At 41.0% G+C, this 72,089-nt stretch overlaps 1 protein-coding gene across 1 annotated transcript; it reads left to right on the top strand.

Annotated features, from left to right (window-relative positions):
- The first annotated feature begins 28,547 nt into the window (after positions 1 to 28,547).
- Positions 28,548 to 41,366, top strand: DACT2 (dishevelled binding antagonist of beta catenin 2). The gene is made up of 4 exons (XM_061990204.1): positions 28,548 to 28,887; positions 34,567 to 34,699; positions 36,122 to 36,409; positions 38,857 to 41,366. The coding sequence occupies exons 1-4, from the start codon at positions 28,648 to 28,650 to the stop codon at positions 40,602 to 40,604; spliced, it is 2,409 nt and encodes an 802-aa protein (XP_061846188.1). The 5' UTR covers positions 28,548 to 28,647; the 3' UTR covers positions 40,605 to 41,366.
- The last annotated feature ends 30,723 nt before the right edge of the window (positions 41,367 to 72,089 follow it).

Below are 72,089 nucleotides of genomic sequence, written 5' to 3' on the forward strand. Positions count from 1 at the left end.
AGTCTGTCTCCCCCATCACCTCCAGCCACAGACAGCAAAGTCCTTCATGATGGTAAGATAGAGTAGACATCTGGGACTAGTCTAGTATCAGATCTATCTCACCATATGGCTTGAAAACTATATTTCTATATTTTTAATAGTGATTTTAGAACAGCTGTAACTGCAGACTTTATCAGAATTGCTGAGACTTTTAGGTCAGCACACTGATTTCAAGGCACAAGTGGCTGTTAGAAGCTGTGCTGTGCTTGGGCAGTGTATGCTTGTGGAACAGTAGCTGAAGTTTAGCTGAGAAGTTTCTTTCAAGCTTTTATGAAATTCCCAGAGGCTAACATCCTGAGAAAAGCACAGCAAGCTTCCACAGTCAGAGTGAAAACGCATCCTTCCCACAGAAACTATCTATCCAACACAGACATGGCATAATGAATCTCAAAGTCTTGAAGTTTGGGACCAATGCTTCACTTTTGACTTCAGAGCAGATCTGAGTGGAGATAAAACATAGATAAGACCTAAGTTCAGGGCAGGAACATCTACCCATCATTTTCCACGTTCATGTCAGTCAGATAACTATTCCTACCCTGTCCCTCATAGTAGTGGATTAATGCACAAAGCAACCACTAGTGATTACAAATAGTCCCAACATTATCAAATGAGCTGTTAACTGTAGGTAACTAGAATTACATTACTCAGTGATGTTACCAACAAAATTACACAAGGGACATAACTCACAGCAAAAGAGGTCTGGGACATGTTAGAAATCCATGAAACAAAGTCAAAGGCAGCTGTAAACTTTATTGCCTTGTGGCGAAATCAGTAAAGGCAGTATCTAGGAATGACACACATAAACGTGACCTGTTTGGTGTATGACAACTACTTGTACTGGGGTAATAAATCAGGAAGCTCAATCTGATGTGTTAAGAGTTAATAACATTCAGATTTTGCTGATTCAGATTTGCAAAAAAGCACATGGCTTTTCAGAAGATTTACAGAGCAAACTTGGCTAGTTAATATGCATCAAAATTTTAAAAAGCTATCAAAACAGAGGCTGATATTCAGCCTATAAAAAGATAACTATGCTTTAAACACATTGAGTTACTGATGTGTTAAAAGTTTCTTTCTTACTAGTGATTAATGTAGAATTAATTCAATTTATAATTAAGTCAATGATAAATTTTGATTTAATTGAATGATAATTGGATGAGAGCTTAACTATGGTAGAAATCATTTTGCAAAGAAGTGACCTAAATTGATAGCCTTTACAAAGGTCTCTGGTTATCAGATACACTTAAGCACTCTAGAAAGACTGGGAGAATTCTTTAATAAAAGTGGAAAAAGATTCCTTTAAGAAGACACATTGTGAAGCAGGGCTGTTAGATTCCTCTCTGTATGATAATTATGATACTGTTCAGTAAACTAACAGCTTCTCAGTACACCAAAGATCTTATCGTGGAACTGAAGACAACCATAGTCTGAACATTTCAAAATATTATAACATTGAATTTTGTCCTGTTTTTCGTGAAATTGCATTCCTGATTAGAGTTCAGGAAATGATTGCTTTAATAGCTTTGGTTTATCTCTTGGACTTTGCAATGCACATGATATTTTAACATGAATTAGTTGCTGCTAAGCATTCCTTTTACATTTTCTTAATTGCCAAATTATGTTTTTTATATAAAAGATTCCTCCAGTCACAAACGTCACCTACAAAGAAATCTTATTGACATTATAGGATGTAATGTCCAGGCTTTAGTGTTCAGTGTGTTTATTTTCTCAGGAAGAATTATTTATATCCCTCTATATGGTGAGGTGATTTTCCTCACTTGATTCCATTCCAAAGCGGAGCAGTTCTGTTAGTCTGCAGAGATCCACTGTCTGAGGTCAAACTGTGGCCAGCTTTCTGCTTCACTTACCCAATACTTTGGCCCCAGTCTTAGGGGAGGGATGATTGAATAGCCACAGACTAACCCCTGGGTTGCTACATGGGTGAAATAAAGTTAACTGGCTTTGTTTTTTGCTCACCTTCATACAACAGCTGGATAGCAATTGCATTTCAAGAACTATTCACCAGCTGCTTAGCTATTCCTGCCATGAAGGCTGTAACTCTAGAGTTGCTTCAGTATCAGATAGCAGTGATGGTCTGGAGGAAAAGGCTTACACTCAGAAATAACCAAATAGTTTCTTTTTGGAAAGTCAATGGCTACTCAAGAAGCTCCCATAGCTTTTCCAAAGAAAACAAAAAAGCAAATTTCTCTTCAGAAGAAAGACTTAATGGTCTTCACGGCTGGACAAGCTCCGTCATGCTGTCATCTAATACCTAATCTTTCATATCCTTTTAGCCACAAAGGAGGAAAGAATTCATTGCCACAACACCAGCTCCCTGCTCTCCTCATCCCAGGTGAGTCTTCAGCAAGTCAGACACACATAGCTATAAAACAGGAAAGATGTTCAAAAAGCTGTGTGCCAAGCCAGTTTTAAAACAGCTGTGAAACAACTATTAAAGCTAGGAAAGCTTTTTTTTTTTTTTTTTTTTACCATTGTACATTGTGAACATTCATCTAGGATTTACAGAAGGAAAAATCTGTTAATGAAGCTCAGAACAGCATCCCTTAGAATAGGAAAGCTGACAATAGTGTCTTCAGAATGGATGTGATGGTAGGTCTTCGGCTGAGTTCAGCCACACCAGAGCTTTGGCTTGGGTACTCATATCAAAGTACAGAGGGTCCAGAAGACAGCAGGAATGTCAGCATGCTAACAGGGCCCTGAAAAGAGATTTGATGGCTGATAGACTGGACATTCATTGTAATATCACTGAGGATCAGATCCATAGGCTCAATGTGATAAAAGGAACAGACTAATGGGCTCTAAATAAAGTGCACATTGTTCTTTTTCAGACTGCCTTTCCCTAAAAAGCAAATCAGCTGGAACAATTTGGAGGTTGGATTAGATGATCTTTAAATGCCCCTTCCATCCCATTCTACCAATCTGTCAACCTAAGTGGCAATAAAATGTTCCTACTTGTCATGGAAAGGTGCTGGCAGGTGATATACAAGGATGGGATAAGTGTATCGGCAGTACTTCGATTCCAAAAGTAAGTTAAAATGTACACATTCTGTAAAGAATGGTCAGTAAGTAAGTGGTTTAAATGGTGAGCTAACAATTTGAACTGGAATTTTATCATTTCAAGCGTTACACAAATGAAGAACTGCCATGCTAGAAGCAAGACTCTTGATTAATCCTAGAAGTATCTAACCAGTTAAAGTAAAACTTTGCTGCAAGACACTGTGGTACTGAAAGCTAAGCTTTTAAAGGACAGCTACAACCTCATAGAAGAGATAGTCTTAGAAAGCTGTTAAATACAAGCACTTCCAGATTCGGGAAGTCCTTAGATCACAGAGTGTTTGGGACTGAGAAACTATTTGGAGGATTTATCATTATATGCTGGATATTCTGTCAGCCCACCTGTACATAGGACACATAGCTAAATGCTGGTCCATTCTAGGATGAGGCACTAGGATCTCATATTCTTTATGGACTTCATTTTAACTTGGCCTCATGTCATGGGAGTCTAGCCAGCACCAATATTTATCCTGTAATGGATAAATAAAATATCTGATCTAAAATATGGTTTGAGCTTCAATATCTCTTATATTATGCAATGTTTGTTTAAAGTATACAGCTAAACATGTTCTCAGGTTACAGTTGTTAAAAGGATCAGTTTTCAGAGTTTTATTTCACTGTTCTGTTTGCTTAGCTGACAATTGAAAATAGAGAGGTTTAACCTACTCTAGATGGATGTACTTGCAGGCTCTGTGACTATGGTTTCATATTATTTTATGAAGAATGAATCATGTCAGTTCTGTCAATCATCCCAAAGCCTTTCAGACTAAGAACTTGACTCTTTGCCAAAGTCTATATTTCTATGAGAATTTGAGTGAAAATAATTTTACCACTTTTAAGTATGAGTAAAAAAAAATGGTTGGGAAAATAGTTTCTTCTCTCTTTTTTATGGCCCTTATAATTAGGACTTAATCACTGAAGTCATGACTCAAGCTCTGCTATAATTAGTGCTTTAACAGTCATGATATAATTCACTTGAGTTTTATCCAGTTGTATTTTTTTCTGCATGCTGAAAAGAGTAAGATGACAAAAATTTTCCTGTACACAAAACAATATCATTGCATATCATATAAATGTTACAAATTACCAGAATGGAAATCACAGCTACCATCAGTCCACTATTGCCTTACTTGCAGCTAGGTACCTGGTAGGTAGCCGAGCTGAAGTACATCACTGAGGTAAGGAGTAGAAATTTGACCTCATTATTTGCCATAAAACACACAGCGTTGCATAAAAGCCCAGATCACTACAGAGCATGGGGGCAGCCAGAAGCAGAAGTGTTGCATCCTGTCTGCTGATAACACAGGGCAGAGCTGCAGTCCAATCACAAATAAAATCTCTGGTCACATACTTGGTTCTTAACATCAAAAGGGAGACCTTTTTTCAACAATTCAGCTGCTGAAATAGCCAGGTAGAAGAAATAGGAGAGCAGTGACACAGCCTTTTTGTTTTGGCAGATATTTAAGCATGTCCAACAGAGGAGATTTTCTTTAGCCAATTTTGCCCACTCCATATCACAGAAATACAGCATGGCTGAGGTTGACGAAGGCTCTGCCCTGGTGAGGCCTCATCTGGAGTCCTGTGTCCAGTTCTGGGCTCCTCAGCTCCAGAGGGACAGGGAACTTCTGGAGAGAGTCCAGCACAGGACCACCAAGATGATCAGGGGACTGGAACACCTTTCATATGAGGAAAGGCTGCAGGAACTGGGGCTGTTTAGTCTGGAGGAGACTGAGGGGAGATCTTATTAACATTTATAAATATCTAAAGGGTGGGTGTCAGGAGGTTGGGACATCCCTTTTTTCTATAGTAGCTAGCAACAGGACAAGGGGTAATGGGATGAAGCTGGAACACAAAAAGTTCCACTTAAATAGAAGAAAAAACTATTTCACTGTGAGGGTGAGGGAGCCCTGGCACAGGCTGCCCAGAGGGGTTGTGGAGTCTCCTTCCTTGGAGGTCTTCAAGACCTGCCTGGATATGTTTCTATGTGACCTGATCTAGGTGAACCTGCTTCTGCAGGGGGGTTGGACTAGATGGTCTCTAAAGGTCCCTTCCAACCCCCACCATTCTATGATTCTATGATTCTAAGGCTCCGTGGGGACCATTTAGTCAAACTTCTCTGCACAAAGCAGTCAACAACTTCTTACTAAAGACTTTACTAGCAACAGAAATGGCTATATTGATCTATGGGATATATCCATTAGTTAATACTGATTAAACATTTACTCTATGATAATACTTGCATCTACTAAGAAGGTTCTTCCTGCTGTGCAGCACAGCTATATGTAAGCACCCAGTGAGAGAACTTGCACTTCTTTGGAATTAATGAACCTCATATCAGTGAACTTTGTGCACTGTATCAAGCATAGTTATCAACAGCGGTGTCTCTGTGTAATAAAGAAAAACGTGATTTTGCAACTATTTTAAAAGATAAGCTGTAGAATATACTTGAAGACAATGTCATACATTAAAGTTATTAATTTTTGCATCATTGTTTGTATTTTAGTGTTTCTCATCTCATTCTTGTGAATTTCTTGCTGCACTATGACACAGGGCTCTGGCTAACATTACATTCTGCATCTGCTGCTGCTATCTCTAATGGTGAATTTTCTTTCCACCTCTGGAAAAAATCTTGCTAAAACATGTCCAGATGCAATGCTTTGAGACTCACGAAGAGCAAAACCTTTAACTACATGATGAATAATTTTTAAAAATAATCAAATCAAAAGTGAATACCTTAAGATAGTTTACCACAGTGACGTGTTCATACGCTCCATGGTCTCACTTGGGAATTATCATACAAGATGTCAAATACAAAATGCCTAGTCATAGAATCATAGAATCATAGAATGGCAGGGGTTGGAAAGGACCTTTACAGATCATCTAGTCCAATCCCCTTGCAGAAGCAGGTCAATCTAGATCAGGTTGCATAGGAACGTGTCCAGGTGGATCTTGAAGACCTCCAAGGAAGGAGACTCCATACCCTCCCTGGGCAGCCTGTGCCAGGGCTCCCTCACCTTCACAGTGAAATAGTTTTTTCAGAGCTTTAAGACTGATTGTTACAATTACATCAATCCCTGACCCATGTCCTTTCTGTCCCGGAGCTCTCATTGTATTTAAGCCTGGAATAAAAAGGTAAATTATTTTTAAAAAAGGAAGAAACTTTACATATAGACACCAACCAAATAATTGGAGGCCGTTATTTTGATGTTCAGGTGTGCATTGTGCTGTTCAGCATACAGATTTTTTTTATAATGAGCACACACTCAACATTTCCTCTCCAGATGGCAATGGGAAAAACCCTAAAACAATTGTTATTAGTTACCTTATTTATCACTCATTTCGGAAGACTCTTAGTTAATATGCCAAGAGGCATAGCATGAGATCCAAAGAGCAACCCTTCCCTTGCTGACAACTGAAGTCATTAGATATAAAACCTCAGAAGTAAGATTTTTTAACAACCTAAAGGAACAGGGTGCAAAAGTCCCAGGAAAAAAAAAAAATCAGAGAAATGTGAAATTTCCCCTTTTATGGACTATACAATCTTCCCCACTTATGCAAATGTTGCACAGAGATGTATTGTGTATTATTTTTATTACAGGATTCACCTAGTCCTTTCTTAATCCTTTTGGATGTACAAATACATAATCCCAGCACTATATCAACAAAGATTTTTTTTTTCCCGGAGAGAAAGAAAAATGGAAATGTATATCTGATTCACCACTTTGATTTTGATTTTGTTTTCTTAACAAGAAAGGTCATAAATGTTTGTGCTGTTACATAACAATCTTATCTAACAAAGCAAGTTAATGTTTAATATTAATTTCAAAGTTGTGTTAAGTAAGCAATAATATTTGAAAATTTCCCTTTTTTTCCTGAAATCACAAGAAAACTCAATTTCTACAAGTATTGCAAATGTTGAAGAATGTTCTTCACTCCAGTCAGATACCATTTTTTAATTAAAATGCTGCCTTCTATATTTGTGTGCACTTGTCCTAACAACTGCTTTTAATAGGGAGAATTAAGGTCTTCCATTCATAATTACTCCTGAAAAAGCCCCATCATGTGCAAAGCAACAATTGGAATTAGAGAATTTTATTCAATAAGTGAACAATAAAAGTTCTGGTCACCACTTTTTTTTTCAACCCTCAGCAGCAGTCACTGATGAGAGAAGCGCTGGGAAGTTATTCAAGAATATGTCTTTGGAGCAGATCATAGGGTGCAATGAAAAACAGGGCAGAAAACTCTGAACCCATGGAGATTAAGCCTTTAAGTCCACAATGCTAAATTCAGTAGTATTTTGGTCCACATGCAATGATACACAAGCAGCATAATTATGACACTCAATTAAAACCATTTCCTTGACTGACATCAGTATAGCCCTGCACTCAATTTCCTCCCAAACCTTCCACTGCTAGAGGTATGCTTTATTCCGCCGTGTTCCTATCAAGTCTACTTCTTTGTATGTAAACTCCCTGTTCCCTACCCATCTGCTGCAGAAAGCATTTCCACAATTAATCTAGTTCCACTAGTATCCAAAATACAGATTCCATTTGAAGTCCAAAAGGAAACATACACACACAAGTTCATTGTGTATACTTCTTATTAGCGTTCACTTAGCAGCAGGTAAAGATCCCTTTTTTATTTAATTTTATTTCATTTTCATTTTTCATTCCACTCTTTTCCTTCTCAAATACTTCCTGATCATTTTACACTACTTTCATTTGAAGCTTAGAAAAATGACATATTCATCAGATTTAGGATATTCTGCTAATAGCACATCATTATTCCTGATTTCAAAGGATTTAAGAGCTTTAAAAATTTCTGGCTGCTTATCACAGAAGGGTACAAAACTCCCTAGAAAGAGAACACCAGCTTTTCTGAGGACAGATTATCAGGGGCAGTTATAACCTCTTCCAGTATGTCAATGAACATCTTGTTGGCCTTTTTTTTTTTATGACTGTATAAATCTGTGCTAGCCATGATATAAAGGGGTAGTTGGGTTTGTTTATCAGCAGTTAAGTAAAAAACACTAATAAGCTACATATTCATATGACTTTGATCTGTCTATCAAGAGTGCTGGCAATGACACAATGCCTATCCTCGAACTGTTTGCATGTGGCAAAGAAGGACCAAAGGGGAGATTTATCACCTCAGATATGATACAGTACCAACAATTTTGGCCATAGTCTCACAGCATTGCACTATCGGGAGGCTGAATCAGCTTAGGTTAGCACTAGCTACAGTGTCTTTCCACAGACCTCAATTACTCAGTGTAAACAAGTCTGGAAACAAGCAATGACTCATCATGGGTACAAGAAGATGAAGCCTAAGTCTAAAAGCTCTTGAAACGTCTGGGTAGCAGGGCTGTCCAATAGCCATAAATTCCAGAAGCTTGAGTTTGCCTCCAGCTTGGCTAGAAAGAAACTACCTGCATTTTACCAGAAGTTTATTGAAGCCAACACATTATTAGAAAATGTTTCCATTGGAAAAGCTGCTGTTCAAATCTGTTTCATCAAACAAACTCTGATTGTTTCCAGCAGTTACTCAGCTTTTCTGTCAGTGAACCAGGCAGGCATCTGCTTCTTCAAGGTCCTCCGCTACCCATGCCTATTTGCAGCCCAGCATACTCGAGATCCTTGAAGATCATTTTCTCACTTCCAGTTGGTTCCTGATGCACAGACACACTAATCACAGAATCAAAATCACAGAATCTGAAGGGCTAGAAGGGACCTCGAAAGATCCTCTAGTCCAGCTCCCCTGACAAAGCAGGACCACCTAGAGTAGGTCACACAAGAACTTGTCCAGGTGGGTTTTGAACATCCTCAGAGAAGGAGACTCAACAATCTGTCTGGGCATCTTGTTCTAGTGCTCTGTCACCCTCACAGTGAATAAATTTTTCCTTGTGTTTCTTTGGAAATGCTTATGTTCCAGCTTGTACCCCTTGCCCTTTGTCCTATCATTGGCCATCACTGAGAACAGCCTGGCTCCATCCTCCTGACACTCACCCTTTCCATATTTGTAAACGTTAAAGAGGTCACCCATCAGTCTCCTTGATGCTAAAGAGCCCCAGCTCCCTCAGCCTTCCATCATAAAGGAGATGCTCCACTCCCTTGATCATCTTTGTGGCCCTATGCTGAACTCTCCAGCAGCTCTTCATCCTTTGTGAACTGAGAGGCCCAGAACTGGACACAATATACCCTTTACAATGCCTGGCCTCTCTTTGGTCTTCTCCTTTTAAGGTGTCACTACCTAAAAATACACCCACTGTTCAGTGTGCAAGGAACATCTCTAGCCTGCCTAGTCATAGAATCATAGAATCATAGAATCATAGAATCATAGAATCATAGAATTATAGAATCATAGAATCATAGAATGGTAGGGGTTGGAAGTGACCTCCAGAGATCATCTAGTCCAATCCCCCTGCAGAAGCAGGTTCACCTAGATCAGTTTGCATAGGAACATGTCCAGGTGGGTCTTGAAGACCTCCAAGGAAGGAGACTCCACAACCCCTCTGGGCAGCCTGTGCCACTGCTCCATCACCCTCACGGTGAAATAGTTTTTTCTTCTATTTAAGTGGAATTTTTTGTGTTCCAGCTTCATCCCATTACCCCTTGTCCTGTTGCTAGCTACTATAGAAAAAAGGGATGTCCCAATCTCCTGACACCTATCCTTTAGATATTTATAAATGTTAATAAGATCTCCTCTCAAGCTCCTCTTCTCCAGACTAAACAGCCCCAGTTCCTGCAGCCTTTCCTCGTATGAAAGATGTTCCAGTCCACTTCCAGTCATCCTTCCAAAACTACTATTTACTGACAAGATCCCACCTACCTCTGTATGAAACCTGTCTTTCCAGCTCTTTGCAGCTATATTCACATCTTCTCCCTACCTTGTCTCAGTTTTGAGCACTCCACAGTTTCTGCAGGTGCATTTTCTGGTAGCAATTCTATCTATGCCCAAGGTGCTGACTACTCTTGGCTTTCTAAAGTAGGCTACTTCCCAAACTTGTGTCTCTTCTCCTCATCCCAGTAGGCAGGCATTTAGTGTATGTACAGCTTTGTCCCTGATTTCCACCATCACCATGCCGACAGTGTCCTACATCTTCTCCTGCACCCCAGGAAAGTCCTTCGCATAGTACAACCACTATTCCTCTGCACTTCACTGAGAGTCTTTTACCTCAGAGCAGTAGTATGTGGAGCTGTTGCTAACCCCTGAGTACAGGATGTTAAATTGAATGTGGAGTGTGAAGAAGAAAGTAGTAGGAACAATTTGGGGAGAGTGTCTTGATAAACAGTAGAAAATTTCTATCAGTCTCCATATGAGTTTTTTATCTCCCCCAGCCACACAGTGATGGGAGACCATTTGTGAAGTCTGGTGATTCCTTCAGATTCACAGATGCATAAGGCTGTGAAGATGGCAGCAGTTGTGTGGAGAAATACAGAGGACATGGTAAATAATAACCAGTACGCTCACTAGTTTGATGTACTTGAGCCATGAGTGGACTCTCTGTGACTTCTGCTTTCCCACAATTACACAGAGCCAGGTGCTGGAGCAGAGTTGGAGTGCTGACTCCCTTGTCCCTCAAAAGTAGGAAAACACCACACTACTCTGAAAGCTGACAGGGAAGGTCTTGTCAGGAAATACAAGGTCATCATCACTTTTGTAAGAATTCACTTGCTCTGCCAAAACATTGCCACCTAATTTTTGTGAGGGAAAGTTTCTCATCTCCAAAATGAAACTTTCAATGGGGAGAGGTGGAAAGAGATTAGGTCAACTCAAACAAGCTAATAACTGGGGCACTCAAGATGGCGTAGTTATTCCAAGCCTGGAATAAGGTGAGTTCAGAAACAAAGGTATTAAGTATTCCTCTCCCATAATCTGGGTATGGTAGACCACTACCTGGTAATTTATTATTTTGGAAAGCTCTGAAGGCTTTGTTTCATCTCAAGGCAGAGTAGGAAACTTCCAGACTTGAAGGACACAACAGCTAAAAAAACATCATCCTCGAAAAAGCTACAAAGACATTGGTGGGGGTGTAATGTTTACAAAACACTGTACTCAAAATATTTTAGCAGGTAGCATTTTCAGACAATTCACTTTAAAGCTGCTATGCGTGGCATTTCTTACATGTCCTCCCACGCATGATCCGTGTTGGATTTGGAGCAATAACATTCATACACACCGGTGAGAATCCTTTTCCTCTTGCCGTGCTGGCCTTAAACCCGCCTGGAGCCCGCTGCCTGACCCGCGCGGCAGCCCGGGAGGTTGCCCGACATCTTTGCGCCATCTACTGTCGTCCACAGTTAGCTCACACGTTGTTTTGACTGCATGGAGCACTGATTAGATGTTCTCATAGAAATATCGATTATAATTGCATGGTCTTGTTCCTGGGAGGTAATAGCAGCTCAAAACTCAGAAGACTTTTTTGCCTTTTTTTTTTCCTTACTATTATCACAGTGGGACTGACCTCCAACAGGTCACAGCCTATTCAGGATTTCTCCAAATTATTTCCAACCCTTTAATAAGTCGCCTCCTTTTGGTCTTAAAATGTTCCAGTGCTTAATTACCCCAGCTTCAAAACAGTATGCCTTGTTTCTAGTGACTTTTACCCCCAAATAATGTACTGGTTTTCCTCTGAGAAGGAAAGAAGTCTTTAGGAAGCCAACACAATGAAAAGATAACATTCTTTGTCTTTCCACAAAGAAAGCCTACAGAGTAGTCTGTGCACTCCCGGGCTACTTCCTGGATGTGAAACGACATATAATTAAACACCTTTCTCAGAGCTGAAGAAAGAATCAGTGTCTAAAAATGTCAGCTCCAGCTGCTGGATACCAAATGCTTTGTGAGAAAAAGACTCCTTGCCTGAAGGCTGGAGATGTTCATCTGAAAGCCCCTTCAGAGCACAACCAATTTACAGTGAAATGAACCTTTAGGCTACCAAAAAGTTACATTTCTACATCTGCCACCTTAATAATTGTCTAAGATAGTGGATATCAGGCTACAGTGACATGGCCATAACAGTAACTAATTTACCTTTAAAACTACAGGCCATTTATACTTTAAGACAAACAAACACTTTTCCAGTCTCTTAATATACTTGATACTTCAACAACAAAAATCCCAGCTTATATTCAGCTTGTTGCTTCTGATGGGAGGAGTTAAAAATGAAAATCAAACAAAGCTGTTACTAGAGTTTCATGTAACAAAAAAATCAGTCCTTAGAACAGCCATAGGGGAGAAAGCAAAAGTGTAGCTAGCTGCAATGCATTTCTGACAGTAACTAATACTGGAAAGGAAATAATATATGCAATGGTGCAATCAGAGAGCAATCCTTTCCCCTGTTTACACACCCATTCTCTAGCAATCAGCAGCTGTGAGTTCCTGAGGTAATGGATGCACTCCAACTAAATTTAACAGCCACCAGTGGACCAATCCTTCATGATTTTTCCTAATCTTCTTTTGTCTAGCTGTGTGAACTTTAGTCTCCACAACATCCTGTAGCAATGAGTCCCTCAACTGAATTTAATGTTGCGCAAAAAGGATTTTTTTTTGCACCGCATGATAATACTTCAATCACTTCTATGCAAAAAAAGGTAATTACAAGCTCAACTTCCTAATGCAAAAACCCATAAAGAAAATAATATATATGCCTTCTGGAAATTGCTTTTTAAAAGGCAAAACCTCTTTCCTTTTTCCTTAATACATGCTCTTTATCACGAATTTGCAAGGCTAAAGGATCACAGGAGCAAAATGCTACCACCAGGTCATGACTAAAGAGACAACACATCAAAGCCACCTTCTCCTTGTCTTCATCATATGCTGCTCAGCCTTCTGAAGAACAGAACCAATAGTTATTCACATCTCAACTGTTAGTAGATGTGGTTTTGCTTTATGGATTCATACCAGAGATTAAAAACTTACCTTAAAACTCTGTGTGCTCTAATGTTTTTTAGTCACTGACACTCTTCAACTGTACTACACACAACCTATCAGCTGCATTTTATACACCAACATACACACATGTATGTATATAGATACAATATAGTTAGGTTTTACCTTTAAATTTGGCAATTCCGAAACTACTCTAAATGGAGTATCATTCAACACCCATTGCTGTAAATAAAAATCAATATAAACAGGGAAATTGCTGTTTCCCTAAAAAGTTAATTCTAATAATTCCAAATATTTTCTTGATATTGTTACCTCTTATTTGGGATTCCACACTTTAAATGTTGGTCACCTACACTTGAACACAATACATAAAGTATTCTTGTATTCTTTTATTCTTGGTACATTACTTAATGGTGCAAAACTGTGATGCCTAAAAGGGAACTGATACAGCATATAGAAATGTATTTCCATGTTGGTAAGATAGAATAGATCTCTGATGTACAATTCGCACAGTTTGAAACACTGATGCCACAACACAGTACTGGATGAAAATATTTGATGAAGCATATTTTATTAGATTATGATGTTTCTGGCAAAATTATTTTGTAGGATGGCTGTTTTTAATAAAAGCAATTACATGTACAATGGAAGATGTACATCACATCAAATTAAAAATAGAATATTTAGGATTTACTCCTTTCTGGAATATTTTCCTGACTTCCTCCTTTCATATTGCTTAAAGTCACTGATATTTCATTAACTTATTATGTGAAATATTGTATAATTTTACAGGCAGCTGAGTTCTGCCCCTTCCTACCTTTACACTACTTCCCACCTTTATTCAGAATATATATATATCTAAGTATAGCTACAAATAGTTTAGTTTAATTACAGTCTATTTGGTTTTTCACTCCTGACAGAATTTACCTTGCTCTTGTCACTCAATAAATGGTTGGCACCCACAGCTCTTTGTCCACTTAGCTCTCCCCTGACACGGTGCAGTCTGGTACCGTGCCATTAGATGTCACTCTGGACCATGCAAAAGAAGATCAAAGCCCGTACTAACATCTTCCCATCGGCAAACAACTCTGGTTTCAAACAGGAGATAGGTCTTCCAGGACTGCACCTTACCCAATGTGCCCTCTCCAGTATGTAGACTCTGGCTTCCACCTCCACGTTCCTCTACAGTTACTGGCTGTGCTAACACAACAGCAGACTCTAAAAAGCAGGTCAGGTGCCAGACAGCAAAACCTTAATCCTGTTCTCCTTTCATTTCACAAAGGAAAAATTTCTAAGGTCCACAGTATTCAATCATACTGAGATACCATGACAAAACTCAGCTGTGGGGTGCCTCTGGGAGGGCAAAAGAGCAATGCTGAGCATGATGTCTGAGCTCAGAGTAAATAATCGAACAAATCATATGTCTGGTGGGCAGGATCTGAAGCAAACTGACTAACCACTCTACTCCTGCATTGCTTCTTATGGGTTCTGCTTCCTTTGTCTTTTTTGTTGGTTTGTTTGTAGTTTTCTCCTGACTGAGTTGATCCCAGAGAAGTGTTTCATCAGTTTGTTTCAAGTCCCCTAGGGGAAGGGAGGAGTGATGGTAACTTTGATCTTGGGGAAAGAGATAGTGGCAAGGTGAGGTGCTCCCACATCTGTTGGGTGGATTATGATGATGCTGAAATCCTGGAGAGAGAAAAAAGCACATATTGATTTTTTGTGGCAGCAGGATCAGAGTCTGGCTGCATTTACAGCACTTATTATTTCCCATCCTTTCAGACTAGGGAATCATGGCATTTTATGCATAAACTGCAGGGAGCAGAGCTGCCATGTCAAAACTGGGCAAATTTTAAGTCCCTAGTTTTCCTGCCAACCTGACTGTATTGTGCACAACTGAGGACCTTTGGGTGTATCTTGACATTTCAGCCAAAGGAAAGTCTTTCTTGGGATAAGACTTTTGCCCATTGCCACACAGTTCTACTAATTTTAAACAGCTTACAAACACAGAATCACAAAATAGTACAGGCATCAGCTGAAGGTGAGGTATCTTTGAAGAACCTTGTAATATAATCACATTTATGTCTATTTAGACAGAGCACCTCATATTTCACAGCAAGACAAGGTTGGATTAATTTAAAAAGAAATTAAAGGGAGGATTAAAAAACCCCAAAGGTTACTAAAGGTTTTGCTTTCTGATAGCAGAGGCATTATATCCTCTCGGAAAACACACTGCATACAAACATACAGGTGGAAAGCCAAAAGAACTGGGGTTGTGGGTATAAGCCCTGCCAGCCATGTAAATAAAATTCGCTTTGAATCAAGTGACAAGCAAAGCACTGTCAAGCTGAGAGCTCACATACCAAAAATTGCATCCTTCATTGGATAACTCAGCTCAGAAATCAGTTACATAGTGAAACAACTCCTATCCCTCCTCCAGAGACAGGCATCCATAGCACAAGTTCCTGGGAGTCACATCACACGGCTGTGCTCCCAGTGTGTCTAAGACAGACATAATGACAAGCCTGAACACAAACACCATGGATGCAGGAGTGCTGCAAGAAATATTGAAGTGATCCAAGTCCAGCCTGGTGTGTAAATATTGACTTGATATCAGCATGAGGTGGAGAGTGTTCTTTGGAGTAGGAGGAAAGCATTTCAAACTGAGCGGCTCCAAACAGGTGGCCCATTTTCCATCAGGAAGCCAATACCTTTGAACTTCTGACTGTCATGATCACCATTACAAGCGGCAACCTGCTGCTCTGCATGCTGGGAAAATGTTGGCTGAAGTTGCACTGCAATAGTTCTCCAGAAAACTTGCTATATGATTCAGCTGGTGTCCTTGAAGGCTCTGAGGGCTTGTCTGAGTCAGTTGTCTTCTCAGCCTGCAAGAGAGCAATGTGTGTCTTCTTGTCCCACTTTCATTCTCTTCAGCAATGTCAGAATGGGAAGTGATCATCTCCTTCTCTACTACATCCTCTTGAGTAGTCCTCTTCTTTCCTCATTTTCCCATCTTAATTCAACGGACAACCAGAATCTCACTCCAAACTTTTGTCATAGGATAGTAAAGTAATTCCTGTCACCTCTTCTGCATTTCACCTTCTGTGGTAGGGAGAAGAGACATCTCCATTCACTTCAACATTGCTTCCAGGAAACTATAAAGACGGAATTTCTGTTGCCACCTTAATTCAATGTCCTGAGAAGGGTGGATTACTGTCTCCTAGCCAGGATGGATCTGCAATGGAATACACTGATTAGTAAACAGAAAATGTACACAAATCAAATATAACTTTCCAATTTTTTTCTAGGAAGAGCTTTACAAGATTTACACAAGAATTTGCTTGCAGGGAAGATTTGAGCATCTAATTTACAACATCCTGTTCTGTGAGGATTAAATATTTCTTTGGTTGCCCACACATGCGGATATGCTTTGTTTTTTGCAAGTGTTTCTGTGTTTGGCCTTAATCTGTACTGCAGCTGGTGCATCAGTGTTATTTTACAGGTATTAAAAACATTCAGGGGGGTAGCTGTTAGCTAAGGTTTAAGGATCTTGATAACAGATGGCAGATGTTCTTCATGGTAGTGACAAGGATAGCAGCTGCCTCTGTTTTGGAAGAGAGAATGAAGAAAACTTGATCCACACTGATGTTTGCAGAGGGTTGGTCTTAGGGTTTCTGGCACACCTAGCAAGGTCTAAAAAAAAGCCCTTCTCTGTCTCCCTTAAGGTCAGAAGAATAAGGTAAAACAAGATCTACCTTCCTGCTAACATGGGTCTGGATACTAACTTCTACACCTTTGCAAGGCAAATTCTGGACAAGGATTTCTGTCATTTATCTACTCTGTTGAGAAAGAGCTTTTGAAGAGAGAGGAAATTTATCAGTGCTACAGAGAAAGGAATCTAGAAAGCAGGAATGTAAATGACCTGATGGATAATTTCAGCTCAGTAAAAGGGAAGAAAAGAGTCTGTGCTGCTTGATCCTACATTACTCAAGCTGCTGCAGAAGGCGTGGATGTGAGTGCGCTATGGTGTCTCTCAGACAGGCCTGCACAATGTTCTCAGGGGTTGTCCAAGCCAGAGTGCAAGGCCGTGACCTTGCACCACAATTACAAACAGCATGGCTAGCTCCACGGCACTGCTGAGGCACAAAACAGCTCAGGGACACCAACACAGTGACACTCACATAGTCCTGCTAGGACCTGAAGGAGTATCTCTGGACATGTACTGCACTGATGTAACAGCTCGCTCTAGATCTTCAAAATGGCACAGTGCTCCTGTGGTCAGTGAGAACAGAAATAGCAGCAATCTCTCCTGAGAGTGATGAATGTCAGATCTGAGAGATGAAGAGCAAAAACATGCAGACAGGAAAAGGACAAGCAACCAAATTCAAACATGACCTGGATAACTTTTTAAAGTTCAGTTAATCCCTTAAGAGACTGATTTCCTCGATTTCTCTCCATGTCACTCAGGATACCTGATGGTGATTTTTTTTCTTTTCTATAATAGTTCTTAAATATTTAGCTGTGGAAACATTTTCAAATAGACACTACATCTTCAAACCCTTCTCTAAGCTCCAGTTTAAATCATGTAGTGGGGCAGGCAGGCAGTCAAAGCTTTGATCAAGATACAGAAATGTCTGTCCCTCACTAACCTAAAAGTAATGCTTACCTCGCATCAGCGTTATACTTTCCTTTCACACCAACACATTCAGCAGTGACTGCGTAACAGTGCATCATGGTCTTCAGTGTTGTATAAACATCATAATTACAAAAGCCTCCACATGAGGGGCAAATGCTCCTCTGAAATTCCTTTGCCAACTGTTTGGCATTGATATTTCAGAGAACACGACAGACAACACAAGAACAAAGCATAATTGTCTCAGTCGGTGGAAGAAGAGCGCTAGCAATTCCTGCAGTTGTGCTGCATCCCTCTCCCATTGGCAGCATGGCAGTTATTCAGAGAACCTATTATCAATCACAGGAGTCTGTTTTACAGGCAATAGATCAAGCTCAGACCAAGCTTAATTCCCTGGACATTTTTCAAGCTGGATTCAGGTATGCTGAAAGTGGACTTGGCTCAACTGCTATAACAGATCATCAAATTATATGTAGGTAGCACTAAGTCATATACCATGCAAAATTTTCTGCTATTTCTGATAACTGAGATATATTCTAGTGGCACTCATGCTTCTACAGGAATTAGAAAATGCCATCCTTTGGGAGAATTTCTCCGCTGTCTCAATCTTGAAATAGATTTAACTCATCACCCTTTTGACATAGGCCTCTGTCAATTCTGTAAGCTCTTCTTACTGTCCATTCAAGCAAGCCCTCCACAACACCTGTGAAGCCAAGTATAAGAATGTGCACTAGAAGGTAAGACTCAAAATGCTTATTTTATAGCCTAGCATGGGTAAGAATTATATCTGGTACCACTGCAGCCAAAAGGATGGCAAGACAAGTAAGAGACTCCTTGTATGCTCACGTTCTTTCATCAGAAAGAGATATGGAAAGCAAATGTGGCCATATGAGCCTCTTTCAAAGAAATTAGTAGTATATGTTTTCCACAATACCAAATCATCTCACATCGAATTAACTATGTCATATGCCTTTTTACAATCAAAGTCTTTTTAAGGATTCCTTGGGCGTGAGTTGCTAATATTCATTTATAGCACTTTAAATGACTTTCAGAACACAGTATTTTTTAAAAAGCTCTGGTTAAAATTTCCTGTCCCCTGTCCTTCCCAGGTGTTCAAATGGCAACATAATTTGCAATCAAACTTGTCTAATACAAGATCCAACTAAGAATGTAACCAAAGAATCAAGCCCCTGACAATAAACTCAAATATGGTGAAGAGGAATCAGCTGTAGAGATGATGACATGGCAAAGTCAGGGTATAGATAATGTACACATGTGTGTGTGCGTGCATGCATGTGTGTTCACAGCCTATTCACACACCAAAAAAACTGCAAACAAAGCACAAACTCCACAACCTCAGTAGCAGAAGAATTGGAGATCAGCTATGTATCTCCCATTTATCTTCCCCATCCTGGAATGCACAATATGTGCTTTAGCCCATCCCATTGCTGAGCACACAGTCAGTGTCTTAGCATGCTTGTAAGTTTTACATTTGTTTTTCCACAGCTCATTAATGACTTACAACTGCCCTGGTCACCACTCTGCTACAGAGATGATGATGAATTCAGCAGACCCTACATTCAGATGGCAAAGTCATTGGTATACACAACTGGAGTTTTGCAAACTTGCTGGTGTTGTGTAACATGCTGAAAATACAGTCTCAGAAAATAATCACCATCTTCCTGCCAGCATAGATTTTCTGCAACATGCCTAACAGCAAAGAATCATTGTCTGTAAAGTCATTTGATTTTATTCAGTAGCTAGGTTAGCTAACCTTTATAGGAAAGAAAGTAGTTAAAGGGATGTAAATATCACTATTTTAGTTTGTCACTGCTCTTTTTAGACATATAAAATAAAAGAAGCAAAGGCTTTGTTGATGAGAAAATTTTGCCATAATATTTCTCCACTGATGCCTTTAGCAATACTGCAGTCGTGTGATGTAAAGCTGTAAATTTTGCCAATTTATAATGTTGACGCAATCACTGCCATGGTTTTCTCACTGACTTAGCTATAGGGCCCCGACAGGCCTCAGCTTTGGGAAATGGAGACACAATTGAAGCTCTGTGATTAATTCTTTCAAGGTAGACTCAGCAGGAAAGCACACTCCCCAAGGCATGTTTTGCATATGTCTGTACCTTAAGAACAGAGGCAAAGCACTGGTTGAAACAGAGGATTCAGTACATGGAATTTCATCCTACCAAAAGCAAAAAATTGAACATTATCAGAATGAAACAAGGACTTTCATAAGGCTTCTTCTCCCATCTCAGATGTTGCTGACATTGATGTGATTCTGGTAGGATACACATACGCATGCTTTCTAAAAGAAATTTAAGTGAAAACACCTAAAAGAAATTATTTAAGTGAAAACATTTTCCAATTACTACGGTGTTCAGTGTAATTCTTATACACCATCATATAAATCTTATTAGCTCACAAAACTCACTAAAATATTTCTACTAACCATTCAGGTCAGTGGAAAAAATGGATCTACCTGATTTTATCTTTTCTAGAAAAGAGAATGCTTTTCAAAGCTCCCCAATAAAATCAGAGTCCTTACAAGTCAGCAGGTAGTTGGCTTGTTTTTTCTGCTTTTTAGTGAAAGAATCCAAAAGGAGGAGTATGAACACTCAGCAAGCTAAGGGTGCATTATCTGAATGCACTTGATGCCTGTGTAGTCAATAAAAGCACATTACCATGCCATCTTCCGCATTGCAGTCTAACCCACACTACCTGCACAGATCTCCAATGCAAATAAACACAAACACTAGCTAAATTAGCATGCTGTGAAAATGTAAGAGGAATTCATCTTTCTGTGTTCCTGCTGGATATCCTTAAGCTAATTATTTTTAACAAAAAAAAAGTTTTCCTCTTAATGCCCTGACCCAGAATTTGCAGAAGCATTTGGCATGATTGAGAATGAATAGGTCTTTATGCTTCAGTTTAGCAAGATAGCATGTGCCTAACCTTAAGCATAGAAATAGTGCTTTTGACTTCAGTGGACCATTTAGAGTTTGGTGAGTGTTTACATAGCGTGCTTGGGGCTTCCTAATTGTATCTCCTGAAAAGTTTTGCCGTTCTTAACTAAGCTGATTTGCAACCTGCAGGTGACCCTGCTTCTGCAGGGGGGCTGGACTGGATGATCTCTAAAGGTCCCTTCCAACCCCTACCATTCTATGATTCTAAGCTTGTTGATAAATCACCATGAAAGGACGTTTTTCTCCTTTTTTTTTTTCTTTTGGCATTGTGTTTTATTCTCATTGGAAAAACTATTTGAGATTGGTTTGCACTAACTATACTGTAAGCCATATCTGTCCAGAAAATAAAGGTGGTGTCCTTCCTATATAAGTCCTCAGAGTTAATCGGTGTAATACTGCAGTACGGTGAGAGGAATACTTTATACTCTGGAATTGCACACTGGCATGTAGCTTTTCCTGCTGGAAATACATTCATTTTTCAAAGATGAAGGATCAGACCTTATACATACCAAGTTTTTCTTTGTTTTTCAGAGAAGTATGGGACTTTGAAAGATCATAGAGTTATACACACATAATGGTGAAAAGACAAATTCACAGGCAATTCGTAGTTAAGAATCTGATGTGAAGTGTATGAGGTGAAATATAAAGCAACGGGACAACAATACTGTGATTAGTGTAACTTCAAAGGCTTTGATGGATTCACTTTTTATTAATGTTGGAGAAGCAAAAGAATTGGGATCTCTTGGAACAGAGGAAAATAAAAATGATAAATGATTAAATCAACAAAACAGCAGAGGCTGTCATTCCAAATATTTTTAGGAGACAGCTGTGCAATCAAAAATATTTCCAATATTAGCAGAAAAGCCCATAAGTAAAAATAAACTGCACATGTAAGAATGAGAGTAGACCCTGAAATGAGGGATTACAAATCACTTGAAATAACCTGGCATACAAACAGAAAAGGAGGCAGCTTGGATATGCAAGCATGATCCCCTATATTGAAAAACTGATAAAGGGTAATGAAGTAAAGGGAAAGCAATAATGAAGAGCAAGAAGAGAACCAAGAGGAGTGTCTGGAACTGTGCTGCAACGTTGCTGGAACTGTGTTTAACATTAACAATCAGGAAGAGGATTTTAAACAGAATTGTAATGAAATCCCCAGGTGATGTGAACTTGTTAAGCATTATGAATGATAATGAACACAGAAAAATATTGCTAGAGTCAACAGAAATCAGGAGAGAAGGAAGAAAGTGAGGTTCTGCTGAGAAAAAAATGATTGGTGGGGGAAAATATGGAAAGGAGGGAGTTTGCCAGAGAGAATTAGAGAATTGGGACTAATATCAGGATTGACTAGTAGCCAGTTCTGAATTTTCATCAGGATGTCAATGAGTGAGACTACTAGGTATAAAAGAAGATAACGCTTGAAGCGGAGAAATAATCATTATTCTCCTTGACTTCTGATATAACAGCACAAGGCAGATTGTGGCCTGGCTTTGTGTGCCCAATTTCAGGCAAACATTGGCCTGAAAACTGTTCTTAGCAGGGCTGAGGTGAAAAAGGGTAATCAGCACCAACTGAGCATCATCTGGTTCAAGGCTACAAACCACATCAGAGGAGGGCCAGTGCCAACATGGTCATAACAGCCTTAGCCTGCAGGGACACCAGAATGACCATGCTTCCATTTCCTCTTTTCCCAGCTCAAGCAGCCAGCCTGGCTCCTTCCATTAGAACTGAGGTGAGGTTTTGAAGTGATGGGAAAGGACTATTGCCCCTCTCAGCAGCAAGTTACTAACAGCTCCTCTTAAAAAAATCGCCCTACTCCTGCCTTAGTGGAACAGACATCTGGCCAGTTCCTCCCTTGAGGTCTGTCCATCCCATGCTAGAAGCACCCAACATCCACACTTGGCATCTCCTTCTTAGAGAAGCCAATTTAAAAGTTTCCTTTGTCTCCAAAGAGTCTTGCACCAACTTTGTGTCCATGAACACACAGACGTACGGTGACTTTCTGAGCACTGGCCCCAGGCCAACCATACTCATCACATGTGCCCACCAGAAATCTCTGGTTACAATCTGTTGCAAACTTAGACATCTTGCAGTTCAAATGATTTCTCTGTGCTTCAGCTTCTTCTCTGATAATTTAGGATAGTAAGGCTTTCAAGATCCTTGGCAAGAGGCCATTACAACCACATAAAATTGTATCACTTTTTTTTCCCCCCCCATTTTCTATTAGATTCCTACATCTCTCATTCTTTTTGAACACCAACTCCTTTAACTCTGTTTTCTGTCTTAAATTTCAGGCTTCTGTCCTGGCTACTGCGTGCCATTTTTTCTGTCTATCAGGATTTTAGCTACAAAGACTTCAATTGGTGGGTATAAACTGGACAGAGGCAAAAAGAAGCACTTTCATGCTAAACTTGCAACAATCCTCAGCAAAGCCTCCTCCCTTCCCTGCAATCCCACCACTGTGCTGGGAGTGTCACAAGAGAATCAATCTGCAACCCTGTGAAAAATAAACAGAAATAATCACAAAAACAGATGGACATCTCCTAATCCCTGGTAGTTGAAGGCAGGATTTTACTTGTGTTTTTAGAAGGTTCCTTTTTCTAAAGACCTCCATAAAGTCAAATCTGGTTTTGTAGCAGAAGTTGTAAGTCAGCTGCACTCTTGCTTCCTTTTCCCTATCCATTACATGTAAGCTATAGTTCAAAAAGTCCTTTTTTTTTTTTTCAAGTCAAATGAAATTCTCCAAACTCTGGAAAGAGACCTTCACACCACTGATTTGTTTCTTTCTAATTAAATAAAGTAATCCTTGAGACATCAGCCCTTAAGAAGAATGTTTTCAAAGGCAGCTGCTCTGCTAATTAGACAAAATGTCTGGATGATGGCAATTTACTTACAGTCACCTCACGGAGGGACATACAACACTCTGCATTCTCCATCAAATAGGGCTACACCAGAACTAATACTACCCAGTGTGGGAAACACAAGGGTTTAGTCCACTTTCAGGATATTCTTAATGATTCAACTTAACATTTCCAAAAAATGGCAGAAGGCTCCATCCCGTATCACAGCAGAACTCTGTACCACTGAGCATTCTCTCAGTCCTCTTGTATGCTCAGTTCACAGGTTTTTGGACATACAACACGCAAGACTGACAGATATTACAGAATGGTAGAGGTTGGAAGGGATCTCTAGAGATCATCTCATCCAACCCCCTGTTAAAGAAGGTTCAGTTCAATCAGTTCACACAGGAACATGTCCTGTTTTGAAAACCTCCAAAGAAGGAGTCTCCACAATCTCCCTGGGCAGCCTGTGACTGGCCTCTCTCACCCTCACAGGAAAGAAGTTTCTCCTCATGTTCAAGTGGAACTTCCTGTGTTACAGTTTGTGCCCATTAACTCCTTGTCCTGTTACTGGGCTCTACAGAAAAAGACTCACCCCATCCTCTCAACACTCACCTTTTGGGTATTTATAAGCATTGACACACTACCCCCTCAGTCTTCACCACACTACAGGTTTCTCAGCCTTTCCTCCTATGAGAGACATTGCAGTCCTCTTAATTATCTTAGTAGCCCTTCACTTAACTCTTTCCAGAAGTTCTCTATCACTCTGAACTGAGAAGTCCAGAACTGGACACAATATTTCAGATGTGGCCTTACTAGAGCAGAGTAGAGGGGAAAAGATAGAATTAGACAGAACTACACTTTGCTATATCCTGAATAGGATAATGGTTTGTGTGAGGCTTGGTTCAATTCACGTTACTGCTCTGCATCCTCCAACTAACATTCTAAGTATCTATCAGATGTTAACTGCCCAGAAGACTCCCTTAGGCAGTATCTCTGCACGAGACCCTTAGCAGGATCAATGCCAACAGGCTTGTGGATCTCCCAGCAACAAGAGGACAACACATAGGACAGAGAGGCTGGCTGTCAAAGCAAGGATGTTGGTGAACGCACTGAGTTTCTGTCTTGTCAAGAGACAGTCTTAAACAAACAGATTCTTCCTCAACTATTGGTAAGCATAATAATGGCAGTACAGGCTAAAAATCAACTAAAATACACACAGGCTGAAAACTATGTGGGGAGACTTTATATCCTTCCACACAGTAATGGTACCAAAAAACCCTCTGAATTATTTTTCACAACAAAACATAAGCAAACTGCAATTTAGCTCTTGAAGTTGTCTGGTATACCAAAGCATTTTGTGTATTCTGGACTTTATCCAAAGCAAACATTTAACTACTTTTCTTTAAACACATCTTGGAGGTCAATACAAATTGTCCTCCCCTTAACATTAGTCCCACACAAACTGGATAATATGCATACACAAAACAGGGAGTAAAGTCATTTCTGTGGTCACATGAATGATGCGGCTTCACTTTCAACTCCTACCACAGATTTCCTGTTCGATTCCACCTAAAAGAGTTAACCTCTTTGTACATCTCCATCTGCCAAACAGGGTAAATAACACCTGCCTCCTTTCGGTGGTAGTTTATGAGGCTCTGAGGGCATGTCTCTACCACAGGTGCAGGCACACCCAAGCTGGCCCTACATGAGGAGCACTAATTGCATTACTCATTTTCCTAGGGATTCAAAATAAAATGCCCAGAATTCAATTTACTGAAGTGCTGAGTGCTTGGAACTGCAACTGAAGTCAAAGAGAATTCTGCCTGGAACAATAACATACATATATATTAACTGTATAATACTAAGTACACTGAGAAATCAGGCCAAAGGCATCTCCAATGGGCATCTAAAATGAGCGATCATCTCTGAAATGAAACTTGGTGCCTCAGGTCCAGAAAACAAAAACAGGTTTATACCTTTTGATATGTTGTAAAGACATTATTCATTCATAAGACATTTGAAAGCTAGAATGCTAACTATATTTTTAAAAGGCAAACGTAAATTCTATAGGCAGTGCACAGTTTAAATGATATGCGGCAAATAAGGCACGGGCTGGAGCATCAGAACAGAGGATGCGGAGTAGCTGCCTGCCAATCACCTGTCTTTCATTCTATACACTTATTGAGGAACAGACTTGTGGAATGACATTGTGATCACATCACACAAATCAGGACCTAAAATAAGGTTATGTAGACAAATTGTTTTATTTCTTGTTGGTTTGGTGTCTTGATTTCACAACCATATCACTCGTTTAACACAGTTATTTCGTAAAATTTCATTTACCTCAGGATCCATATGTGGAAATCAGAAATCGTATTCCGACTCTTACATAAATCAAGAGTAATGTCTTTTAAATTAATGGAATGAAGAGAACATAAGTGAAAAATCAAACTTTTTTGACTCCTGAAAAGCATATGCTACGTTTCAGCACTTGGATTCAGTGTACAAAGATAGGCAGCAAAATGGGGTGCTACTTTAGATGGTTCCACTTTTATATGTCATTATTAAAGTCTAGTGAAACCTTACAGAGTATCGATATCAAACATTCTTTTCAACCAGTCACTGAAAATAGAAGAAGTCTTGTAAGTCCCTAATATGAAGCTTTCACTTTTACCTCTACCAACCTGGTATAAAATCTCATCGTTTTAAATTTGAAGGCAATTCACACCTTTTACACTCTCCTCCAGAAATTGGATAATACAAGCTATTTGTTGAGTTATCTGAAAAGATTAAGTGACATCATAGGGGTTCTGGGGAAGAAAGTAATCAGTACAACAGAGGGGATAATCAAGAAGCTGATTAGAATAAAGATACTGCTGTGATATAGCCCATTTGGGATTTAATGTATGAAAAGATAAAAAGATGAAAGAACAGGAAGAACAAAGAGCAAGGGATAACAGTTCCTCGTAAAGAAAGAAAGATATATGACCTTATATTATCTCATTCTCCTAGCAAGTATATACTAACTGGTATTTGTGTCAGTGACTTGTATTTAGTCATGTTAGAACATGGTTGGAATAGAATAAGGAACTGCACTGTATGTTTGTTTTAACAAGTGCCAAGATAAAATTTACAAAAAAATACTCATGCCTCCAATGGCACTTTTTGCAAGATTCTTGCCACATGCCACACAACGGTGGATGTCTGCCACCCTCCAAGAGGTGACAACATTTCATGCTGCCTTTTGTCAGCACCTTCAAGAGCATCTTGGTCTTGAACTCTTTTTCTTTCCACCTTGTAGATGAAGAGTTTAGTCATCCTGGCATTGAGGCATTGCTCTACACAGGGAAGTTCAGTGAGATGAATGGGGAAGGAAGGAGAGGCACATTCATTAAAGAAAAAAAACCACCTCAAACATGCCTTAGGTGATGTCATACATGTCATCCCTCATACACTCTTCAACTAAGCACTGTAGTGCTGTGATCATCAGTCATTCCTGTTCCTGCAGTTCCAGCAGCAGCTGGAACATTTGTTTATATTTATGCATGACTTGTCAGAATAGGACCTCTCTGGACCCCTTCTGACATAGTTCAACTTTGAAGGGTAAATATTGTTCTCAAATCTTCAAGCTACTTGAAAACTGTTGAAAGTGACATGGTAAAAGCAAGGCTTGGTCCTACTGGGATTATCAAATAATATGTTGCACAGGACCTGATAAACAAAACACATGAATAATTTGTCTTCCCTCTCCCCCAAAAGGAGCTGGATTTGACATTACTGTTTCTGATATTCCCGCAGTAGGGACTGCTACAGGCAAACCTAGGCTGACTACAGCCTCAGTGGCGGAAACTGCCACCCACACATGGTATCAAATGAAGGGTACTTGAACAGATGACAGAGCAACTAGTTCCCACTCACCCAACTCATGTATCTCAGCACAAAGTCAAGTGGCATTCAAATTAAAGTATGCTAGCTTTTAAAGATATGCCACAAGGTGAACAGTCGTGGGTTGTGTGTGTGCTCACTGCTTCACAGAAAACCATAAACTCTTCCTGAAATTATCTCGATCTCTTGAGAGTGGCACACAGTGATCTCATGATCTGTGGTATTCCAATGCTTCCTATTTCAGTGTAGGCAGCAGAAAATTAGTCTCCTGTAGCATGGTCTCCATTGTGTTCACCAGACTCTTGGCATCAGGCCTTCTTCTGCCACTCCGTATCACTATAGACTGCTTTGATACCTGCTAACCACTACCTCCTAAGAAGATGAAGCTGCCTTTCTTGGGAACACACACATTTCTAGGTAGCAACAGCACCATAGCCTTGGATTTCCATGACCAACTGTGTCTTCAGGTACTATTTAAAGAAAGTCCTTAGCGCTTCAAATGACTCAAGAGGGTGCAGCCACTCCTTGACCTCACAAAACATGTCTTTATATTGCTTCCAAGGTGACAATAATTCGGTATATGAAAGTGAACTTCTGCAATTAGATCCTGGTTGGGCTGGTTTCTGGAGGGCAAGTGAGGGATGCCAGTACTGTGCCTATGCCTGACAGCAAACACCAGCAACAGGGGAAGGCAGGGAGTTAAAAGCCCCATGCTTTTGCGAGGGAAGCGTTCTACCTGTCAGCGCTCACCGCACCCTATCTTCGCATCGTTTCCATCTGCAGGTGGCTGCTGCACGACAGCGAGCTCGAGTCTGTCTTTCGCGGCACCTTCACTGCACTCCTAGCCCGGACGGGCTCCCTCGCCCCGACGTTGCGCGGGGGCCCCTCGTCCGGTGGCTGGACCGGGGAGGTAGAGCGAACGCTCCGTCCCTCCTCACCGCCTGGGCGGGGGCCGGGCGAGGGCTGCCCCCGGGGCCGGGAGGAGCCACCCCTGCGCGGGGCGGAGGGAGCGCACGGGCACTGTCTCCTCTCAGCGCTGATCCACCCCAAGAGGTGGCCCCGGCGCTGCCCGGAGCCGCAACCCTCTTCCCTCTCCTCCCTCCCTCGTCCCCTCCCTCCCGCGTCCCCACCTCTCCTCCAAAACCGCAGGAGCCGCTGCGGCCGCGCTACACTCGCTTCGGTGCCAGCATCGGAGCGGGGCGTGAGGGCCTTGGCGCAGGCACGGTCCGGGGTGGGAGCAGCCCCGCCGCCTCCGTCTCTTCCCCCGCAGCCCCAGTGCCATGGCCAGTGTGGCAGCTCGGCGTTGACGATGCTGCTGGGCACCCCGCGGGCGGGCGGCTGGGATCGCGGCCGGGTGGGCGAGAGGCTGCAGGCGGCCCTGGCCGGTCTCCAGGAGCTCCAGGTGCTGCGGGAGAAGCAGCGGGAGCTGGTGCGGGCCGCCCTGGCCATGCCGCAGCGGCCGGCGGCGGGCGGAGGAGAGCAGCCGCGGTCAGCCCGCAGCAAGGAGCACCGGCTAGAGGCCACCCTCACCGCGCTTAAGGAGCAGCTGGTAAGAAACGGGACGGCTCGTTTCCTGCCTCCGAGAGTCCTGCGGGGCCGCGGTGCTGAAGGCGGGCGGAGGGGAGCGCCGCCGGGCCGCCTGCACTGGGTCGCTGGCGCCCGGCTACCCCTCGGGACCGGTAACCCTGGGTGGGGGGTGGTCGCTGGGGCTAGCTGCGGCGGCCGCGCCCGTCCCCGTCGCAGCCGTTATAACGGTCGCTTCTTGTCCTCAGGCGGGGCTCACCTGAGCGCGTATTCACCGACGCGAAATGCGTAGCGTTGGTAGAGGGCTCTGTGCCAAGAGGAGCGCTGAGAAGTTGTTACTTAGCCGGCATTGCTCATTCATCGGAGCCGAGGGGTAGGAGATGATTAACTTCAGTAGTACACGTATCACACTTGTGAGCGCTCAGCTCTTAATTGCGGTAGCCGTTTGAGTAGGAGATCAAAAGACACAGGGAGATATGCAGAAACAGACACAGCGCTCAGGGGTTTGGTACAGTGGGAGAGGGGGTGTGTGTACAGTTACGTGTGTGTACACCTAAGTGTGCCCACGCAGTTGTGTGCCAGTGGCAGTCAATCTGCTGGGAAGGGGTTCGTGGGCCAGGACTACTTTGTTCTTGCCACGGCTTGTGTGATCAAAAGAGAGGAATAACTGAATGCCAGGCCTTGTGTTTGAAGTGTTACACTGGCCGCTTGCACAGCGTTTCATAGGTGAGACAACAATCCAAGGGTAAAGGGCTTTAATCTTTAGTACGGGCAATTACACACTTCAGTAAACTCAGACTTAATTCAGAGCCCTTTCCCTCCTTGCAATGGTGCAAGGCTTGGCCATCAGTTCCCAATCGGGTGTGAAAAAAGCATGGTTATTTGCTCCCCATAGGCAGCTTTATCAGGCAGCATCTCAGAATAAAATTGGCTTTAACCTTCAGGGAAACCTAGTCACCACATGTGAAAACACAGCAGCAGACATATCTTGATTAAAGTAAAAATTGCAAAGCAACTGAACTGCCAGCCACTTGATTGCTTGTCATTGATAATTTTAACTAATGGCTCTCTTTAATTATTTATTTATTTTAACTAAAAGAAAGAATTGAAGGCATTTATTGCCTGTCTGAGGCCACTGGGTTAACAGAAACACCTAATAACTTCAGACCATACTGACTGTTCTTTTTCAAGTCAGCTGCTGTGCGTTAATTACTCATTTGTTTATGTATCTTTCAAATAAAATGAGAACATAGAAGATTAGCTTGTCAGGACTTTACTGGCACCTTACAAGTAATTCCAAAGACATGCGAGAAATTAGCCATTAAAGTGGAAGGAGAGAAAAAAAAGGCCTTTAATTTCTGCCCTTAGAAGTACAAGAGTCTAGAGGATAAGAGTAAGGCAGCACACTGCTGGATGTCACCAGTAGGTGCCAGTGCAATTATGGGAAACTTATCTTCTGAGGGTGCCTGGGAAGGAAGTGTCAATAAAGCTTGAGGGGGACGGCTCTCGACTAAGTAAATACAGTGAGAGGTTCTTCAGCAAAAATTCATTTGTTCAAATGCTTAAAGTAGTGATACAAAGCTCTTCCAACTGACTTGGGGCTGCAGGAAGCTTTTCAAACTGGTGTACCTGGTACCTTGATTGGGTTTTTTCTCCTGCAAATTGCAGACATGTATTTGAGTAGAGGTGCATATCTCAAAGCTGTTCAATAGCACAATAAACCAGTTGGAAACAAGCTTTTCACAGCTTTTCACATCTGTAGTCTACAGATCCAGGAACTCAGCAACCACAGGCTGAACATTGTTTCTTGATGACTCATGAGCAGCATATTGTAATCAAAACCCTTGAAAATTCTGTTTGTGATCACAGGAAATTAAGTTAAAACTAAAACCAACAGAAAATTCAAAGCATGGCATTGCTCAGTGTTACGTCTTCATTGTTGTTCTTGGCCCATAGATGACAGAGTATTTGATAGCTGCTCTATAATCTTTCAGGTTGAAAAACTCATGAACAATGTAAACGTAGCTTTGCCTTGCAGTGTATCTTGATCCAATCTTCAAGTAGGGCTATAGCCCTGAGCTTTAGCATGGTCGTTGCTTAATTCATTAAATGTTTGGTCCTTGCAATGAAAAATGAGGAAGGTGTATCAGCTGGAGCTGGCTCAAAGCATCTCAGCAATGGGAACAAGGCAGATAATGAGTCAAGCCAGGCTTCTTCTGGAATGTTGAGGTAAGAAACAGAAGAGCACAGGCAGTACCTGTAAGGAGTCAAGCAGGAAGTGCTGTAGGGACCATGTGTGGATGCCACTTCATGTCCTAATCTCTTCCCCAACAACAGGTACCAGTGACAGCCAGCAGCTGGCCTTTCTAGCAGTCTGCTGTAGGCAGCAACCTTGCCAACTTTATATCCTTTTTTTGCCCTAGTCAGTGGCTCTTTTTGGTGGCCAGCTCTTTTTGGCAGCTGCAAGTTACAATGATGCAGGCAGGATCAACTCTTTTTAGCAAAAGAGAAGCTAAGTAATGCTGTCAGTGATCCTAAAGGTGCTAAACTAGTCTGTTGCTGAGATGCTTTGAGCCAGCTCCAGCTGCTACAGCGCTACCTGAAACTAGTCTGTTGGCCAAACTACATCCTGGTGATACGGAGAAAGAAGAGATGTAAATTCAGCCTAGTACAAAGAAAGAAATTTATGATGCTTTCACTGTTAAGAGTAGATGGATATCTAAGACTCCAGCATCCAGTATTTTCTCAGCTTTTTTCCTCAGTGAATGTATTTTAAAAACTAGTTTATCTGAATCTGATGATTTTGTTTTGAAAGCTTTCAAGTGGATTTTGATGTAAAAATGTGAGAAGGGACACATTGTACTGAAGACCAAAAAACCCCATTGTTACCCCAGATTTTGCACAGGTTTGGGTTTTTTTCCCTTTAGATAAATAGAAAAAAAATCATCTCTTAAACCGTGGAATATTTTTTTTAAATATTAGGCTAACTTTAAAGATTTTGTCAACTGAAAGAAAGAGATGCTTCCAGAAGGAATTCACCTCTCCCTGGAATAAGTATCTGGGATAGATGAGATTAATTTTCCTCCAAAACTGATTGCTTTACACCATCAGTTACAAAAAGACACAAGGATGAACGGATTTTAGATGTGCAAAACCAGGGAAGATTAATGCTAACTTTTGTCCATTCCAAAATACAGTTGGATGAATAAAATTATGAGGTGCTAATCTACAACCAAAAACTGCCAACCCCTTCCTTTAATTGAAGAGATTAATAGTTGAGTAGTCAAGTATGATCAGTGGTTTTTGGTGTCTCGATTTGGGATGTCAATTTATGTTGACTTTAAGGAACCCACTTTTCAGAGGATGTTCTTCCTTCTGAAAAATGACTAGCATGACAACATCCCAGATTCGTCTCCCGAAAGCTGTAGGCCAGTAATAGTACAAAGTTGAATTGGAAGTTCTATTCCTGCATTGTGCCATGTGCAGAAATCTTTACAGCTGCATCGCCCAAAGCAAATAGGTGGTTTCACCTGTGAGGTTTTCTCTCATGTAAAATTCATGTTGTGAATTTAGAGTGTGTTTAGGGCTTGTTGTTAGCCTGCTGCCTAGTGTGGTTATTAGAGCAATAACAACCTCAAGCAAACACACCGGAAAAGGTATCCAAATGGTTTGAAGAATGCTTCTTGCCTTGGAGTGCAGAAGGAGTTAACTGAAAGATCAAAGCTATGAAGTCTGCTGGAAACATGAAAGCCTAATGGTGTGAGACACTATAAAAGGGTTAAAAACGATGATGTAAATCGTGTGTTGGTTAAAATGCTGTGAAAGCGCAGACAGAACCTGGAGGTATAATAAATAATCTTTGAATACCTGAGAGCCTTATGGCCTCTCTGTCATTAATCAGAAACAACAGACTGAGGGATTGGCTGGCAAAACATTAATCATTAAGCAATTAATTCCAGCCATGAAAACAAAACTTTGTGATTTCCTGGGTAGGTGGGATTGAAGGAAGTATGGCATGACATGTTTTTGCTTTTTCACCATAAAGGAAATAAGAAAGTACTGAGGAGGTCATACGTTCACCATTCAGATGGAACAGAATATTTCCTTCATTATCCAGTTCTTCCCTTCTTTTTTGTGTATATGAAGTGGAAGAAGGAAAGTCACCATAAGTGTTCCTAGGATGCAGTAATGAACCTCTTGAGCTTAAACCTTTCTAGATATGTGAAACTAACAAAAAGGTGCTTTATTTGTTGTGTCTTACATGTTCCTCCAGTTCTCTATAAAAGCATGCTAGAACTAAGTTTTTATTCGTCACAGAAGCATCACCAGCTTTTTTTTCTCTTTTCCTTGAACCTCAGTTTCTAGTAATTTTTAATTACCTTAGGAACTTAGCTTTCCTAACTTTTAGTATTTATAAATATGGAGAAACCTAAAAATGGAAGTATCAAAATCTGGATAATCTGAATGCAAGGGAAGTGAAGTAAAAAATGTGTACATACTGGTTTTGATTTTCTGGATATTGTTTAATTTTAGAGATACTTTATTAGTTCGAGGGACCTAGACTTTTTTTTTTCATATTTGGGGTTGGAAGTGCTCCTAGAACTGTCACTTGCATTTTTAAATCTGGAAGGTACACATAAAGATGAATCTTAGCTGTGTTTTTCTCGCCATTACTGAGTGGAAACCTAGCCCCTGAAGGGCTGTGAGCACAACTTTGCAACCAACTTCAAGACACCACCTTTCTATAAAGTACTATTGGATGGATGGTGAGGTGTGATATAATTAGAAGCTGCCTAAATAACGACTGGGCCTGAATCATTTGCCAAGTGCCATGTGAGAAGTTTGTGACAGAAGCCAACTGTGGTTCTTTGGCTGGTACCTAACACCTGGCCATCTGCCTTGCCAAGCTGATGACATAAATATTGGGTGAGCAACAGCAAGAGCTGTTACCTCCGACCAGCCTGGTCAGTGATTGCAGTAGGATCATGTTGCTGGCTTCTGAAGGATTATTCAGAAGCTTGAGACAACAGTTATTTTAAATGCAGTCATTTTCACAGCAGTACTCAAATGCCACCTCCTCTTTGCATAAAATGTGTGGAAATATCTAACCACGAGACACACAAGAAAACTTTCAGCAAAATAAATGTCAGAATTTGTGCAATGTGCACTTTCAGATATAAAGCCATATCATCAAAGCCAAGGGGTTTGCTGAAATCATGCTGCCTTTGCTTTGTGTGGCAATAAGATACTTGTACATAGAGCAGTTTCTTTTCATCAGGCAGCATCTTGGAGTTTATGCAGACAATCCCTAATGCTTGTGTTATCCTCTGCTCAGAGGCAGTATGTGGCAAAACACAGGGAATATATTGATGTATTAATTAGTTAAAAGTTTGCGGTCCTCTTTAGAGATATAGTTCCTGCCATAGATGTAACAAAAAGCCCAAAGGTTAAAGTAAGTGTATTCAGTATGAAAACTTGTTTAGCTGAGAAGAAGACAATATACACAAAGAAACAGAGTGTTTTGTACTTGTCTGTTATATCAGTTTCCTTACAGAGAACCAATTGCAACAGTCCCTAGTTAAGCAAAACACTTTGTGAGAGGAGAATCTGTCTGGCACAGATGGCCTGAATTCATGCATTGCCTCAGAGATTCTGACTGTGATTATTCTTCATTTCCTTCTTTTTCCCTCAACTTGTGGATTAGTCTCGTTTGAGGAGACAGGATGTCGGCTTGAAAAGCCACCTGGATCAGCTAGACCAACGAATAAGTGAGCTGAAATTGGACGTCAGTAAGACCTCCAGTGAATACTTGGATAGTGATAGCCGGCCCAGTTCAGGTAATGTGCACTTGATTGTTTATTCCCAGGGGTGTGGTGCTAGGAAAACTGAACAGTGTCAACTGCTTAGCAATATCCTCTGTATTGTTTGGTCAGGAGCAGCGCCCTGTGGCTGAGGTAGAGAGTAGTCTTCTGGCACAGAGCACACTCACAGAGCTGGTGGAAATTTTCCTGCAAAGTTGATTTAGTTGGAGAATGCTTATTCAAACAGTATTTTTTCTGGATTTTGTCTTCTATTTTAAAATGGCCATTTTAGACACAAATGGAAGGATTTCTTATTTAATCGCCTCGTCCAGTAGAGAATGACTCTTGGCAAAGTGGCTGAGTACTTACTAGAAGCAAAGGATACCAACATCCATGTCAATGCTGTGCACTGATTCCCAGAGTCCTGAATCTCACTAAGGCTTTGAAGATCATCTCCACTGCAGTGCTCTGGCCAAATTAATGTGTTTTCATTTACATAAAAATGAAACAGCTCCATCAAAAGATGCTGAGAAAAACCAGCCCACCAGTTTGCTGACTAAAGCTGTCATTGACAGAAGAGATTGAGTTTCAGGTTTCTGGTCTGAATCACAGAGCAAGCTGTGCAGGGGATTTTTAACAGTCAGGATGTCTGTTAAAACCAGTTTCTGTTACCTAGTCTTGGACTATAGCAATACTTCTTTTTAAACAGAATTTTGAAAAGCCTTAAGTCTTCAGTGAGATGGAGAGTTGTTTGGTTTTTATTTATAGCATATGGATTTGCAGCCAGGTACTTACACTGGACGTAGAAAGTGCAGGTTTCTGTTGAGTGTGTAAATTCAGCAGTTGTGTGCTTAGACACATACACGCAGTTCAAAAGGAACCAGATTTCTTTTGTGTTCACTTTGTATAGAGAGAAATAATAAAAGTACCTATCTTCAATTTATACAGAGCCTTTTTTAATATTTCCATAGTTAACTGGCAGTGAGCCCAAGACCTGGAGAGGGAAGATAGCCCCTCATTTTCCACCCTTAGCTGTTCCAACTGTCATGGACTTGGCAGCTGTGATCACAGGCAAATTTTGCGCTACTTTCCCATCCAAGCTGTGCACAAGTTACAACAGCATAAGATGGCCCTGTTTTACACCAGTTACATCATAGTCCCCAAAGACATTCTCTAGTGCAGAGCTGGGCGTGATGGCGCTGCACTTTACCCCATCCCACCCTCAGAACTAAGCGTGCATATGTGTGCCAAGCTGGCTCAGGGCCTAAGTATGCAGAAGCCCAATAAAAGGTGGTTGAATTAGAGTATGCCTCTGCTAAAGTTACCCAAATAAATGATCATAAATTTAGGCCTGTGGCATATGGCAAATCAAAATTTTATTCTCTGCATGTTTCTTCTGCAGAGCATGTTTAGTTACTGTAACTGAGAATTATCTTACTCTTTATTGTAACTCTGCAGGCTTCTACGACCTGAGTGACGGTGGTTCTTGCTCACTCTCCAATTCTTGTACCTCTGTGTACAGTGAGTCTATCTCCTCATCTCATACCAGTCTCTTGCCCAGCTCTCAGCACCCAAGAGCAAGGCTCAGTGTGTTTGATTACCGACCCAAGTCTGCAGATGAAACTACTGTGCACACCACCAGCTTCCAACAGCAAGGAACCTATGACAGCGACGGATGTCGGCTTACAGCTAGCACAGATATTTCTGGGACTCCTGCCAGGTCCCGACCAAGGCCAGTTTCCACAGGTAATCAACTGCAGAACTGGATACTCATTCAAGAGAGGGGCAGAATCCTGGTTAATAACTCTTAGGACCTAATATCCCAATATGTAATCAATATACAGCACTCAGCTTCAATATGCAAAGTCAGAATTAATCAAAACCACAGAGCTAAAGCATTTACTATTCAAGTTTCACTTGTCTCCATACTCTGATGCTTTTGAACAATAGGAAATACAAGGACAAATGCATTTAGAAATAGAAAAATAGTTGAGTACGTGAGATCAAATTGTAATAGATGTTGAGATACTTTTTTTAATTTTTTTTTATTTACCTGTTTGTGAAATGAGAAAAAAAGTCAGAAACTTTCCTGCATTGCAACATTTCACTTACACCCCAGGAGGTTGATGGTTTCTTTGCTATGGAGATAGACTAGTATAAAAAGAGATAGCTGATGTTAAGTATGGGTGCAGGAGTGAGGCTACAGACCTTCAGCCCTCCTTCCTTCCTTCCTTTTTCCACTACCATCTACCTCTTACTTCCTTCAGTGTGAGAAACAAGTAGTGGGGTAGTAGTGAATGTAGTCTTGAAGAAACAGTTCTTGCAAAGTTGACCACATTGCAGGAAGTAAGGCAAGATGTTACTTCAGAAAAGCATTATTTAGAGAGGGGAAGAAATTTCTCTTTTCATCTCCTTAGCTTGTCCTCACAGGTAACTGCAGATACAAACCAATGTCCTTTTCTTTCAGTGGCAAGTGAAAAGCTTGCTGATACACCACAAGCACAGCATTCTTTTGATATCTTCCTGGTTTGTTTGCACAAGAAAGCACCATTAGACGTTTCCAAAGATTTCCTAAAGAATTTTCGTTATGAAGATGTTTGAAAAATTATCATCCCAACCTTTGTGTAGCAGGTCTGTGAGTGCCTTAGGTAGGAAACTGCAGACAACAGCAAATTTTGAAGTCTTTCAAAAGCTTCCTGTCATGGGACAGAAATAGTCACTGTAAGTGAAATATGTGGTTGAATTTGATGGGTGGGTTTTCTGGTAGCATGAAGCAGCTAAGGTTAGCTAAGGATTTGTTGGCACTGAAGTTTGCACTGTTGTACAGAGAAATCCAAGCTAACTGCAGATGGTTGCAGTACTCTTGGTACCAGAGGTAAAACAGCCCCATAGCACTTTATCGGATGACTTGTCTGAATGGAACAGTCTTGCATCACACAAGAACACAGCCTGTTCTCTCTGCACACAGGAAGTGCTCTTGAGAGGAATTTGCAGCTGTCAAGTGTAACTTAAAGCAACCTTGACAGTACTGCAGAAATTAAGAGTTCTGAATTGGCGGCCATAAATGCCACCTTCAGGGACTGAGTCTCCCATCTGCCTGAGTAGTTACGCTTAGATCTTTTTCTCTGTCACAGTAAAGGTTCCTTAGACCATATTCTACATCCTTAAGGTTAATTTTTACCCACTCTCCTCCCCTCCCCTCAGAATTGTAGCATTCCTGATTTTTCTCACTTTTAATAAGATGTCTGAATATTTTTTTTTATTGAATTAAATAAATTACTTATTTGAGAGGGACAGGAGACTGGTAATGTTGCTGTCAAGTGAAATGAGACCTCCAATTAGGAGTTTTCATTGGATTTAGAGTTAGGAAAAGTACAATCATATCACACTCTAGCCTATGGGACACATGAATCTTTAATGGCTCTCCCATGTGCATTGAGTGCTTCTATTTACTAATGCTTTACTAAAGCAAAATGCAAAGGAGTAAACAACTGCATCTTCCAGTATTTAAGAGGTTAAGAAACATTATAACCTAGGGTCTGTTTAAGTTCTCTTAAAGCAGCTGGTTGAGTACTATAGATTTTTCCAAGGTACACAATATCAAGACATTGGGGTAAAAGCTGGGATTCAAATTTAACTACTTAAAAAAAATTACCATTGGTTCTGCATGCTGGAAATTTCAGGAATTTCTGAGTTACAGTCATATATCCAGAGAAGTCTTTATCCTATCCTGGGGGAAAAGTGTTCAAAACTGTATCTGTTATATTGAATAATTTTACATGACATTCAGCTTCAGGCTTTCTGATTTTGGATTCACTTTTAATCTCTGCTAAGAAATAAAAATAATGCCTCATTTTGTTCAGTTGTTTGAGTTCCTATTAATCTGTGACATTCTAGAACATTTTTTATATGCACAGATTTACTTTCACCAAAGTAGCACAGTTTAAATTTCCTGCAGAGGCACGAGTTTTATTACTGGCATTAAAAGCCATTCTAATATCCATTATGCTCAGGAGAATAAAAGCCTTGAAGTAATTCGGTGATCTTGGAGGACTGAAACTCTTATCTTCATTCCTGATACTGATTTTAGTAAAAGCTAGCACATCCCTCTGAAATAGCACTTCTAGCATAAGACAGTTTGAATATAATTGTCTGTGATTTAATTAGGTTATTTATTTTCATCCACTGTGTAGGTGACTTGGAAAGACTCATTCCAGCAGACACTAGGTTTCAGAAAGAGACAGATCCCAAATCCATGTTGCCTCTATGCCACACTGGAGACGTGGACCCCAAATTCCAGAGTGACTTGGTCTCCAAGAATGGCATTGATGTGTATCCTTACCCAAGCCCCCTTCATGCAGTGGCTTTACAAAGTCCACTTTTCTCCCTGATGGGGACATACCCAGAAACAGACCTCCAGGCTCCTCCCAGCAAACCCACGCCTAGTGCAACAGGTCCCATCTTGATTAGGACTAGGCCAACCCCTGAGGCCAAGCCAGGGGGTTACATCAATAAATTACTGCAGCTGACAAGATGCAAAGGGAACAATCGGTCTGATGCCAGTGAGTGGGTTTCAACAAAGACCCAGCCAGCCACAATACACCAGAGACTCATTATAACCCCCAGTGCTGGTGGAGTAAAAATTAACAGCAGCAGCAGCCAGCTGGAAAAACAAGCAAGTTCTCCAGAAAGTAACAAAGCTGAAGGGAAGCTGCAGAGAGAGGTGCCTGAGGGGGAATATGCCAAGCAGCAGGAGACCATGCACTGTGTGAATGAAGAGGAGCCATCCACTCAGCCTGATGCAGAGCCATCAGCTGTGAATAGTTATTATCCTGCCAGGTCAGCGAGGGGCTCTCCTCTGGCAGAAGCAACAGAGAGCAGTGTGGAGCTGCTGTGCCAGGAGGACTCCAGCCCAGGCACCTGGAACTCTAAAGCTGTCCCACCCAGAAAGCTGCCTCTCAAAAAATGTGGCAATGCCAAATTGGCTAACGCCAGAGGTCACGAGCGAGTGGCACAGAGTGAGTTTGTTCATGCTCAGTTTGTCCCTGCAGAATCCCACCAAGTCCGGGTCAAATTTGCTAGCTCCAAAACAAAGGCAGTGAAGATAAAGAGGAGGAACAGTGAAAAAGTACTACGGCCTGGGAGGCAAGCCTTCTGCATGGAGAAGACGAGAGGGTCCCATGGGGCTGTCAGGCTGCCTACTGAGTGGAATCAGCCCCAAAGACCACATGGAGCAAAAAGCCTCGTGCGGAGACCTTCACATTCTGGTGATGTGACTGGCAGGTCATGCTCAGAGTCCAGCCTGTTCCCTGTGCAGGTCAGGCTCCCCACCGTGCCATCCAGGCCAGAGCTCTACAGAGCCTCTGCCAATGCGCTATATGACGTAGACACTGCCAACAAGAAGAAGCAGCGCAAATGGCAGTCCACAGTGGAGATCTCTGCCAAGGCCCAGCTGGCCAGCCTCTCTAGTAGCTTTGGCCTGGGAGCACCGAGGCAGCCAGCAAGGAGGGCGGGTGTCCTGCGCACTGTCAGTATGAGGACTCGCTCCAAAAGTCAGCGCCACGGAGCTTATGCCAAAAGCGAGTCAGACCATTCTGAGTACTCTGCAGAGTGCACATCCCTCTTTCACTCCACCATCGCAGAGACCAGCGAGGGAGAGGTCAGTGATTTCACCACTAACCGTTTCGGGGACAGCGAGTCTAGTGAAAGCGATTCAGATGGCAGCAGTAACAGTAGCAGCCTCACCCTTGACTATGATGAGGGGGATGAAAGTGAGCTGATTTGGCCTGAAGGTTCTGTCAAGCAATCGGGGACTGTCCAGACCTCTTCCAAGTCTCTGCCTCCAGTGCCCAAAATCTGTCGCATCAAAGCTTCAAAGGCACTAAAGAAAAAGATTAGGAGATTCCAACCTGCCTCTCTGAAGGTCATGACGATGGTTTAAGGGAGAGCAAGCATCTGTTTCTTACAGTGAGATATCCTGCTGGCTCTCATTTGCAAAACAAGAGAGCCCATGTGCAGAGAAAAGGATTTGCTTAAATGAACTGTGAATAACCCCTGAATCAACACAAGGGATCTTGTTTGTTAATGCCTGGACATAAATGTCACTGTATCTAATTTCCTCTTTTGCCATTTATTCTGTAAATATGGATCTATGTATATTGTGTGATGCCTTTTTTTTTTTTTCTACTATGCAGAAGGTACACCATGGTGAAAATGAGAACAACCTCTGCCAATAAGATTTTACAGGCAGGCTTTGTTGACTGTATGTACCCACGGAATCAGTCTGACACATAAAGGATTCCCAAAAAGAGGGACTCTTTCCAAATGGATAGCATCCCTCCCTCTTGTGAGGAATTCTTTGCAATCTGAAGTCTGCATTAACTGTCCAGCTGTCACTGTGCTCAAATGGAAAAGCTCTCAGTGTTTTCCATGTTTTACTTAATTTCAAATCAACCCTTCCAAACATCAGGACAAGTCTGTTCCATAAAAACATGCTATGTCTAGTCAAGAAGGCAAATGTATTTATGAATGAAAATGTGACTTCAATTTGCTTCCTGTTTTCAAAACTGAGCGAATAGGGTTTTTTCATTTCAGACTCCCTCTTGATGATGTTCCATGTTAATGTTCATTTGTTGAACGGCTGAAAGAACATGAGGGCACGGTGCCACAGCATGTGAATAGCTGGGACAGATCATAGCTTTGCCCCTGAAATTGTAAACTCAATAAATACTATTTAATGTACTTCTCAAAATTGTGCTTGTCTGATGTTTAAAGAAAATTACTCTGAACATGTTGTCAGATGCAGACTGCAGAAGAGCTTTCTTCAGTGAAACAGGTCTATGTGTTCATGATCACTATGCAGAGGGATTCTTTTCTTTTCTAAAGGATTGCTGTAGCTCAATCAGACCTTTCAGCGTCTACCTCAGGAAACCTGCTTCAGCACCTGCTTCTAAATTAGTGAATTTTAAAACTATGTGTATTGAGGACAGGATAGTGTTTAATTGACTCAAATTAATGCAATTTTGTCACAAGACACTCTTAAATTTAAAACATATATATGTATATATAATTTGAGGGCATCTATTTGAGAGTTGCTTAGCCAACAAAGTGATTTTTTTTTGTGTTCAGACAGGCAGGCATAATTCTTTCCTCTGAGCACAGCAATGTGGAAGCTGAGCTGTAGTTCACCCTGTGTTTACCAAAGAGCAGGTATTATCCTCCTAGCCTGTTTCAGTGCCCAATCTGAATACATTCCTGGCCTGGGAGATGTAGGCATTACCTCATTCAGCTGAGTGTACTGGGTCTGAAACAAAGGGCAAGTGCTTTGCAGAAACTGGGTAAGAGAGTGCTTGTTTACTCCAAGCATTCCTTAGCAAACAGAAGTATTGAAAGACTAAACTTTTGGCCAATACCTTCTACTCTTTGGAAGCGACATCACGTTTTTAAACCACTCTATTTTCAAATCATTTTTGGAAAACTGGGGTAACGTAGGAAGTTCTGTCAAGTCATTTGATTCAAGTATTCAAGTGTGTGCATAACACCATCCTTACTACAAACTGGGGAAATACTATATTTTAGCCAGTGGAATATGTTTAAACATTTTTTTTATGGTCCCAAGAGTATTGGACATAATCACTCCTGTAGGATTAGTGGGAGAATTTCACAAGTCTGGTGGCGGTTTCTTGTTCAGCATGTCAAGCAACAGAACAAACAAAATAGTGATTTATGCCTTGTTGACTTTCTGCACCACAAAAGGATTCTTTTTCTTGTTTACACAAAAGGTTTCATTTGGAGGAGTGTGTCAAAAGTTACACATGAACCTTTAATCCATGGATTTTCTGTACTGGGGTGAGGTTTTTCGGTTAGATGGGAATTTTGAGAGTGTTTTTTTCATGTGGAAGGAAATTGTGCCTAACTAGACAAATGCTCTGTATAAGAGTGTTCTGAAACCTGGTAAAAACCAACACCCAGTAGCTCCCTGCTTTTTTATCAGAGTAAGCTCAAACAGTAAGCTTGTGGTCCCATAACTCAGTAAATCCTGCTTTAGGGCTGTTAATACTCCGTCAGAAATGTTGCCAGACAACATGATGAAAGTGCTGATCCAGAATGAACTCACACTGCCAATTCAAATAAAGAAAAATTATGACTTAATTTTGTACTGACAGGTTTTATGCCAGATGAGGTATCACTGCCCCTACAGCTCACACTTTCTGCCAGGTCAGATAACGTCTTTCCTGCCAGAGCCAATATAAAGCCAACATAAAAGCATAAAATTGGCACAAACATCATCATCCCATGCCCTGGCTAATTTCACTGAAATACTTGGTCCAGGGGAAACCTATGGTGCTGGAATACCCCAGCCTGGTGTTAAGTGTTGAGCTATCACCATGGGCAGTGATGCCTCTGAGCCGTGACTTTCAGTGGAGGGCAGAATGGGTGATACCACCCCTCCTATCCCCAGGACATGGGACCTTTTCCCTAGGACTGCCTTTGGAAAGGCTGCTGGAACATAAACTGCGTGAGGACCAGAGCTTTGGGGGAACAAAGACAGTGAAAAGCGGAGCAGGAGACTCAGTGGCCAATAGTCCAGCTATACGGTCACCAAAAATATGGTTTTAGTTCAGTAGACTGGTACAAACTCAGTGTGTTTTGTTGGCATGTACACTGAGAATTCTGTTAACAGCAGAGTGCAAGTGTGATGATCATCAGTGCACTGTTCATTGGAAACTATGGGCTAGCTCTGCTAACAGCACCCAGCCTCTTAAGAAAACTGATCTGAATCATACTTAAAATCAACAAATATCAGTATATATACTCTGATGCACTGTTCTTTTATATGTACATACTATGTGTCATAAAACCAGCTTTCAGCTCCAAATGAAGCCTCACAGTGAGACTAAGCAGTGCGCAGCTTTACTCATGGTCATGACAATACAACAGAAATATTCACTGTCTATTTTCCCTTCCAGAAGGAATCCACAATTTCTTTTTACCTTGCAGCCTCTTGTACTATAAAGGCCTCAGAGAATGTGAAAAATGTCAGTCAGTGGTTCAGTTAGAAGTCTAGCACCAAACCTGGTAACTTTAGGAGTGAGAAGTTTAGCACTTTCACCGTGTCTTGATTAGCAAGTGTGTAGAACTGAGGAACAGCTTTATGCAATGTCTTTGTAGCAGGAGCTAACATCTGTCATGATCACTCCGAGCTCTAGTGAATCAAAACCATCCATGGCTGAAATCTATGCACCAGATCAGCAGTTTCCTTCTGTCAAGGAAAACATTTACACTTTGGTATAACAGCAAGTTGCTTCTAAACCACAAAGGGAAGAAAAGGAAGGGGAAAAAAACGAGAACAGAAAGATAATTAAGGAAGCTTTGAGAGCAAAGATTGTGGGATAGATCAGAATTATGATATTTAAAACTTCATCAAATTGTTCTAATAATTTTAGAAATGGATAACTACCAGCTTTCTTGGCCTTGACACAATCTTAGCTTTTCAGGTCCACATCCAGTACCCAAACCTGGGGTAGAGTCAGAGAAATGACATTTTATTGGAGACACCACCCTTTAGTCCAGACCTTTTTTGAAATGACTTCTAGTCAGGCAGAGCACTGGACAAAAGAAAGGCAGTTATCATGTGATAATTGTCAAAACTAGCTATGGGTGATAGTCTGTTTTGTGTTTGCTTGCCCATCCTGGTCCAAAGCTCTGAAGGGGGTAGAGTCGAAGGTGAGAGATGCTGCAGGAAGAGCTGAAAGGCAAGAAGTGGCGGCAGCTCTTTGGGAAATGAGTGACTGCCCGCAGGACAAGACAAGCTGTGCATGGCACCCCAGGCCTCTGGCACTTCCAGTCCCAGCAGCCTTCACTAGCTTCTGTTCCACTGCTAGGACCCTAATCTGGCCTGACTGCTGCTCATGTGACGGTGTGGGGATTTGGTTGCTGCACTTGAAAAAGTGACAGGCCACTTGTACCCAAACCACAGGCCTATCACTCCTAAGCTACAAGGTCAGGGAGCGCCCCAGCCCAGAGTCGTTCCACACTAGCAAGTGCAAAGGATGAGTGCAGCAAAACAAAGCACATGGGAACAAGACAACAGCATGCCAGGGAAGGACAGCTCAATAGCTTCTCATTTTCAAGCCCCTTTTGAACCCTCCTCAACCATCCTGAGGCTGATGAGGTCACCCCAACTGTGTTCTGTGGGAGAAAGCAGCTCAGCTTTTAACTACAGCAGCCACTATGCCCTTCACACCACAACAAATCCGTAGTACCTATTGCTCCCTAACTATGAACTCAGCCCTCCTCACTGAACATGCTCCCCAGGAAGCTGCCCTGAGATGAGCAGCTTGAATGACCATATAAAGGAAAGAACATATGTTAATCTGGAAAACCTGGAGTCTTACATCTGACATTTGCCATTAAGGAATGCAAACATACAATGACACCAATACAGTGTTTAGGCAAAATTTCCCATATCTTGTAAAGATGCAGTGGAGACCTGGGATTCCACCCTTAGCTGCTACTCTATACAGTCGGCTACTGTGATACTTCAACTACAGGTAAAGAGCAAACAACAGGGAAATGCTGAGTTTTTATATTTCCACTTCTCAGATTTAAAGCCATCGCAGTACATCTAAATATACTGACATACAGAAAGTCATCAGAGTAGCAGCTGAAATGAGCAGAAGTCCAGCCACCATCAATTCTATTAATTCCATGTGTTATCATTATAATGAAGCCTCGAGACTATTATCAGTTAATACTGATTATTTTTTTAAGCATTCCAGTGTTTTTTCTTTTCCTGTTTCAGCATTTGTAACTAGGGATGCAGTGCATCAAATTGAGCCATGATCTAATTCCTGGGAACTCACTGGTGCTACCTCACAGATTCATTATCCTTGTCATGCTGTTCTTAAGATGTCAGCAAGTGGGATGATTGGCATGACAGATGGAAAGTAAGGGGGATTTCAGAGCTCTCTTTCATTCTTGATTGAGCTGCAAGCTGTGGAAGTAACTGTGTTTATGACTGGTTTGCCTGGGGAGGCATGTAACATCTGTTACAGTGGTGGAGCAGGGAAGATGGTTAGGGCTGTGCACAGTGATGGCATTTCATGTTTATTCTGGTTTTCAAAGCACAAAATGAAAGAGTAGCAGCAGTCTTGTGATCCTGTAAAGCTACAAACCAAGAGAGAACAAACTCCACAGATTGATCTGACCAAGCAAGGCTGGCCAGACACTGTTGAACTCAAACTGTTGACTTAAAAGTTCCAAATTAAGAATCCTAGTTCCCTGAACAGCTGAATGTGTGCAAAAGCTCAGTCAAATTACTCTGGGTGCCTAGTCTTCAGCATCCAAGATAGAGACATCAGGCTAACAAGTTATTCTGAGAAACATGCATTACTGACAGTTACAGTCAGGATTAAAACTGGTTGTATCTTAAACATGCAATGCAGAAACCAATTTTTTTACCTATTCAATGGCATGACAGTGGAAGAAGTTAATGTCTAGAGCATACCCAAAGTCCCCTATGCTAAGGTCATTGGAATTAAACAGATTCCTTATCTCAGACACAATTTATGGCAAAGGGTTATATTAACAGAAATCATTTGCAAAGGGAAGGAGATTTTCCTGATTATATGCTAAATGTGCTCACTGACTGTGTTGCTCGTCATCCTTCTGTGCATAACCAAATCAATATCTCATGTCTCCCCAATATTGCTATTTCCCTGTGGCATTAGTGCAAGAACAGGGTGCTTATCAGCTACATTGTGGCCTGTGATTGATTGCTGAGAATTTCATCTTGGCATAGAACTCTGTATGTCATAAGGACTGAGGCTTACTAAGTTATTTCTTGTATGGAGATTTCCCATGTATCTTCATAGCATTGGCTGTATGTATATAGAGATATTTGGGAAGAGGCAGTTCAGTGGATGGGCAAATGTAATCATGTCCACAGACGTTGCTTTGGAAGCAAAGCAGAAAAGGTTTTGGACTACACTGACACTACAGTCTTGTCACTGACTAACTATATTTTCCTTTTTTTTTTTCCCCAAGAAAATAGCTCTCAATACTGGAGAGATACTGAGAACAAGATATTTCTGATTAAAATTAGCAGTGTGAATATTTTTTTGTTTTAATCACACCTACTGAAGCTAACAAGTTTGAGGATGGTTCTATCAAATTTGACTTTGGAGTAGGCTGAATTTCTTGAAAACAAATTCATGATGTATTTTGTTAAACCAAGATGTTCAGGAAAGATTCATATGTGCTTATCTGTTTTGCACCTGAATTCTGAATCATCTGAAGTGTACTCACAACCATCTATTAGAAAATTCTGCCCCGTTGTCTTCCTCTCCCAAAATAAGTAGGCATATGTTGCATACGTACAAATTAACTCTAATAAAGTGAGTATGTGATTGTAGAATGGCTTTTCTTACACTTCACGCTACATTTAAATTCTGTGGTTTTGATTACATTTGCATCCCGGGTCTCCTTTCTTGTCACTGGAATTGTTATAACACCTGTATACCAACAACCGCAGCTTTATAACCAGTATTTATAAAGTGCATGCTGCACTCTATAGGAGGTCAGAGAAAGGTAACTATGAATAGTAAGCCTAATACCAGCAGGTTTAACTATGCTGTACCACAGTATGAACTTTCATTTCAAATTTTTAGGAGCTCACATATCAAAAAAAGCTGAAAAACCACATATTGTCTCCTAGATGCCCAAGGTGACAAGGAATCTACAAAGTCAGAAATAGGAAGAATTCTAGGAAAGCTGAGATGAGGAAAAAAAAATGGGTTTTGATGATAAGTTACTGCAAATCAAGGGGAAAAGCTCTTCACAGATGCTGTTAAATAAGTACAGAGGACTGAAACAAGCTGCAAGATAGACAGGGAGAGTGATAAAAAGGGACAGTTTCAAGCTCTGTTATTATATGAGAGTTAATAATTTTATACCACTGTGGTTAGTATATAATCACAGCAGCCTCTCACATTGAGTAACATCATTGTGATTGTCAGGTAGGCATGTGTGCCACTGAAACACACCTGGATTAGAAGCCAAGTATCCAAAACGTGCATCATCTGCAGCTGAAGACACCCTCCCAAGCCCAGTTTGCAGTGCCAGCTGCCTGGCAGCTCTTGCACTCCCTCCCCTCCACCCAGCCTCCACCACTTCCCTGGCTGCCATATCCTGTGTCTATAGCTGGGAACCTTCCTCCAGAGGAATTTCTCTTTTATTTCAGAAGACTCATCAAGTTATAAATAGTAACCTCAGAACACGCAGAGAACTTTTAACTAGACAATGTTTAGCAATCTCTCCACAATCAGCCTGCAGAAATGCAACCTCATGGCTCATGTTGATTCATTTGTCTCTGGGGTATGTAATTGGGGGATGCTGGAGGTTTACTGCCCTAGATAGCAAGGGAAACTACTGTAGAGAGGAATGCAGCCTGAACTAGAAACCAAACACAAAAAGGCAACAAACAGACCCTCCACTGTCTTTTTTTCAAGTGCAACCAGGCAGGCACTTCATGCAAAGCAGACACTCTGCATGTTGGGTCCCACATTGGGCCCATGTTATACAGGGGTGAGTGACCCCGCTCAACAAATCCCCCTTCAGTGTCCTCACTCACCACATCAGTTCAGCAACTTGGTACAAGAACACATGATTTTCACCTTTACAAATTAGAGGATGATCAAGCTCTGTGTGTTTAAGTATGTTCTGAAAGTTCTACAGGCTGCAGCCATGAGAATGAATAAAAATGGAATATGGCTATCTTCATGCAAAGTTTTCTGCATCCCATCACCTATAATTAGATACTCTAATTACTAAGCTAATTTCTCCCACTTTGTTCTTTATACAATGCTTTCCCTGACTTTCTGAGGTGGCCATTCCAGCCTACCGAGGTAAGAGCATGCCTCATGGAAGCCCAACTCCATGCCTTTTAGTGCCTGTCTGTCCTAGCACACAGAGCTAGAAGCAGAGACGTGATCTGCAGTTCCCTTTATCACAGCAGACTTTGCTTCCTGAGCTGCCTCTCTCTAAAGCTGAAGTTATACTGCCTGATTCTCTAATGGAGTACAAATTGCCCTTAATAAAATTGCATTTTATAACAAAGCTCAGTGTGATAGTGCAGCTTGCAACAAAGGGCCACTGTTTGTGTTTCCCTATGGATTCAGCTCACATCAGCTTTCCAGGTATAAGAAAGCCACGTCTGTATCCAGACCACAAAGGCTGTAGTATATATAAATAAGTATATACTGTGTATACTATAAGTATACTGACTTATACAAGACTACAGGAAAGGCAGCTAGAATAATTACTGTCTTCGACACGTATTGCTAAGAGAAATCCACAGCTTGAATACAACAGATAAAGTATCTCTTGTAATACATAGTACAATCATTATATTTTGGGCCTGTCTGGCTGCACAGTGCCACATCAGTTTTAATTGCTCTCATTTACTCAAATACCCGTAGGAAAAGCATATTTTTCCTGTGAAACTAAAGATCTTTCTTTGAGATACAAAGCCTCTCATCTGTGGTTTACTTGGCTTCTGGATTAGCAGATATTCTGTTCTCCCTTCAATATAAAGCTCTGGATAATGATTGCTATTTGCTTTTGTCTGAGAAGTTATAAAGCTGAGAAGTTATAAAACTATATTTGAAGAAGCAAAAAAGATATTTTCGAGGTCCCTTCCAGCCCCTGAGATTCTGTGATTCTATGAAAATCTTCCCTGAAACGAACCTTTAAAAAGACTTTTAAAAATACTCAGAGCCAAAACTATCTCTACATTTTAAATGTATCTCTAGAGTTTCAATAAGCCTGTATGAATTCAGATCAAGTCTTTATAGTTAAACATTAGGAAGAAGGTTATGAAGTGAAACTGTACCTTGCCAGGAATTTGTCTTCAATGGAAAGTATTCCATTATTTAAAAGCTCTCTTTTTGCTGTAAATGTAACACTTTCCATATTGTCATTCTGAAAAAAAGAAAACATCTTTCTCAACCATCTAAATTTGTATTCTGTGGCTTGTATTGTGCTAAATCCCGCAGTAATCCTTTAGAGCTTGAGAGTCTATTAACTTTCTTTCTGTTTCCTACGCTGTATTTCTGTTATAAGAAAAGAGTGATCCTTAGATTACAAAGCAATTTTAAAATTTCCCAACAAGGTAAGGGGAAAATTCTTTTCCATACCTTAAAGGCAAATATCAATAGATTTTGGATGGTATTTGTTACGTCTACCTTAAGGCATCTAAAATTTAGGAATCTGGGCTAAACCAGTCTCCTAGACACTTCCTTTGCTGGTAGTGAGCAAGTAGCACTGCTACCAGCAGGGAAATGACCTCATACCAAACAAGGTCTCAAGATAGGTGAGCTGAATTGTTTTCGGGAAGTAATAACTGTAAGAAGCCAAAATGACTCAGTTCAGCAATACCTGACTTTTGAATAAGTCACATCAGATTAGACACATTTGAATTCTGAGAGTGTGGGTAGATGCTTTTGATTGTATACAGCCGTCATTGAGATATCTAAGGAATTCCTGAAAGAAATGGAAGGGGATTAATAGAGCTTGTTTATATTTTATAAAGAAGTTATTTTAGACGGTACTGGTAACGCTGGTAATAAGTTTAAGGGTAGGCATGGCACACAAACTTAAGATGGTATGAGGGCAAGCCATAGCCCATACACAGCATAGAGCTGTGATGTTGTAAATTATATTCACATCCTGGATTAATCTAAGAATAAAGAAATAAAACAGGAAACTATCAATCAAAAAACCTTACTCTAAAAATGCCTTAAACCTGTGTGTTTCTTTCTTCTTCTGCAGAGATGGTGAATTATTTTTCACTCCAGATGACACCAAAACTTGAACAGACTTACAAAAACTCAGTAATATCTAATAATGTCTGGAAAGTTGCAGCATCTATTTTTTTAGACCTTAGTACATAATGCTGTGTCTTTGGGGATTTAGTTACTCTTCCGTTGAATAATCTATTTAAGAATTGGTTTACTGTTTTGTGTAAGAATCAGAGAGGCCAGATTACCATTCCTGTGCACCTCATGTAGTCACTTAAATCAAAAGGAAATTTGCACATAATTGGTTTTCACAGGCTTTGAAAAGCTCAGCTGATTTTTTTAAATGGCTGTTTTTAATATGACTTTATACTGTTCCAGAGTCAATGAAAACTTCCACTCTTTCCTTACACAAAAAAGACATAAAAGAGGCTTTCCCTCTGAATGAGAGTTAAATTACCAAATAATCTTTATTTCAGAGTAAAAAGGAAAAACAAAACAACAAAGGAAACCAAACAAAAATAACCACTAAGAAATAAATTCTCCATCTTTGTTAAAGTTGTCCAAAACCAAAATTGAAGGCATGACCGAAGCTTCATTCTTCACTTGTATAAAACCATTCGGTGGAAACAGAAAGTATGTCTTTGGTAGCCTGAATGCCTTCTTGCCCTAGATATACTCTAGAACAGAAAAAGTTCCCGTTTCACAGTGACCTCTTTATGACTACGACTGTTCAAATTCCTTCATGTTTCTGACCTGTTTTCATAACTGTTCACAGTAGCATGAGTTACCAGATGCAGGATAAGAAGGAAGCAAGCCATCAAACCTATGTAGAACTACTTAAAACAACAATTTCATGGCATGAACCCAGAACTCCTAGCATAAACATCTGTATGAAAAAGGGACTGTAAACATGAAGTATTGCATCTAATTTCATTTGCTGATACTATATGTATATAAATAAATAAACTATATTGACTCAGACATGCACACATACTCAGTTTTTGAAGCCCTGTAACTTTTCTAAGGAAGTTACAGTAAAAAATAAAACAAAACCAAAAAAAGCAAACTTTGACATAAATAAGTTTAGAGAGGGAAAGCTTATGGCCCCAAAGACAGGGATTTTCCCAGCAGGATACTCCATTGGGTGGGCTGAATAAAGGTAACATACATTGTTTCTCCTTTAGTAAGAAGTGCACTTTCGGAACTCACAAGGGAAATTGCTGAATAGTTTTGATAGTTGCACTGCTGTGTTTGTTTCAGCTCTGGAATGTAATTCAGATATTGTTTCAGAGTTAAAAAAAAAATAACAACAAACTTCAGAGCAAGTTCCTGCAAGCTCCATGAGTTCTTAGTGTACATATGAATAGGAAGGGACAATTTTCCTGCATGCCAGAAGAGAAGGGTAGCTTTTGATGGCAGGTCATTCAGCTATAGGGTGCCATCGGACTTAACTGTATCTTATGCAAGAGATAGCTTCCTCTGGTCTTAACTGAAAAGTCCCCACCCAGGGGGTCTGGCAGGAATCTCAGCAGTATTTCCATTTTGTTCAACAGTCTGTATTTGGTTGAGGAGTTCAAATGCACCTGTTTTCATAGAAACTGCTCTCTTTGTTCAGTGTACATTCCAGCACAGTGTTAAAAACCACCAAACATGGTCAAAAGGTCACTGCTTGTGTCTCAGCTCAGCTCAAAGGACTGTCCAAAAGCTGCCATTTCTCTTGAGTATCCTGTGGAGCATCTAAATTGCAGTAAAGAAGCTGCACGTGTTTGCGTTGACCACTGGGGAAGGGCAATTTTTTCAGTCAGCTTTGCCATCGCGCCAGATGGAGAGTGCCTGGGAGAACCAAATCTCAGGCCAATCGCTAACTTGTTGTCACATTATTGTTCCTCACATGGCTTCTTAGCTATCTATTGGTCACTTTGTACTTTCAGAAATTTCCCAGGTGGTATGGTACCATGATGAGGCTCTGGCATGTTTTTTTCCCCACACCTCCCCTTTTCCCATGTGTGTGGTTTGACTACAAACTGTTGGATATGCCAATCTCTGTTTTATCTCTCCATGTGACACTGTTAGGCTGGCTGTGGCTTAAATTGCATAGTCAGCAGGTGTGGAACCCCGTCTTTCCTGTAACCAACCCATGTACCTAATCTGTCTCTTCCTCTTCCCATGCTCTCTAGCTACAAATAACTCCACAAGGCAAAAGTCTCCACGCTCAACCTCAGCACTCACTGAGACAACAGAGTTTGGAGAGGCTGGAGTGACATTAAAAGTGAAAGGCCTAATAAAACAAGTGACAGCATCTAAATTGCTGTGCACAGAGCCCCTGCATTTTAAAGGCTGCTCTCTTAGCTCTGCCCTGCCCAGTGTTTCTCATGTACTGTGGAAGAGACAGCTTCTGCTCTGAGAGACCTGGAGATCCCAATCTACCTCTGCTGTTTGCTAAATTCTTGGCATACTCAGCTTTTCTCACATGTTTCCCTGGCATCTGCCCAAGCTCTCCTGTCAGATGTGGTAGGTGCTGTGGCTCTCTGCCCCTTTGGCTGTGTCTGCTTTTGCCAAGTCTGGCCTGTAGCTAGCACATTCGTGACATTCCAGTGAGCATTCATGTAATAACAACAACTGAGATTTGATGCAGGATGAAAAGGGACTGTTAGTGGAGTAAGCAAACATGACAAACTTAGATCCATGTCGCTGCTTCAGGAAAAATTACTGTTCACTGGTGATACAATTCTGTATTTCATACACTCTTGCAGTGCATTTGCTGTGAGATTTAAATTCAAAGGAAAAAGTCTCATCTGCAGCCTCTGTGTAATAAACCACTGCGAAGTTTCAGAACCCCCATTAATTGTTGGACCTTTGTTCTGTGTCCCCACTGTCCCAATGGCTCATGCCTGACCTGGTATGAGGTAATTCCTCTGGTAGCTTTATTTGCTGCCACCATCCCACTCCAGTGTGACAGAAGACCGAAATCTCAACAGTCCTATTTTGACAAGCAGAGGAATAGAAAAATCCCTTAAAATAAGTCTGAATGTCCAAGTGGACACAGTTCAGCTTTACACTGTCGCCGAGACCTGCTGTGCAAACACTAGACAGCCCCACCCAGGCTAGGAAAGAAAGGTTCAGGCTTTTAATGAGTGTCATGGCCATTCCTTCCTTATTTGCCCACTCATGGACAAATCCAACTCCTTCCCTACTTTGCAGCCAGCTCATTGTATGTCTGCATGGCACAAAGTCTTTTCCAGTGCATAATGGTATCTAAGTGGATGCCTGGTTGTTGTTCGTAAATTAAGTATCTTTTGTTTTTCCACCAGGAATCTTGGAGTGTCCCACTGATTGTCTGTTATCTGTCAAGGCATCAGTCAGCAGCCCAGCAACTCTCTGCTGGAGACTGCCCTGCTTTTACAATTAGCAATAAAAAGCTTTTGTCGCTGCACAATGATGCTTCTGAGGTCTGGTTCAGGGTTTTAGGAGGGCTTCCTTAATCAACAATAAGATCAAAACCATACATTTGCTGTTTGCTTTAACAGTGGTTTGGGAAAGAAAATATTTAGCTCAAAGAGAAAGAAACATTTCTACATGCTGGAGTAATTACTCTTCTGCAAATAAATAAGGTTTCAGAACCTCATTTCCTACTTTTCATGCATTGCCTCCTCATCTCTATTAGTTTTAATGTGAAGTGTTTTGAAAAACAGTTCTACAAAAGATATGAGTAACTGAGATATTAACTTACATCATGTTTAAAGGAAACTTACCTAGAACAAGATCAGCTTCCCTTTATCAAGATGTGTTATTTATACAAACAACTCTTTTAGAAAAAAAATCAAGCACTTAAAAGGACAAGCTGGATACAACTGAAGTCACTCGATCCTTCTCCTAAGCCATAATAAAGCCCACATATGCTAATCATGAATCAGTCAGGGGATAGCAATGTTACTCCTAATTATGTAGAGCTAGTTTGAGTACATCAAAAATGCAATTTAAGGCTGCATCTGTCTAAGTATGTTACTAGCTTATATGCAGCAGTATGGCTGCTCATTTCTATCAGCTGTGGTGACAGGATTTGTTGGATCTTATATATAGCAGAAATATAGATTATACAATCTTTAAAGATCCTGTTATTTTGTGAAAGCTAAATTTATATCAGATGTCTGGGCCTGAGTGGATCTGCAGAGGGACTTGACAGAGAATAGTAGACTTCATTTTCTTTTCCTCTTACTACATTACACTTGTGCCATGATGTCCTGTCTTCTACTGGGACAGAGTTAATTGTCTTCCTAGTAGCTGGTACAGTGCTGGGGTTTTTGGATTTGAGAACAACATTGATAACAACACAATGGTTAGGTTGTTGCTAAGTAGTGTTTATCCCTAGTCAAGGACTTTTCAGTTTCCTATGCTCTGCCAGCTAGGAGGTGCACAAGAAGCTGGAAGAAGAGCTGACCTGAACTAGCCAAAGAACTGTTCATTACCACAGAGCATCATGCCCAGTATATAAACTGGCAGAAGTCAGCTAGAAGAGTCAGTTTGCTGCTTGGGTATTTGTCAGTTGGTAGTGAGCAATTGTGTTGTGCCTCATTTGTCTTTTCACAGAACCACTGGATCTTAAGAGTTGGAAAGGACCTTGAAAGATCACTCACTCCAACTGCCCTGTCAGAGCAGGACCACCTAGAGTAGGTCACACAGGAACTCATTCAGGTGGGTTTTGAATGTCCCCAGAGAAGGAGACTCAACAGCCCATCCAGTGCTCCGTCACCCTCACAGTGAAGAAAGTTTTCCTTTTGTTTCTTTGGAACCTCTTGTGTTCACCTTGTACCTGTAGCCCCTTGTCCTATCATTGGACATCATTGAGAAGAGCCTGACTCCATCGTCCTGTCATCCACCCTTTATGTATTTGTAAACATGAATGAGGTCACCCCTTAATCTCCTCTTCTCCAATCTAAAGAACCCCAGCTCCCTCAGCCTTTCATCATAATGGAGATGCTCCACTCCCTTCATCATCTGTGTGGCCCTGTGCTGAACTCTCCAGTAGCTCCCTGCCCTTCTTGAACTGAGAGGCTCAGAACTGGACACAATATTCCAGATGCAGTCTCATGAGGGCAGAGTAGAGGGGGAGGAGAACCTCTCTTGACCTACTAACCAGAGCCCTTCTAATATATCCCAGGATGCCATTGGCCACAAGGGCACATTGCTGGCTCATGCTCATCCTGCTGCCCACCAGGACCCTCAGGTCCCTTTTCCCTACACTACTCTCTAACAGTTCATTCCCTAAGATGTAAGACTTTTCTTGGGTTTTCGTTCCCTCTCTTTTTGTCATATGCCTTTTCATTATTATTATATTTTATTTCAATTATTAAACTGATCTTATCTCAACCCACAAGTTTTGTGCTCTTTTTTAAAATTATAATTCTCCCTATCCCACTGAGGGGAGAGTGAGCCAGATGCTGCATGGTGCTTGGTTACTGGCTGGGGTTAAGCTACAATGTGAAAACAATGTTAGTAGAGTGTGTGTACTAGGGGTGTACATAAAAGGAAAAAGCATAAACAATAAAACAGGAAAAATTCATTAAGATATCAATATGTATATCTGGTAAAAAGATATATGGTGGGAAAGAAAAGAGTAAAAGAGGAAAAATATGTTTTAATTTAAAAAATGTTATATACTAGAACCTGACAAAATAAAAAAAAAACAATCACATCATTTTTTTTTTCTTTCATTAGGACCTGCAAAAGGAACAGCTGCAAAAAAATTAGTTTACATAAAACAACCTTTGTACCATCTAGGAGTCTGGTGCAACTCATCTAACAACTTACCAACTGAGACCATTAAAAAAAACTGGTTTTCATGGGAGTATTGCACAGAAATATAGTTTATCAAGGAAATTAAGAAATGTTCTGCATACAACCTGCAAAGTTCTTTGATATATCTGTCTATTTGTATGGGCACTCTATCAAATTCTATCAAAAATCTGTTGTATTTGGTGTAGCAGTCATAGCAAATCATGTGAGAAAAAAAATTTTAGGGAGCTGTTATTCAAATATAAAACACTCTATTGAGATTATAATGACTTTCCAAGAAATACAGCAGCTTCCAACGGCAGCTGCAGTTTTTAAATCAACTTGACAGAGAAAAGCTTTTATTAAACACAGAAACTGTCCTCTAGATATACTGACTATCCTGGGCCAGAGCCATCACCCATTTTTTAGCTTGGAACAGTTACATGTACATATATGAGTTCTGCATTTTAATACTTACTGTTCAATGACTCATGCAAAAATTTATACAAAATTTTTCCTAATTGTTAAAATATTTTTACATGTAAGGAAAGTTTGTAGACACAAACTAAATTTTATTTACATAAAGTTTGTTCTCCCTATGTATTGGGCATAGAGGAGGAAGTTTGATTTAATTGTGAAGGAAAATAGAATGTTTAGAGCATTCAAACTGTGTATTTGATACCAAAATCTTTGTCTCGGTAAAGTTGCATGGGATTTTGTCTCAGTTTATTATATTCTGCCTCTGCTATTTGATTACATAAATCAAGTAAATAAGATTTTCCTACATAATCTCTAGTAACTGGTCTTACAGTGATGCATGTTATGTGATATTAATAGTCAAGCTTCCTTTCAGTAAAACTCACCTGAGTTAATAATGTTATCATGAAGTGAAATTTCATCTTGAAAGGAAAACACTCCATCTGCCTCAGGAAAACACATGCAAATAAACAACTAAAATCAGTATCAGTATGCTGATTTCAGGGAGTAGACAACTTGGCCTTCAAAAGAATTAATGCTTAAATGGCATTAAATGTGAGATCAGATTAATCTTAATGTGAGCAAATTCTCAGCTCTCACATGAAAATAGGCCTGACATAGCCATTCCTTATCTACTACTACCTTTACCTATTTCCTTACCAGACCTTACCTACTCTTACTCATTTCTTTTCAGCTGTCCAATATATTCATGTTCCCCCTCGCTGGCCCGTATTGACGTGCATTTTTTATGGGAAACCATCTTTTAGTGTTACCAGTGGGGTTTAAGCATCTTAGAGTACACTGGCACTGCAAAGCAAGTGTGACTGCAAATCTGCTCTGCAAATTGGCCTCTGACTCCCCATGCTGAAGACCATCAAGACCTCACTTGGCAAGATGCCTCACCTGGGCTTTTCATGTGTATGTAATACACCAGTACAGCTCCACCTCTCATTCACATGGCCTGGTACGGGCTTGTCCACTTATATTCCCACATGCTTTGATGACAAATACACCAAGGTCTGCTTCTCCTACAATGTGGATCTTCTGAGCAGAAGCTGCAAAAGCAGAGAGGCTCCAAGCAATTTTTTAGATCTACTTTCCATGTCCTAATGCAAAAAAGTAACATGAGTGTTTCAAGCCCTTTAGGGTGCATCCAAATGGAGGGAGATATTATAACAACAAGTGCTGATGAAGCAGGCATGAAGCCGCCAAGCTCTTTACCTTGTGTTGAACAGCTATAAGATAATGATGATATGTATGTGTAACAATGCCAGGGCTGACTTTGCAGCTGGGATTCCCCATGCATTTTTTACAAAGGAGAACTACCTGAGGCTCCTAGTGAATTAATAACTAATAAATGAAAAGCAGTTTTTGAAGTAGGAAGGGAAGATGTCGTCATATCTTTCAAGGAGAAGCCATTTGGCAGTTGAAAGGAAATAGGTAAGGATCAGAAAGACAGAATATGGATTTTGACCAAGCATGTTTAGAGATCATTACCATTGTTGCACTAGATAGGGCTCCTGAATTTAGAATCAGCTATTTTAGTTGATTAATAGAACGTTAAATTCTGACCGCTCTCTTTTTTTTTTCTCTTGTTTTTCTCTAGCAAGACATCTGTGTTAGGTTGTCCTGAGGGTCATGAGAGACTCATGACTGAGTCTCTGCTTTCTGCAAATCCTCTCCCAGATCAATCAGATACTTTTATTCAGTAAACAAATGAGCTCACTTATTTTTCATTCCCTGGCTGCAGTCCTTCTTCAACTTAGCTGTCTAAGGTTACCCCTGGAACCAAATGTATTGGAGAAGGCTGCACAAGGCTTCTCTTATTTGCTATGGAAATACTGACAGTGAAGAAGGAGTATCTGGAAAAGGCATAGAGTAGGCACACTTTTGCCGTGTCCTGCCCTTTCCTGTGACCTGGAACCTGATCATGGCATGGGCTCCCTTTTTTTTTCAATTTATTTTTTCTTCCTAAAATAAGTGATGAGGTTTGCTTGATCAAACCTGTAAACATGCTCTCTGACCTTTGTGTGTTGCCTGGCCTCCTGGCTTCTCCTGTCACATCCTGTTCCAGAGGGTACTGAAGCCCAGAGGAAATACTAATAATTGTTGGTTTCAATTAATGTAACCCATTGATTCGCTCTGCTCTCAGCCAAAGTGAGCACTATCGCTCTTAGGTGCTCAGCTCTTCTGAAGTGTTTCTCCTTCCTTCTCCATTTGAACTGGAAGCATTTATGGTGCGGAGAGAACTTGTTAAATCCAAGTATCAGCCAGACAAAGTAGTGTTGTAATGCACAAGGTAAACTCCCTTCTCTGCTCTTTCTTGGCATTTGTATGGTCCCTTGATCTGATGCAGACTGCAGACTTGAGGCTCTGCTGGAATCTGGCTTGGACACAGTTTTCTTGCCTAAGGCAGTCATTGTCTTTGGGTAAGATGATTGTTTTGACTGTACTTCAGTGGAGCTAGACTCAGTTGCTTCTCAGTTGGGCTGGTCACTCAGATGGAGCGCGCAGTACATTTTACAACAGTTCTGTGCTTCCTTTGCATCCTATCTCATTAATGAGGTTGCCTGTGGCTTTTGAAGCACTCCTACCATTAGGAATACCTACAATTAAAATGACAGATTTTATGCTTGTTTTTAATAATGCTTTCTAGGCTGACCCACACAGATGCAAATGATTCTGCCCTTACTGACCACAGATGTCTCTCATCTTCCTCCTTGGGAGTATTTAGGTGTTTGGGACAGAAGAAAATTACCATGCAATTCCTGCAGTTTATAGCAGAAGTTAGCATCCCTGGCATACCCTATCAGAGTATAGCTTGTTATTGAGAGAGTATAAAAATGAGAAACATTCCTGATATATTCAGTCTACCTTCAGTAACAGTCTCAGACCTAGAAAAGCCTGTGATCTGCACCCAGAGACCTTGCTGAAAGGGAGCAAGTGGTGTCACAGTGGTGACATTTCTTTCAATCTCCTTCTGGGAAATTTACTTGTATTTTATTTACTTACTTTGCTTTTTATTTTTCCTTCTGCTAAAAATATTAGTGAACAGAAATTGCAATTGCCTTCTACCATTCATTTAAACAATTGTGATACTAGTATTCTGTATCTCAAATCAACCTACCAGACTGGTGTGAGACTCAATACATACACTGGATAATTTATCTTTTCTATGATAACACTAAAGCTTTAAAGAAAGAGCCTTCTTCCTTATTTCTTTCCCAGATGCAGAGGAGCAAAGACTGGGTAGTCTAAGGCTTCATACCAGGAAAAAATTGTATGTGAAATTTGAAGTTGCTTACAGAGGAGTCTCACAGGAGAAGGACAGTCTTTTCTGGATTCAGAGTTCAGTTCCTGGCTATTGCTGCCACCACCATCGTGTCTCCTAGTGTAGTGTTTTACCCTACTACTTCCACACAAGGGTATTCCACCTGGGCACCCTCTTATCATTACTTACCTAGTTTGTACATACATGTTCCTGTGTCAATATTGCCCTTTTGTTTAAAGGATTAAGGGGATTATTTCTAAGATTTGGTCAGTCTCTCATCTTTCTTTGAATAAAAATCAACTGTGAAAGTCTTCTAAAAACTAGCCTAGATCAATAGTATAATTCTCTTTCAAAGCATACAAGGAAAGAGACTTTCCTGCATGTATGATAAACTCTTACACGGCTGGTAAAGTTTTTCTAAGATGACATTTAAGGTCAAGCCAAACTACACTCTAGTATACTAAGTTGAGATTGTTTGTAAACCTGTGCATGGTTGATATTACAGTTGTTATGTGATACAGTGCCTTTTCTTCCTCTTCCTCCCTGTCAAAGCAATTCAGTGGCAAGGAAAGGATGAAGGGCATGAAGATATTTCCCTCATATACCCCATGCTGTTCTACAACAGACAGTTTTATAGGACAGGCTCAGGTTTCTTGACACCATATGTTGCTGGAGCTATGTGATGCAGCTGTGATTTCCTATTGCATCATCCCATGTTCCTGCTGTGTGCGTTTACACCAGTGAGTCCAACAGGACCAGGGCACTGGCTCACTCAGGCAGCAGCATGTGTGCATATCAGGCTTCACAGTTAGGCCTGGCTTCATGGTGACCAGCCTCTTCAGGAAAAGGGATGTACAGATGCATTTTGAGGAGGCAGCGTGGGCCAGGGACTGTTCCAAACAGGTAATTTACACCCGGACAACCTGTTTAAGGATAGAAGACCCCATATTTAGCAGGGAGGTTGGACTAAATGATCTCTAAAGGTCCTTTCCAACCCCTACCATTCTATGATACTATATGACCCCAAGCCACATGCTCCTTTCTTAATCTGTTCAATTCATCTCTGAACTGTAGCTACTACACTACATTTGTTGCATCAGCTAAGAAAGCCCTTCTTTTTTCATTTATGACCAAATTTTTGAAAACAGCTGCCTGACTCAACAGCTGCAACTGCCTATGAATGCCAGAAACATGTTTATTTTTTGGACGTGTGACTTTTGTAAACACTTGAGTTTTGCAAAGTATGAAACTACCCTGAAAGGTCAATTTGTGGCTATCAGTGGTCTACTTGCCAGCAAAATTTTGAAACATGAATTTGCAAAGCTGTTTTCAGAGGTCACTCTGCAATGTGCTGCCTTCTTGGGCTATGTAAACCTGCAAAAACCCAAAGCAGGCCATGTTACAGTGCTGAGGTTGCAATGACAGACAGACAGATCAGAGGCAAATTTAAGATAATAGTGAGTGGTTAGGATCCTCAGACAAAATTATTCTTCACATCACTTCAGACAGCATTAAATCAGTATCCATTCTTCTCTTCTACATGATAACACTCATGCTTCTTTAAATCATGTATGTATTACGAGAAACTCATCTGAAATTGTTGACTCTGTTCTTCTGTTTCATTTTATTTAGAACCACTAAAGGCTGATCAAATTATGGATTAAATTCCCAGTTTTCTGTTCACTGCATCACATATTTCATGTGCATGAATTTGTGACATACAGCCTTGGTAATCTAGATTTTATATGCTTTATAGTCACATTTTCTCCCATTGATTCCTTCACACTGCTGAATTTTGCTGCCAGTTGCACACAACAATAGCTTATGTTTGTCCTAATGATATCAGTCATTCTACAGAAAGTACTGCTTTCCCAAAGCTGTAAAGAGATAGATCTTTATTTGAAAGATTAATGTTTTTGCAAACGTTCGGCAGTAAAGAATTCTTCTCATTTAGAGACTAGTCAAAGTAAGATAGAAGCTCACAAAGTCAATCATCACCTTGTAATCTAACTATCTGAAATATTATTGCTGATTTCTATGTGGCCTCCAATCACAACTGCATCTGAGAGCCTTGCAAACTTTGCTGTGCAACATTCTGATTTTTGGGGAGGTATGATTTCTGTTTTACTAAGGAAATGCTCTGAGGCATATTCACTGTGTTTGACTGCCAAGAGAAGAGTCATTGTGTCCACCTTACAAACCAGATGCATGCTGCACAGTTGCATTAATATAGCTCCAGGCCTGGGTTTAATAACCTGTCATTCATCAGGGATGCGAATGATTCTAAGTGCCCTCAGCAGCATCCTGTCTGCAGCTCTGCAGCTTCAGGTTTAGGGAGGCTTCCACCTGCCAGAAAAGACTTTTTAAAATATATCTTTTGTGTTCCATTAAGCTCAGGGGTGTTGCTATGAACAGAGAGCATATCACAGACAAATAGGGGAAAACTAAGGTCAGCTTAGGCTGTGACAGGAGGCAATTACTCCATTTGTGCATAACTAGGGATAACGCTGGCTGCAGATGGCGAGAACAAAGCTTGCTATAGTCAATCATCCAGAAATGGACATTTCCTATTTGTCAACAAAGTAGAAAGCATATGAATATGTTGGGAGCTGACCTGTGAGTTAAAATGCCAACAGAACCTGTCCTCTGGAAACAGCAGCCAGGAGTGAAATTGTGCTGTTGCTTAGCTCTGAAACCTGTAGCAGCCTCTCTGCTTGCTGTGAGCACAGCACAGCTCAGAGGCTGGGAAACACCTGAAGATCCTGTTCCTAACTGTCCCTTCCCCTCAGTTCCCTGTCCTTGCTGCATTGAAGCCCACTCTGGCCTGCACAAAGGCTTGAGCCATTGCCCTGCAGAGTGCAGTGCTAGGCACACCTATGCATAGAGCTGGGTACAGAAAAGCCAGGCTCTCTTTGTTAGAAGAGAGGAGCCCAGACACTTCATGACCATCTAGAAGTCAATCTGTAACACAAATATTGTTTATTTAACTCCAATTTTCAGGCATATATATTTTAATATAGAGTTTATATCCAAGACTACTCACTGTTGGATTTCCCTATGGAGAAATTCTCACTGCAAATTGCCTGCAGCTGCAGCGTTGCTCACTCTACCAACTGAGCCATACTCCACCCTTCAGAGCCCACAGCTCAGCTACAGAAATGGCCACCACTGACTGCTGGGAAAGCTTCTACAGATGCACTCCATTCCCAGATTACCAGAGAGAATACCAGCATAAAAGCTCCTAATTTCAGGTGAGATGGAATGTGGTTTACAGCAGTTTAAAAGAAGGCCCTTAGTTAGTGCTCCTGCTAGAGAAGACAGCTAGATCATTTGCCCTGCATTAGCTGAGCATAGCATGGGCTTCACATCCTATGCATGCTCTTCCCACCTTAATTTAAAAAAAAAAAAAAAAAGTGAGAGGTGATGAGTATTCCTTATAATCCTATTCTGCACGGAGATTCATGGGCTGCAGTTGGTACCACAGACAAGAGTGGGTACTGGAATTTTAAAAGGCAATGAAAGATGAGGTGTTGGCTCCTAGGCATCTCTTCCTCAACCCAGGGATCAGCCCTTGAGCTGTGAGTGACGCAGTCTTTGGAGAAGAAGTACCAGTCTCCTTCATAGGTTGATTCCCCCATTGTTGGAAAATCCAAGCGTGTTTCACTTTCCACTTCTTTTAAGAGAGATGAAAAAGCTAGGAGGAAGGGAAAGCTATATCAGCATCAGTTTTAAAAGTGATGAAGGAGGTTTACCACTAAAATAGTCTCAGGTTGTAAATGTAACTTTGCTTTTTGTCTTCTCCATGAGGTGTATATCCTCCATCAAGAGAATGAGAACCAGTTCATTCAAAATCTCATTCATAAGGAAACAGAGAGATGCTGGGTGGCACTGCCACTGCTCAGTACTAACAATAACTATAAGGGGGATCTTAGGAAAAAGACAGCAAATATTTGAAAGATCTCCATTTCATAAAAGACTCAGATATTTCAATAGGAGCTATGCCTCCCTCCTACTTTTGCTCAAGTGTTGTTTACTTCAGCTAATGGGAATAGTCTAACTATGCAGCCTTTTCATATCCTGAGTGGTGAGTGTGCAGAGCAACTGGGCCAGGGTGTGCCTCATGCCTTTTTCATGAGGTGTGTCTTTTGTTTATATTGTATTGCCAAATTATGTCAGGGAAGTTGTGTGCATGTGTCTGACACTGCTCAGGACAGCCCCCTCCCAGTGCAGTCCTCTGTGATTAAAAAGAATGTTCTTAAAGGTCAGGGGTAAGACCACAGGGCAGCTTGGCAGCACAGGGACAACCCGAGGTAAGTGCTCTCCTCTTTCAATATCACCCTAACCATACTGATTTAAGAATATGTGTTAGTGTTTCTGCTAGCAAGCGGAATGCTGGGGGTTACCTCACCTCTTGGGAGACTGGGAGAGTTGTTTTCACTGAGGGTTCATGATGAGGTTTGGGGTGGGAGTGAGGAAGGAGTAATTTCTTATCTGCATCTAAAGAGATAACTTAGATGAAGAAACATCTTGGAAGTGTGTTACTTCCAAGGTAGCTTGTAATTTACTTTTACAACTTCTGCATCCAACAGAGACAATGAAAGCCTCAATACCTAAATGAGTAATGGAACCTCCATTTAGGCTGAAACTGTAGACTTTTCTAAAAAAAAAATCTATCTTTTACTGCCCTGTAGAGCTCCAAGTTGTTCTTCCTGCCATGTAGCTCTTCAGCAGCTTCCTCCCTAAACCTCCTGCAAGGCTATGAGAGGATACCCTAGCCTCCCCCAGGCTTGTTGCTGAAAAGGCCTTTGGCATGCACAATTTCTCCAAATGTCTGAGCAGGAAACCCAGACATGCAGTGTGCAAGGAATTAAATTGCACTCCAGTCAGACAAAGATACAAACAGAGGACTTAGACAGACTCAAAGTCTAGATATAATCAGAGACAAGCTTGTGCATATATCTCCAACTCACCTGCATCGAAAAAGAGAACTATGGAACTTCATTATCAGCAAGCAAGAGAGAACTTTCCCCGCCTAGTTCCAGGAGCTATTTTAATGTGAGCTAAATTGCTGGATCCTTTAAGGAAAAAAAATTAACTAAAGGTATAACTTCATCAGCAAAGCAGTAGATAAGAATAAGCATCTGCATACTCAGCTCTGTAAAGAAACGTTCACTATAAAATGGCTGTGCAGTCTTGTGGCACATTAAGTCAAACCCTTTTGTTATACATTTGCTAGTTTGTATGGCCATATGCATCAGATTTGAGACCTTGTATATGAAAGAAATTGACAAATAAGCTTAGAAAGATATTCAGTTAAGCCACAGCAAGCCCTCAGTTTGGTTACACTCATACTTCAAGACTCTTGTTCAGCCTAGATGGCATTGATTCTTGCTAAGCTGATTCTTGATCAGCTAAAATCCTGGCTGGTATCAGGTTATATCATATCTAGGCCTCTGATACACTTATCCCCGTGACACAGCTGGGAGAGAATCCCTTATTTTACAGATGTGGGAGAAATGACACCCCAGAGTATATCCTGAAGGAGTCTAATAAATGTAGGTTCAATCTCTAGCTGTCCTCTGATAAGACATTACTCACTGAACAGTCTCCTAATTGTTTCTTGATGAAACAGATGAGCATCTAAATAATATTTTTTCTGAAAACTGGATCCATTTCAAGTAACAATCCCAGTGTCAGCAATATTGTATAAGACTATCCCTTCATCTACAAATGTGATTTTTAATGTAAGAGTCTCTTGTTGACCCAGGGCTAATGAAGGTTTGCTTCAAAACAGAAATGAGCATATATTTCTATAAGAAAAATACACCTCCTCACTGCTGTGAAAGAATAGGTCTACAAAAAAAGTCACTTTGATGTCTTAAATCAACATCTCTGTTGGACCTGGCTTTAAACATCTGCACAGATGCTATATGACCAATTAACACCTGAATACTCTAAACATCCAAGCCTCCATCCGTAGAAATGGACCAGTCACCTCTGATACAAGCAAGCTATGCAGAGATCACACAAATGCCTAAGGCCTGGAGAGATGCTCAAGCTCTACATTCTCTTGTCTGTTGCTTGAAGGACATTCTCTACTCCACTTTCTCAGAGGACTCTTTGAGACTTTGAGAACAAAGCAACTGCTTTCACTGTCTTCTCTCCCTAGCTTAGGGCACTCTCCTGCAATCTAGGAGGCCCAACATTAAAGCCCTATTTAACCTTGCTGCCCCTGCTCTGGGGCAGCAGACAGATCTGATGGGAGATGTAACACTTAGGCAGTGGGAATCAGAGGTGAGCTCTTCATTTTAAGTAAGTCCATTCTTCAAGAATAATTAATGAGATCATAAAACTGTGACTTCATAGCACAGTCATTAAAGCACTTAGATATACAACAGTGCACACCAAATACCTTCTCTGAATCTTGAGTTACACAAATTGGAAACCGGTTCCATCAGGAGTACAGGGTATCCAGCAACAAAGAAATGAGGGTAATCCCTCTCAGCATGTGAAATATGGACTCAAAGTCCTAATTCAGGGAAGGTGGAATGGGAATTCCTCTAGAGCTCAGGTCTTTGTGAAGGAGAGCCCTCATGGTGTAACATAAATGTATCTTTTCCTTTGGAAATTTATCCTGAAGATGTAGATCGAGGAATCGGTGGAAGCAGGTGCCTTCTCCATACTATCTGTGCCCAAATCTAGGTACAGACTGCCTTCTTGACAAACCTTCCTGCCTAGCTTTGCAGGTCCTTGCCAGCTTATTGGGGTCACAGAGTAGGACTTCCTGCAATAGCAGTCAAGCTACAGCACTCAGCAGAGGGTGAAAACCAGGCAAATATCCTTCATTTAGGCAAGATACCTCTTCGGTCTGCATAAAGCTGCTCATCAGGCAGGTCGAAGCCATCTCAGGTAAGTGTATGTGTGTTGCAATTGCAGTTACAGTATAGACAGCCCATCTCTCTGTACAGCACACAGAGAGGTACAGGGCTAGGAATTTCTCAGAATGTCAGGCAGGAAGCACCAGTGTCACACAGGGCTGTGTGAGCTGGCTGCAAATGCAGAACTCCCCAGGGACTGTGGTGCTGTGTCTGGCTGATTTACTAGCCTGCTTCTCCTCGTGACTATTTGTGCTATGTCTTGTTGCCTCCACAGTTCTTGCTCATCTTCACACAGTGAGGTGGGGATGCTCCTGCTACCTCTGCACCACTCGGGACTGCAGGTGCTGCCTCTCATATGTTGTAGCCCTGCAGGCACGTTGTTTGTGCATTGAGGATGGCATGAGCAGGTTGACATCTGACTCAACGGACAGAGGCATTAGGCAGTAGAGCTTTTAAAAACAAAGTGCTTTACAAGATCTAATCTTCTTCCTAGCTTCTTGGCAAACAAGAGTGAAGAGAAAGGTTGTTACAACTTTTGCCTGGACCCAGAATCAACTCCTCCCAGTCCTATTAGCAAGCATTAGGCCCTCCGCACCAGGACGCACGTGGCTGTGTAACGCCCAGCCCTCGCACAAGCTTTGACACTGCCAACAATTACACCTTCAAGCTTGGAACACAAATTATTAATAAAGTGACTTCAGAGAGATTTCAATTGGCTTTCATGTACGGACACCCTGGAGAAAAGCTAGGAGGGTTTGACTGCCTTCACCAGCCATTACAGCCTAAGGTCAATCGCTTTTGTCAGCCTTTTTCTGTCAGAGGAGACAACAGCCACAGGCTGTAGTTTTGAAATGTCTTGTCTCAGTGATGACTTTGCCTCAGGCCACCTTTCCCTCCTCATGCTCCCCCTCTGCCTTGGGACACAAGGCATTCCAGCTGCCTTTCAGTTCAAAGACTAGCTTGAAAACTTAGCTTTGGTGAATTGGTATTTGGTGATTTTTTTTTGTGGTCATTTTTTTAACTACAAAGTGCTGTGAAGACACATGTGAAGGGCAGCTTCCTTTCCCTCTGGCCCTGGCCTCAGACATTTGTGTGGGATGCTCAGGTGAGCGTCTGGCCTATTTCTGTCCTTCTGACCCAGGTTAGCTTTCTTCGAGAGAGTTCTTAAGTTAATCCTCAGAAACAAATGTGGGGAATAAAAGAAGAAAAGAAAAAAAAAGCCTCTCAGGATTTAATCATCCCCAAGGGTAAAGCAACGTGCAATTGGTAAGAAAGGTCACTGAGGGTCAAGAGGATTCAGGGAGGAAAGTGCCTTTCATGAGGGATTGCAAATGTTTACTTTAAACAAGTATTTAAAAAGTCAAGATCCTGAAAGAAGCCATATGTTTTGATTTTGAGACCAATTAGTCTGCCTCATCTGCAGTTTATTCTGTGGATTTTTGGCCTTTCACTTCTTCTAAATGCAAGGAGTCTAATGTGCCAGCACAACCCCTGAGAGGCAAGGGAAAGCCAGGACAACTGCCTGAAATTATTTTTAGAGGTGTACTTGAGAGTGCTTTTCAGAAATGATATAAAGATTGACTGCACAAAGGAAAAAGGAATTTGGCTATATCTCTTTGGTGGAGAGGAGCTCTGGCAGTTGGCACAAGGCAGTGCTGGTCTTGATGTTTTGCAATGTTCTTTGATAATGAGAGTCCTTAAGAATTTGTTAGAGCTTTTCTTGTCTAATCATTCTGTTTTACCTCTTGCCTTTCTACAAGTATTAGTTGAATGTTTTTAACTCCAGGAAGGTGTTTTTCAGCACACAGAATGTCACAGAAAAGGAAACATGTCATGAGTAAGGGATGTCACTCCATGAATCCCAGTAGCAGTATTTGATTCAACACTTGGCCCTGCTAGAGCATGTAGCCTCTAAAAGCAACTAATATGAACACTTGGCCTCTTCTTGTACACGTGTTCCTATTGCATTCTTTGTCTGAGCCCTTGTCCATGTGTACCACAATTGACGCTAAATGCCCTGGGAGGAGAGATCAGAGCCAAAGTCATCCTATTACTCTTCACTAGTCCAACTATATAGATATGCCATATAAATCAGATGATTTACAGAGCAGGAGTGGAAAATGCCACAGCATCATGTGCTTAAGTATACAGCACTGTCTCCATTTCTTCAATCACAGTATTCTAGGATTGAGTGGCAGTTTTGGCTACAAGTCTCTTCAGTCCAGGTACCTGAATTTAACTTCAACCATATTAAGTCATCAAAACCCTTTCCACAAATTCAGATGAAACTTATGATTGAGAATAGAGGTAATATCCTGATTCCACTCAAATCAACAACAAAATGGAGTAGAGTATGACTGGGGTTTCATTCAGCATCCTGCCCTCCTGACTGCCAATTCTGGATCATAAATCAAGTTGCATTCCACTCAGAGAAATTACCAGAACAGGGACAAAATTCATAACAGAATCTAAAAGCTCAGCTTTTAACAGGTTTGCTGACGTTAGAGGAAGTAAATATGAATCACTCATTTAGGGAAGAAAACATGTGAAATGTCTAGCTTTCCTATTATTTGGAATTGAATATCTGAATCCAAAATTTGTACTAAAAATTGGAGTGTATTTTCCCAGGAAATAAAGGGCAGTGATTTGTCTAAAATATTACAGTCCTCACGAAGCATGAATCTACATAAACTGCAAGAAAAAACTCTGTTTCTTTTCATCATACTAAAAACAAAAAAACATCCTTTATTTTTCAGTACCAGCAAATATACCAGATGTACTTCTCCATTGAGAGTTATTCTACTATGTTTTCATCTGAGGAATCCTAAGCTCATCAATGCTTAAAATCCCATATATGTATAAATTGCTAGATAAAAGGACTCTTCCTATAAGACTGATATTTATTACCTGTATAGAAAGGAAAATGGAAGTGAATTAAGGGAAAAGCTCAGTGCAACATTAAAGAATACAGGGTTTCTAAGTGAAGTTCAACTCAATGTTTTACAGAATCTGACTTTATTGAGGACTGAAATGAAATTGGACAATGTATTCGTTAAAATCCAAGAGACATAGATAAAATAGTATAGTATCACCTAGCCATAAGTATTCTCTGAAAAGGATATATGGATAGATGGTCTGAAAAGGGGAGGAATCCTTCAAAATCTTCTGGTAATGACATATGCTTTTAATTACAGTATCTATTTCATCCTAGATTCTCCATCGTATACCTCTGATGACAGCAGCATGTCTGAAAGTGGAAAAAACCATCATTTCTTTGGGTAAAAATAACTCATTCTGAAATCTTTCTTCTAAAACAGTTGCTCACTTGAGGTGGTCATTTATTGAGGTAAAATGGATGAATGATTTTCATCTTGATTGAAAAAAACCTTACTGTAGAAAGATACTCTTCGTTTGTAATTTACTCGTTTGACAAATTAAGAATGAGAGATTAATTTTCTCTCTAAGTCCCTTTAAAATATGTTCTGAAGCTTGCCAGATTCATGAAACTACATCATAAATCCAACAACTGTGAATTCCATTTCAAGTAAAGGCTATTGTTGAAGCACCAAACATGATGATACTAGATAGTGCATGGCAGTTTCCAAAAGCAAAATAACTTAAGGGTTCATCCATTTGCCAGGGAGTCCAATGAGACTTGAAGAAGTTCATGAATGGAAGATTGTATTTTGGGCCACTTTCATTAACATAGATGTTTCCTCTCTTGCTTTGAACCATTTGTCAAATGTTTCCATCTGCCTAACGATAGTTTTGCAATACTTGTGTCTGTCCACATGAATAGGCACCATGAGTGCAATGGAGCAAGTTGTCCAGGGTGCATAGCAGTAGCCCTTCCACATTCAGGACCAAGCCTAAGGTCTAGCTCTATAATGCTTCCAAAGGGACTAGCAGCTCTCACTCAAGGATGTAATGGGCAATTATAACTTTCAACACTGATGATGTACAGGAAAAGAAAACGGAAAACTAGCTAATATTTTTTTAATATATATGTATAAATGAACATAAACCAATATGAATTGTAATGAGTACAAATACCTTGGGGCTTGAACTGTGACCACAGTTCATAGCTATGTTGCTGTTAAGTACTGAGGATGCAGAATGGACTGGTTTCTTCCCTTTCCTGAGCCTTTCTGCTCAGTGATGACAGGACACTCCAGAACAGATCAGCTAAGCAGCTCTTCCCTTTCATGCCCATCAGCATCAGCTAATCCAGGAGCAATGGATCTGCATCCCATACAGGTGAGCAGTATATACTCACTCAAACTGGTACAAACTGGATCATGTATGCAGAACAACATTGCATTGTGCAGGCAGTGTCCATCTGTCCAGGACTGTTGGATGTCCATCATCCACGATAGCCAGATGTCAGTGAATCTGGCAGATCATCAAAATGGAAGGCCAGTGGGTTTTCACTAAAAGCAAGTGGCAGCTGGCAGACCTGGGCAGATAGTTTAATTAGGTTAGCAACACCAAGCTCTCTCAATGGTCAGAGCTGGTGCCTAAGGTGAACGGTAGTGATCCCAAGTATCAAGTGCTTACTGCTTGTCATCCAGTCTGGCTTTGCTGTCACTATCTGCAGTCAGAAAGGAGAAGTCCAGATCAGCAAGATCTTTGTGGTCGTTGTGAAGGCACGTGCTGGAGGATGGCAGGTGCCATAGCCCAGTGGGTACCTCTGCTGCTTTGGAATATTTGTGCATGTGCACTGATTTGCTCTTTACACCGATACCTGAAGTTAAAAATACTGTCAGCTCTTACAGAGTATTCTTCTGACTCATAGCTCAAACTGCTTTAGAGATAAATCAATGTTATCCCATTTTACTGAAAGAGGCATGTAAGGTATGAGGAGGTGAAATAACCTATTCCCCTGACTGGCAGGGAGGAAATCAGCTCTTCTCCTGAGCAACCTTTGCTTTTTCTGCTAGATCCCACGGTCACAGCTGTACTTCCCACAGCACTCCAGTGCTCAGGTTCCAGCTACAAAGCAATAAAGCATGTAAAATGAATGAAACCTAATATGATCACTTTACTAATGACTGTTAAAGCCACCGATGAATTATAGACACTTTCCATAAGGTCTAGAGGAAGACACAAGCTTTTGCAATGCACTCACATAGTCACATGGCATATGTGTGAGTTGCTGCAGTGAGTTGAATTCATTGCCTGCTGTTTTGCTTTGAATTCTAGTAGTATCTTGTCCACAAACCTTAGAG

Source organism: Colius striatus, chromosome 2 (assembly GCF_028858725.1).
Source record: "Colius striatus isolate bColStr4 chromosome 2, bColStr4.1.hap1, whole genome shotgun sequence".
NCBI classification, from domain to species: Eukaryota; Metazoa; Chordata; class Aves; order Coliiformes; family Coliidae; genus Colius; species Colius striatus.

Bases quoted from the DNA above. Each gene is read 5' to 3' on its own strand.
- DACT2 (XM_061990204.1), top strand. From the start codon at position 28,648: ATGCTGCTGGGCACCCCGCGGGCGGGCGGCTGGGATCGCGGCCGGGTG. The intron at 28,888-34,566 runs GTAAGAAACGGG...CTTGTGGATTAG, and splicing joins CCGCGCTTAAGGAGCAGCTG to TCTCGTTTGAGGAGACAGGA. The intron at 36,410-38,856 runs GTAATCAACTGC...TCCACTGTGTAG, and splicing joins ACCAAGGCCAGTTTCCACAG to GTGACTTGGAAAGACTCATT.